Genomic DNA, 72,089 nt, shown 5'->3' on the forward strand with positions numbered 1-72,089 from the left:
GTTAATATTGATTCTTTTTTCTTATTTTTATCACTTAATTATGGTGAGCTAATATAAATTCTAAAAGCACCAAAAATTCCCCACTTTCTATTTTAGTTTATATGATGCATTATGGAAGTCAAACAATTTTCCTTTGACTTTCATTTTTTTTGGTCATATTATCTTTTAACTTTTCTTAATTTATAAAAAGTTGTAATTAATATTTACTTTCTATGTATAGACTATAGTTTATAGTTATTTTAAGAAAGTTTGACCAATGTAATAAATAGTGAAACCCCTCATCGTCTTGAAATGGAAGGAGTAACAAATTTGGAAGAAAAAAAATATATCGAGAGTGTTTCGTGAATTGTAGTGAGATGGTTGATATTCCTACATTTTTTTTGTCATATAGTTTGATTTTGGAAATGAAAAACTTTTTGATAGAGAGCGCTTCGCTCCGATTGTAATACTCTCAGCGCGAAGTTAAGTTATTCCGATCAGTAAAAATTGAAAAAAAGTATCGAGAGTACTATTTCTTGAATTGTGGTGAGATGATTGATATTTCTTCATTTTTTTTATTAGATGCTTTTCAAGTTTGATTTTGAAAATGAAAAACTTTGTAATGGAAAGCACTTTGCTCCGATTGTAATACTATTGACACGAAGTGAAGTTACTTCGATCAGTAAAATTTGAATACTAGATGATTAAAAAAAAATACTATTTTCTTACAAACTTGAAAAGATGGGTTTAATCTTTTTTAAAAGTTGAAGGAGAAAACTATAGAAAGAGTAAATAATACACTATTGTCTATTTAATTTGTCTTCACAAGGCGCCAACAGTTATTATATATTTTTCCACTAATTTTTCAAAATTGTCTTTTTATTATTCTTTATTAGTCTTCATTCTTCACATTGAAGTTATTAAAAGACTTTTATTATTTTATTGCTTTACATAAAATGAACTTTTTTTGAAGTTTAAAGTATTTGTAGTTTGGAATTGTTTTGTTAATGTAGGTGCTTTAAATACTTTTTAAATTTATCCAAAGTACTTCAAAGAGTTATACTGACCATATTTCGAATTTAAATATTTTACTGTATTATACTTTTTTGAAATCACAGAATAAGATTTTTTTTATACATTAGTGGACTACGTAATTCCTCTTTTGTAATATTCATACATAATATTTCTAAATATACATAAAATATATTGTTCTTCATTGCATATTTGCATTTATCACAAGTGGATATAAGTACTAGATGTTGATTGCTAGCTAGATATTTGTTACATTAATTAATTGATGTTAAGATCGTAGGGGCCAAAATGTTTTCGTATTGCCACTTACCTAATAAATAATTTTAATGATTATTAGATTTTCATAAACGTCTTTTAATCTTATGGTCTTAACTCTTGAACATGTCATGTCATATATTAAAATTAAAGTCTTGTCAAATTATCAGGAAAATACATTCTTTTTGAAGCAGATTAAAAAAAAGACAAACAAATTGAAACAAATAAATTAATAATTAATTAATTAGATGCATTTTCTGAAAATGCATGCTAGCAACAATATATTTCCCCGCTTACACGGAGAGGAGAGAGAAGGGAGGCTTAGCTAGCTTTAGAATTTCGACCACGGCATAAATTATAACGAAGAAAGTTTGAAGAGTTCCCCTAATAAAATCATGAAATGGGAAAACTTTCAAAGAGGTTCTTTAGTATAACTTGAAGTATGAAATTAGATACAGAAAGCGCTTTACTCTCAATATGGACATTTCTAACGCAAATTAAAATTTGATCGAATTTCAACGTGAATATCAAACATCATCTATAAAAAATAAAAAAAAATACAATTAGATATTAATTACTAGCATATGATAAAAAAAAAAAAAGTGATGTGATGGATAGAATTGTTTTCACATTTTAGCACATGGAATACACATGCAAAGGTTCATTTTTCAAAAATAAAAAATAAAGGGACCCTAATTAACTAGTGAGGTGTATTGATAGAGAAAATTTTAGACAAAAAGTTATAGGGTGTCCAACTATTTGCTAGAGTATTTGAAGAACAAAATAAATATTCCTATAACATATGGTTGGAATTGGATGATGATGCATCATTTTTGATAGTTCAAAATAAATCAAATCCATGTGCTACGTTTGTATTGTTGGGGGGCAATTTAATGGGGTCATTTGCTTGACAATTTTTTTCTTAATTAGTAGGTTTGGCCATGATTAAAACTATATAACAAACAATAATTATTTTCTTGCTTAATTATTTTCTCATGATACCATATAACCCTTTGGCCTTTAGAGTCTAACAAAAGTCCATATACAAAAATAGATTCACGGTGATTTGAGGATTATAAAGAATAATATCGTCAGAAGAAAACTGATGAATAATAAAGTACGATCACAAATATGAGAAATTAATGAAAAGTTTAAGTATTGATTCGTCTATGTATTATGTACGTAAAATGTAACATATGCCAATCTTTCTAAATCATATAAATTTTTGAATTAAAAGTAGTTATTGATTTGATTTATCACTTTGATGTTTAGTGGAAGTTGCAACTTATTATAGCTACTAGTTTAATCTAGAGTTTTCTTGTCTCTTTTAAGGTCTTATTGGATTTATAAAGTTGGGGTGATATATACATCAAATAAAATTGCTATTCTTTTGCACTACATATATAATAATTGCATAAAGAAAAGTCACATCTTGTTTTTATGAATATCAAGAGGATTAATATTATTTGGATAGTTAGGTATCTGAATAATAATTATCCATGAAGATATAAATAACCTTTTTTTGTTTTATTTTCATCAAAAATGGCTGGTTGAAATTGAATTCCATGTGATATATTTGGATGATAGGGAACAAATGGGTCAATTAGAAAACTATAGTCTTAATTGGTCACAAATGCAAAGAGTGCAAGCTAAAGTTTGCAATAATTTTACTCAATTGGCAAAACTTTTGTTAGTATGATACTTTTTTTAATAATACGATGTATGATCATTTGATTTTCACTTATTATATCAAATTAAAGTGAATAGTAAAAACTTTTTTTAATAATAAAAATGTCACTCAACTTTAATTTATCTAAGTTCATTAATTACTTTGTTTCATAATTTTTCACTTTGACAGACTTCCTAGAAATTTCTTGCTTGTTTCTTCATAATGTCAAGATTATTGAAGCTTCATTGCCTCTTGCAAAAGTAGTAATTGTACAAAGTGGTTCATCTATTTTTACTCAATTTTAGGTCATAATTGAGGGGCGATCGTTGATTTTGACCCTTAATTTTTAGTATGAATTGATCATGTGTAATAGTATCATTTTATTAGAACATTTATATATTATTTCATGCGAAGTAAAATATGAAGTGAGAATCTTTACGTAACAACATATCAAATCATCTTAATAATAATGTGTATATCATTTATCGTATAACAATCTTGAATATGATTATAATCCTTTAATATTTAATCAAGTTATAGTAATTTTGGGAAGTTTCCATATATTTTTCCAAGTAAAAGTAAAAGAGCTTCTTTACTGTAAAGTTCATATGAGAAACTTCTTATGTCTTGTCCTCCTTTAAGCACCATGATAAAGATAGTCACACAAGTAAAAAGAAAAATAAGTTGTACTACAATATATGCTTCTTCTCTTGCAATATCTACTTAAATAAATACCATCTTATAAAATTGACTTTTCAACGCGAATTGAAATTTAGTCAAATTTACAGAAACCTAAACACCAAATCTTCTTGTTATAGCATACTTATCGAGAGCATAATAGAATTGCAGACTTGTCAGCAAAGAAAGAAGCGAAGAAAAAACTTTTTGCCTCACTATAACAGTTTGATCAGAAAATTTTTAACATACAATATTAATAATCAAATGACTTGATATACTCTTTTAAATTACTTACGCTTCCTAAACCTCACTCGTGAAATTATTGGTAGTTGTTTGTTTGGGTGGAAATTTGTTGTACAAAAGATGTAGAAATTGATAAATTGGTTTAGTTGGACTAAACATGCAAAATTATAAAACTAGTGAACTACTAAAATGAAAGAAATTAATAAATGGGGGCCCCATAATAGCAATTTCCGAAAAAAGCTGTTAAAAACGTAATTCCACGTGAGGGTATTTGTCGTTTTATTAACGGCTCTGCAAAAAATCATTTCTAACGGAATTTTACGCTCAAAATGTCATTTTCCTTAACGGCTAAACATTTCTAACATTAATAGTAAAAAAAATTTTTTGCCAATAGTAGTTATCGTAAATCAATACATGCATAATATGTGTTTGTTTGTATAAGTAATAATTTTATCATTGTACTAAATTATTTAGTTATGATAAGTTGATATCACTTAATACACGTGGGTATATGTAAAAAAAAAATCGTACAATAATCACCTCCCGTTTCTTTGTATGTGTTGTCACCTTTTTATTTTCATTACGGAAAGTGTACACTAAATCAAAAATAATCTTTAGCGACAATTAATTAGCAATTGTCACTAAATATGTATTTTTAGCGGCAATTAACACTCTTTGTATATGTTTCTAAAGGCTAAACATTGGATATAATGACACTTAACTAATGCCGGTAAAGACTTTAACACTCTTTATTAATGTGTCTATTTATTGCCGCTAAAAGTTATTTTTGTTGTAGTGGTATATCCTCATGTTTCATACAAAAGTATGACGTAGTGATCAATAAAGTGAGTTGAGTACCGTGAAGTTATAATTAAGTTCAAATCTCAATAAAAGCAAACATGCTAGGTGATTTTCTTTCTCCACATGTCTTGATTTAGATACTGACGGACATAGTTATTCGATATCTATATACTGATGAAAAATTATATATAAATACTTTCATGATCTTATTTGTTAGTCATGACCCTTATTCATATGCTTGTCGACCTTGGAGATCGATGTAAACCTTAAAATTATATTAAACATATTACTTCGTTTTTGTATCAAAATTGTTTATAGTGTAAAGTGTTTATAAGCTAAAATCAGTGTTTTAAAAGGCGGGGTCGTGTGGCAAGGTGTTTTATATAGAACAGGGCGAGGCGTAAGCCCCGAGATACGGGGCGTAAGTCCCACGGATCTACGGGGAATAGTCTCATGTATATTCAATTTTATATATAGTTTTATTACTAATAAAATAAGCAAAAGTAAACCTTTCAATGATTTATGATTTTTATTTGAGATAAGTAGTAATAATCAATAATGAAGGAAAAAGTATTATAATTACTATTTGAGAAGTATCATTACACTGATAATAAAAATATGATATAAAGCAAAAAAGGTTAAAATAAATTAAAAACGTCCGAGCGCACGTCTTATGGATCTATGTCTTTAATTTACGCCTCGGAGCATTTGTGAGACGCCCCGCCCCAAAACTCGCCCTGGGACTCGCCCCAAAAACGTTTTTGAAAACACAGGCTAAAATCATAAGTTGTCCAATTTACAACTTTTTAGCTTATAATCACTTTTAATTTATCCTAATATATTTTGTACTAATTTCAAGATTACACCTTCCTAAACAAACCCTTAATTCCCTCTCCATTATGTCTCCACCATGTCATTTTTTCATTTTAAAAACCTTTAAGTTAATATTTTATTTTAAAAACCTTTAATTTAATATTTTAAGTAAATAATTTAAAGACATTTAAGTCATTTTAAAAAATAAATCATGTTAGCATTTTTAATTTTCCACTAAAACTCCAACTATTTATTATCAGTTTAATATCTCTATTCAAACACGTAACTATTAATTAATAAAATTATTTTAAAAATAAAAATACTTTTTTAAAACATTTAATACTTATTAATTATTTTTATTGAACTAGCCTAAGTTAGGAACTTGATTGATTGCCCGTTATTCGAGGTAAAAAAGGTGGCCAATTTACGTACAAGTTATAGTATTGTCTCGAATCTTGACCAATTTAACTAATCTACAGTTTGAAAAAGAAAATAAAAAAGTAAAAGTGAAGAAAACTTTTAAATGCAAAGAAAATAAATAAATTAAATTAAATCTTTTAAATGCAAATATAATGGTAACAAAATTAACAAAAAAAACTACACATTGGCCTACAAAATCAAAACTTTTACTTTTTCAATAAGTAAAAAGAAGATAGTAATTGAGTAAACAAAACCCCACAACTCTTGTCAATGTTAGAAAAAAAAATATTTTCTTGCTTGTAGGTCAAGATAATGTAGAAATAAAGGCACGTAGTAAGAATTGATTTCTACTATGGTAAATATAATAATTCATGTGGTCCTCTATGAAATTGATTTTTATAACACAATAATATAGTCAGTGTAATTTCAGAAGTGAAGTTTGCGGAGATTTGAAAAATATAAGAGAAGAAAGATATGATGAAAATAACTAAGAAAAAAAAAGTAACGACATCAAAAATAGGTAGTCGGGTATAGAATATTAAATATGGGTTTAGCTACGTAAATTTAATACTCTTGGCTCAAATTTTGTAAATGTGGTAAAAATAGTGTCATCTGATTACTTTTCGGTCATGTCTAGCAAAATAGCCAAATCTCTAGACTTTAGGTGAAATTTCATGATAATATCTTAAAATGTATCTGTGAAATTTGAAACTTAAAAGTGTCTATTTGCAAACTTTCTCGTTAAGAAATTCGCTATGTATAGAAAAATTAACAGAATTGAATTACTAACACTTAAGGTCAATATCATGATAAATTTCATAACTTATAAAGGTTAAATTTTGAAACCGTCTTATATCCAAATTGTTCAAGAATGGAACTATTGGAAACTAATATATATATACATTTATATAGTAAAAAAAATTAGTGGAATTAACTTTTATAAAAGGTTTCAAATTATAACTATACTCATTATATTTTGTTGATATGACTTACTATATTAGGACAATTGTAAGTTTAAAGTTTTACAAGTAAAGATAATTTAGTGTGAAACAAGTCAAACATAGATGATGGTAGTTACATCTAATAACTAAAACAAGTGGAAAAATATCATTAATCATATATTTGATTAGTTTTATTAGTTTCTATGTCACCATCCATATACTCAATTTCTAATCTGGTCACTGACATGAGTTGTGGTGGAATAACTGAGATCCTTCCAGTATTAATCAGAAATTTTTGAGTTCGAGATCCTAAAATGGAACAATCTTGTTGGAAGCGGCGTCTCGAGAAATGAATCTCGCAAATAAGTGAGTCCAAATTTTATCGACCTGAATGTGAATACTCAATATTGAATGAAATACAAAAGGAACTTCTAATCTAGCCAAAAGAGCAACAAGAAATTAGTTCTAAAGCAATTTTCTCAGTTATGTTTTATTTTTTGTCAAACTTCTGAAATTCCACATTAGTTAGTTAGTTATTGTAGGTGTTGATTTGTGAAAAAAGTATTTCAATTGTGCTAAAATTGTGAAAGATTGAGATTTATTAATTAAAAAAATGAATATAAAACGTAGCTTCGATTTTTGTAGCTCAAAATACATCTTTTACTTTTTTTTAAACCTCACAAGAAATAAAATAACTATTTTTCAGTTTCAAGTAAATAATTTATTCTTTATAAGTGCATATATATTCATTTTCGATCTGTTTAAGCGTTGGTTGATAGAGTTATCCGATAACATTATTGGTGAAAACTAACAAACAACTAGTGACTTAATTAATACATACATGCGTAAGGTCAAACATAGAAAATCATTACACTATAAATGAATAAAACTTAAATTCTAATAAAATCTAAAATTTCCAAAAAAAAATATTAATTGTTATTGAAGCTAAATGAAATAAAACAAGAAAAAGAAAAAAAAAAGTTTATAACTACAGGACAGAAGCAGTTGTATGAGCCGTTAGCAGTTAGATCATAGATGCTGTTTGTAAGGTAAAAATGATGAAAAATTGGACCATACAATGACCTAATTTAATTTATTTTTTGCTTTTTTACTCTGTTCGATATTCGTATAGTATTAGAATCTGATTAATTAATTCAAATTCATAAAGGTAGAACATTCTCTTTCAAAGACGGACTTCATATACAATGCTCGAATACGAGAGTCTAGACTTTTGACTCAAAAAGAAAATACTATTTACTACTCGACCACAATCGTTATTGATGATTTTATTAGTTTATAAAATAATGTCTTTATTTCATTACGTTGTTTTTATATGTATAATGAATGTAACTTTTTGTGCATGGAGCCACCCACCCACCCACCCTATCCTAGGGGGTGGGGGTAAAAAAACTTGGGATTGGGAAAATGTAGTGTATAGAGGCGTGAAAAAAATGTTATGATGGAGGTCACTTGGTGGTTGCATGGAGAGAATAATATTGTCCCATTTTCCCCTTCTAAAAGTACAATATTTTAGCCAAATTAAAGCTCAAAATTTTGTAATAATTCCCAATTTTGACTTTTGCCATAAGTTTAAGGGATTTTAATTTTTTTTTTTGTTTTAATGTGTTGATTATATATATATAGAGAGAGAGTTAGAGTTTTATTTAAATATTATTATTGTGGGAAATTTGGGGATTTAGTTTTGAAATATTGACAATTTTTACTATAGTTCTTTGTAATATATAGGTTGAAAAATATTGGGGAGAAGTGATTAGATAAGATATCACACAATTAATATATTATCGAGGACATAATTCTAGATAGGAAGGAGTGAAGGTCGCATATTAGGGTAGAAAGTTAATAGAGTTGGAGTGTTGTTTTGCCTTGCAGAGGTTTAGGTTTGTTATTGTCTTTCGTAGTACTAGTCATACCATGTAGTTTTTGTCATATGTTGTTGTTGTTATTGTTTCTTTCTTATAGATTTTACAGTACTTTTCTTATTAACGACTATGCTTTCTTCTTTTTTACTTAGATTTGATGCACTTGAGCCGAGGGTCTTTCGAAAATAGTTTCTCTATCTGCACGAGATAGTGGTAAAATCTGTATACGCTATATCTTCTCCGGACCCGCTTGTGAATCTTCACAAATTTTCTTTTTGCCGGTTAGAACTAAAAACAATCTAATTAAAATTTTCCTTTTGTATGTTTATTGTCTCTCTTTTTATATGTTATCCTAATGATTAAAAGTGCCAATTTAAGAATTTTGAAAATCATGTTATATTCGAAAAGCAAAAAATAAATAAAAGGGTGAAGGGTGTGGGGAGCAAAGTGTTAAACGTAAATGTTAATTATGTTAAATTAGGTGATGATTATGCTTTTGATAACTTGTAAGTAATTAATAACAACCAAATATGGCATCATATCAGAAAAAAATTAATTCTTTTTTTTTGAATGAAAATGATGTAATTGTTAGTCATTTTCGTTCTCGTAAATTTTGTTAAACCTTTTCGTGTGATAATTAAACACTGTAATGCATTTTTACGGGGGCGAAAACAACTTTGGATATATAGGTAGACGAATAATGCTATGACATGAGACAAATGCATTGAATTATATCTTCGCGACGGAGACTACTAATTCATAAATCGTGTAGATTTGGTATGAGATCGATGATCTTGATGAGATTTGGTATGAGATCGATGATCTCGATGAGATTGATATTCCAACCTAATTGGTTTAACAAAGTTAACATTTTTGCTTTGTATACTAGAGAGATCTAATTGAATATGTGTTATATATCCGCGAATCTAAATTTAGTTGAACTCTAATATGACTATCAGACATCTGATTAAAAACAAAACAAAAAAAAACAACTCACGTAACAAGCAAACCCAAAATTAAAGTCAAACACTCATAGATAAATTCAACATGCAGCTGGTTTCAATTACTCTAAACAATCATTTTAATCATTCCAAACAATCAATCATAGGCAGCAATTCATGCATACACCTCATATTCCTTTTGACAATGTTAGAGTTTCAGGTTAACTTATATACGTCTCGATCAGTCTAATATTTATTTATTTTCATCGAAATGTTGCTACTATTGAATTTCGAATATTATTTACAAGAGTATCACTTTAACTCTTTAAATATCCAATCTTTTTATTATTATTATACTTGTATAAACAACAATAAGATCACGCTTCAATCTCAAACAAATTATGCTTAATTACATGATTCCTTACTTAATCGTACGATATCATTTCATTTAAACTCATTTTAGTTTTACGTTAGCTATCAGTCTACCATAAGTCTACAATCTCGTACACGATTTCCACACCCTAATGCTACAATACTTAAAAAAAATATGAAAATTTACTGAAAACATGGTAGCAAAAATTCATGAAGATCCAGACAGAGATGAATTATAAGTTTATCTTAATTTATACGTCAAATTTATATATTTATTTTATATTAATAAAAAAATGAGTTTGTTTGACAAAAAAACATAAATCATCACCCAACAAAAATTTTCTTCAATGAACTCCGCCGAGACTTCCGCGGATAGCCCATAATTTTTTATTATTATCTTTTTTTGTACTCAAACTTTCTTTAATTCTCTTTCTAGTCCTTTTTTTTAAATTTATTTATATATATAGTAAGACATATAAATTCCTTTTGTTTAGACTTTGGAATATAAAAAAATAATTGTGTAACGCCGTAGAATAAGGTAATCCCCGTGAATATAATATTGTTTTCCCTTTCGTTGGAATGTTGGTAATATGAGTTTCATTGAGGGTTCAGTGAAATCCACTAAGTGAGGTATGGGAAGGGTAGAGTATACATATATTTTATCCCTATCTCGAGGATATCCTCGGCTCAAGTGCATTGATCCCAAATAAGAATAAGAAAAAAACATAACAGTTAATAAGAAAAGTAGTGTAAAGTCTACAAGAAAGAAAGACACAATAATAACAACAATTATGTGTGATAATTGAAACACAATATATAACTAAGATAAAAACTACAAGAGTACTACTAGAACTACGGAAGACACTAATAAGTCTAAACCTACGCACGGCAAGACAATACTTCACCCTTACTAACATTCTATCTTAATATGCGACCTCCACTCATTTCCTATCTAGAATCATGTCCTCGATAATATAAATCTGCATCATTTCCTGTCTAATCACTTCTCCCAAATACTTCTTAGCCTATCTCTACACCTCCGGATACGTACCCCCTACAATCAGCCTCTCACACCTCCTCACTGGGGCGTCAACGCACCTCCATTGCACATGTTCAAACCATCTCAATCTCGCTTCCCTCATCTTGTCTGCCACAGAGGCCACTCCTACCTTCTCTCGGAACACCTCATCCCTAATCTTGTCGCTCTTAATATGTCAATACATCCACATCTCCACAACAACATCTTCTGAACATATAAGTTCTTGACTAATCAGCACTCCTCCCCATACAACAAGACTATACATAAAGTTCAAAAAAGAATTAAATCATATAAATTTATTATACATACATATTCTTAACCTACATTTCTGTAACTTAAACTCATGACCTCCTCATCACACGTTTAACAACTTTATTTCAGAAGTAACTTACACCTAAATGGATCAAATGAAATAAATTTTAAAAACCATATCACAATCAATTTTTTTTTTTTAGATACAATCATAAAAAGGGTCATTTCTTAAAAGAGGTCATGGAAAAGAAAAATACATAACTTTAACTTAAGCAGTTACTGGCGGTTACTAAAGTGGTTACAGGTTTGGTTAAAATGACAATTTAACCTTAGGACAAAAAAACCAAACCACTAACCATAGTTAGTAAAGGTGATTTTAGTTGATAAACGGCCGTTAAATTTAACGTTTTCTGTTAACAGGCTCTATATAAACTACCTTCAGAGGCCGTTACGTTGGGCTCAGTGCAACCTTCTTCTTCTCTGACTCTCTCTTTCTTCTTCCTCTGACTCTCTGTTCCTTTTTCTGATTTTCTGAAAGAGGAAAAATGGCAATGGCTTCGTTAATGGGTTCGAAGAAATGGCTTTCGTTTAGTTTCAGTTTTCTGCTGCTTTTGTTGCTTCTCGTCGGAGTTTATGCCGCCGGTGTGCAGAGCAACGACGGTTCCGACACCAGGTTTGTTCGAATTTCTCTGAAAAAAGCATAGATATTCGCTTTTTGTACAGTGTTTGAAGCTTTGTAGGAGTTTTAGCAGTGAATTTGAGCTTCTCTGCTACAAATTTCATCTGCATTTTCGGAAAACTTAAACAAAATTTGTGTTTCATGGCTTTGTGGGAGTTTTAGTTGTGAAATTCTAGGTAAACTAGAGTTTATTTAGCTTCTCTGATACAAAATTCATCTGCATTTTCGAAAAGTTCAACAAAATTTGTGTTTCATGGCTTCTCACTCTTTTTTAGTGTTTTGCTTCAAACTTTTTCTAATTCCAGCTCGTTTGGACTCTCTCTCTCTCCATTGAAATTTTGGGATATTTTGCAGATTTCTAGAGAATTCTGCGAAAATTACTGTTTCGAACATTTTCTTCGTTTAGACTCTTCTCGAAACTCAGTTTTTGCAGAATTCTTAGAAATTTCTACGAGTTTTACTTTTTGGGCTGTTTTTAACCTCTACATTACACACAAAACACTACAGTTTAAGCTTTTTCTGGCCGAAATTTCTCCACATTTTACCTAACGAAACGCTACATTTTGGTTTTGGTTTAACAGGACTGTCGAAAAAGAGCAGTTGCTGAGCTCTGAAAACTCAACAATGGCGGTGAGGTATGCAGAAACAATCTTAGCCGTTAGTTTTTGGTCTCAAAAGTATTAATTAAATATCCACCGTCGGATCTCACTGTTCCGATCCAAAGAACTTTGTGTTAGAATAAATCTCAGCCGTTGAGATCCCTTATCCCATTAGATCTGAACCGTTTAATCTGTTAAAACATTCATTCCCCCAACTCTCATTGGATTCCTTCTGCTCTTCTACCAGAAAATCTTCATTGGTTCCTTAACTCCCTTTCTATTCCCCAAACTACCCCTGTAAAACTCCTTAATTTACAGATTTATTAACCAAGCAGTAGTAAGTTTAATGGGTATTTTAGTCATTTTGCTTATCCCGCTCAACGATTCGCCTCATCTCACAGTTTTTCAGTTGCAGTTTTATGTATAAATATATACGTAAAGAGAGAGTGTATGTATAGGTTTATACTGCATTGAGCAGTGTAAAGAAAAGAAAACACACAGTGAAAGTGTAATGTGTGTTGCTTTTTAACAGTGTACTTTTTTGCTGCGTGAAATAGTGGATAAATGTCGGTTGCTGCCTTTGTTTTTAGCTGAAATTACCAATATACCGCTGTTTTGTTTTTTTTTTTGATTTTTTTGTTTTTTGTTTTTATGTATTAGTTTGGAAGAGGTTGAGGAGAAATTAAGCAAACATGCAGTGGATGATCCTGAAGAAGTTGTTGCCATGGTTGCAGAGTGAGTTACCTTTTCCTTCTCTCTTAAAAAAAGTATTAACGTGCGAAAATTGGTCTGGACACGAAGAAAAAAAAAAAATTGCATTAACTCACAATAGGTTTTGGTTGTTAGGAGTAGCTTATTTTTTGTGGTCCTATTAAACGACTCCTCTATGGCAGACCTACTCAATCCACCCCTACCCCCACATGGTCCAAACATCTCTTGCATTCTCTACCCCCTCCCCCTGCCTTTTTTAGGGGTGGGGTGGGGTGGGGTGAATCTATATTTGTGTGTATGTTCTGTTTATTGTGTTGGCTACTTTTAGTACTTGTTGGCTCTTGTTTGATTATTTAGACATTTTCAGCATTAAAAATGCAGAGACCCCTCTAGTAAGATCTCTACTGTCTCCTTGTCCTTTTTTTCTAATTCTAATTAAAAAATTGGCTATAGTTTCGCAGGTGTAGGATAACTTAATATGGGAAAGTCAGTTAAATATGATTTTTTTTAACTCAACCTATAGGCTAATAGTTTCTTTTTTGTCCTTTAACGACAATGAAAAAGGTTTGGGGTGGGGGTGGGGGTATTGTTATTTGTGATCTGTGGAAAGTCATTAATTGACTGGTTACACATGGTGGAGTAGTGAGTTGTGACAGTTTTTATTAGTGCATGTGCATGCAAGAAAATATACCAAAATGACAGAGCAAACTGAATGGTGCAATGCCTACTAAATTACAATTGGATTATAGTCACTCAGATTATACTGTTTTCTTTACATGATTCTTATCTTTTTTTTTCATGTGGCAGCAATGCATCACCATTCACCTATGTCTTTGGCTTTTCTAAAATGTAGTGCCTACATAATTATTGTTTTTGCCTATTTTACCAAGAAAACAAACAATCCAAACCTGAAAAGACCAAAATAGTCCTTGTAGGATGACAAAATCCTTTAATGCATTTTCACTGGCTCCAAACTTATGGTCCCTACACTTGTAGATGTATAATATTGCTAGTTATTCCCACCGACACTCTTCAAAGTAACCACAAAAACAGAATTTTGAATTTGACTATCCTATTTCCATTTCTAGGGATAAATGAATTCCCCTGTTCTTAGACACAATAATTTTACTTTAAAGAAAAGAAAGTGACATGTTCCTAAGATACTGTTCAATGAATTTACTGCCAATGTGTGAAAAAGAAAATGACAGTTCTTTTTATGTTTAACTAACTAACTATGTTTTGGGGTGCTAAACAGGAGTATTAGGAACAGCACTGAGAGGCGAAAACTAGGATATTTCTCATGTGGGACAGGAAATCCTATTGATGACTGCTGGAGATGTGATCCCAATTGGCAAAAGAACCGCAAGCGTCTTGCTGATTGTGGCATTGGATTTGGGCGCAATGCCATTGGTGGTCGTGATGGTCGTTACTATGTTGTCACTGATAATCGTGACGATGACCCTGTTAACCCCAGGCCTGGTACTATTCGTCATGCTGTTATCCAGGAGGAACCCCTATGGATTGTGTTCAGTCGCGACATGGTCATACAGTTGAAACAGGAGCTCATTATGAACAGTTTCAAGACAATTGATGCACGTGGCTACAATGTTCACATTGCCAATGGAGCTTGTCTCACGATTCAGTTTGTTACCAATATTATTATCCATGGCCTACACATCCATGACTGCAAACCAACTGGAAATGCCATGGTGAGGAGTTCAACGACCCATTTCGGCTGGAGGACAATGGCTGATGGTGATGCCATTTCTATCTTTGGCTCAAGCCACGTATGGGTTGATCATAACTCACTCTCTCACTGTGCTGATGGTCTTGTTGATGCTGTAATGGGCTCAACTGCCATTACTATTTCTAACAATCATTTCGCCCATCATAATGAGGTGCTTTTAATGTTTGAAACTAATTTTTAGATTTTTGTCTCTGATTTCCAGAGCTGTGGAGCTAACTTCAGGGGCTCTTTTTGTTAATGCAAACAGGTCATGCTATTGGGCCACAGCGACTCCTACACTAAAGACAAGCAGATGCAAGTGACAATTGCATACAACCACTTTGGAGAGGGTCTCATTCAAAGAATGCCTAGGTAATTTCTGCTCTTGGACATAAAATCCGAACAAGTTGGAAATGGCTATATAATTACCATTATCTGTCAAACAAAAGATCAGAAGCAAGTGTATTGATGTTGAGGGTTTATTAAAAAAAATGCAGGTGCAGACATGGCTACTTCCATGTAGTGAACAATGACTACACTCACTGGGAGATGTATGCTATCGGTGGAAGTGCTAACCCCACCATCAACAGCCAAGGAAACAGATACCTTGCCCCAACTAATCGTTTTGCGAAGGAGGTAATTTAAAAGCCAAAAACTGTAGATGATTGCTACTTCATAATGTAGTGAATTAACAGAAATCAATTGAAACACAGGTAACGAAAAGGGTAGACACAGCAACAGGTCAATGGAAGGGCTGGAACTGGAGATCATCAGGAGACTTGATGCTTAATGGTGCCTATTTCACTCCATCAGGTGCTGGAGCTTCAGCAAGCTACGCAAGAGCTTCAAGCTTAGGTGCCAAGTCCTCTTCGATGGTCGGTGCCATTACTTCAAGTGCTGGTCCCCTTGCCTGTCGTAGAAGCAGCACTTGCTAGTACAGCCAGCTTCACTCTACTCTATCATTTATACAGATTTACCAAAAGAAAGTGTCCCTTTTTTCCCTTTTTCCTTATTCCACTGTTAGATTTCCATTCTTACTACTAAAAAGCACTACTCTATAGTCCTCCCAAATCAAAGTTATATCCCATTGTTTGTCAATCAGTCCATTCCTCTTGGCAAGTGTACATTTTTTACACTGTCAATTCTTCAGTTCCTATCTCAAAGCGTTGTGCAACCTCGGCCTGATTTCAATTCAAGAAAAGCCAATGTCTGTTCTTGAAGCAGGTGCAGAAGCGTTGTCCATGCCCATTTTCTTGTTATTTTTTTTTCGATCTCAAGAGTGCTCATCTTCCTCATCCATTGGTTTCTTCTAACCACCACCCCCATTCTATCCTTGTGATGCTGTCTTGAATCTTTTTAGTCTGCTATATTGTGCTTTGGCTATTGTGTTTTTTTGCCTTTTTTATTACTATAGGAGTGAATGATTTTGTAAGTTTTTTCTTAGCTTTTTTGAGTCATACAAGCTATATAGTGTGAATTGTCAAGAAAAATGTTATTGGAAGGGAAAGTAAAGAAGAACCTTTCTGTTTGAAATGATGCAAAGCTACTTACTACCTTTATATATTACCTTTTACTTTCTTGCTTTGTCATTGTCAATGCAAACATTAATATCATCTTGCTTGTGCCTTTTTTTTGTGTTAATTATCATATACTATAATTTGATATCAATTACACTTGTTCAAGTTTTGCTTTTCATCCTCCTGGTAGTTGCCATAATGGTGGTAGCATGTGCTTAAAGATTGACTAACTTTAGTAATGACTAATGAGCATGTCTTTTGAAGTAATGAAATACTGTTAAACACTCCACTTAAGCATAATCTAATATTTAATGATGAAAAATATTCTGTCACATGGGGTTACTTTTCTTAATTCTCTATAATTTTGGCAAATCACCAGATAGTTGGAGAGATGATGATGTGTCATTTTGGATAAAATTAAATATAGTATCTCTCAAGAAAGTGGTTGACAACGGTAGCATATCGTTATATCGAATAACTATAAATTAGGATCGCCTATATGAATATTTACTCTTATTATGTATGTGTTGCTCTATTCAAGCTCATCTCAGTCCAATATAATTCGATAAAATTAGAAAAAAGGAAAACAGCTTTCAATTGTTGTGTGAAAGGAACATAAGTGAATATAGATGGTGCACCTAACATATTGCTCCATTGACTTGATAGGACAATAGTCTCAATTTCACATTATGGAGGGAAGAAAGGAATTAAGATATGCATGTGAGGATGGGCCCCATAGGACATGTGACCTATTCTTTAATTTTGCCCCAATTGAAAACATAGCTTTTGTAGTGTTTGAAAGAGGGGTGGGTGTCTTTCAATATTATTCTTAATGAGATGACCAACTTACCACATGTATACCCATGTTACATGTTATATAGGTAGATTGAAAAAACATAAAAAGTTATAAAGCCCTAATTTGGAGTTGTCACATTCAATACAATTACACAACCCCAATTTTAATCCATGTTTGTTCATGTTAATATGATTATTGAGTCCCAAACACTTTTTATGTATATTTCTCCCTTTATAAACCGATGAGAATTCATCATGAATTGACAAGTTTAATGTTGGATGTCCTCTTCTTTATCTGAACTTGACCAACAATGTGAGCAAGCTCACACACGCGTATAATGTATACACAAAATTAGTAAAATATAATGTAGTAGGTTTTAAAGGAAATTCTCCATGCACTTTCCTAATCACATGCTTAATTGTTTCATGAATTAATATGAAACTTACCTCTTTATACTAAATTGCTAAGTAGGAGCAAGAATATGTGGTACAATTGATTGATTTGAGTTCAAGTGGTATAATTAGTATCCATCCTTTTTATGATAAAAGGCAATGTTTATTGATATTAGAAAATAGACAAGATCAAATTTGGTTAACCACAATGATTATGCTGGTGAGTCTATTCTAGCCTGAGAGCAAAATGATAAGTAATTATCATAATTGATAACATTACTAATCATTTTCATCGTGTAACCTTGGATGCCTTTCAACTTTTGTACAATATGGTACCAATTGTTTTAATTATAGTTTCTTAAACAACACTACTCTTTCTATGCTATGATAAGAAAGTCATCTAGACAAAAAAAAAATATGATTTGTTGTCTAGAGAACATGATCTAGGATGATTTCCGACCTCGTAAGCTAGCTTTTAAGTTGAGTTGGATGTCAGATACAACTTCCTAAGATCGTATCAAGTCAGATCCATTCATGGTTTACTCAATGTTCACTCCAGATGTCCAGTCTTGAACGTTGCAAGGGAGAATATTAGAGTATCAACATGTTGGTTATGAACCTCATATGGTCGTGGGCGATTATCATTTCATGCTAGCTTCTGGGATTGAGTTATATCAAATATTCATGTTCCTGAGCCTACCCCCATACCAAATGAAACTTAAAATAAAAAGAGAAGCTGTGCTAGATCATAAAATCTATTAGCAATAATCATAAGTTCCAAAATTTCACGTATCTCATCCTTCACGATATTTTATCTAGGAGAATAAAAGAAGCTTACATTGTCATCAATTATAGCTCTTGAGCAAGAACATGAAGATTCTGTCACTACCGAGGCATACATCCTAGTTTTGGGTAGTGGAGTCGGTCTGGAAAGTGTATCGAGCCTCAGCAAAGTGTAACTTCACTAGTTCAAGAGCTTTACCTCGGTGAGAAATCTTGTTCTTTTCTTCCTTGGGCATCTCAGCGTAACTGCAACACAGTTCTATAAGTTAGTACTCTCTTCGTATCAGATGTTCTTACGTTCAATAGGAAAACATTCAAGGGGGAAGGATTTACGTCTGGTCATAGCCATGAGGTTGAAATATTGGATCCCATCCAAAATCATTGGGTCCCCTAGCTGGCACTATCCTTCCCTGAAGAGCCATGTTCGCAATGTTAGTTCTATTGTTCACATAGTTCAACAAAGAAACATTAAGCGAAAAATCTATTAAGTTTCATGAGTTCCTCATTTTAGGATAGGATCCAAAATAGTCTTATAAGGATGTTAATGCAGGGATTTTCGGATTATACTCCAAAGAATGTAAATAGCGATAACATAGCAAGAAATTCACCGGAAGCTCAAAAATTGAGAGCTTATAGACATGCCTATCTCCTAGGACTATTTTTCATCAAAAAATAAAGAAGAGAAGGTAAAACCACTTTCACAAAGAATATCGTATATCTCTGGAGTTCTCTTAGTTGAGTGAAAACTGATGTGTTGATTTTATGGTGGCGCTATCAGAAAAAGAAGCACCATTTTGTAAGAAATATAGGAACTACTTCCCATTTCTCTTCATAATAAAGAAATAACCGGAACTTTGGTACTTAATATAAAACGAAATAACCACCAAGGACCATTCTAGTTTGAAACATAGTCCTGATCAACAGAAATAATAATGGAAAAATTGTACACAAAGTCTAAAGGAAGTATTCATGGATTACAGAAGCAAATACTTACCAGCGTTTTTCCTACAAAAGTCATTGGCTCTGTATTTGGCCCAAGAGCAAGCGAAAAGATACACATGGCATATGCTGTTTTATCCTCATAAGCCATCAATAAGTTGTTGAGACCTAGAAAATGTCCGGAAAAAATTTAAAAGCAGAACAGAAAAATAGAACGATTTAACAGAAAGGAGAACACCAAAAAATAAGTTCAACGCAATTGTATATGAGGAAAAACAAGCTAAGCAATTACCTTCATGACCGATCTTCTGCAAAAAACCACTTGCTGCAGAACGTAATATGGCAAGCAACCCAGACATAAAGCAACAATTACAAAGCATATTATGCCAATGGCAAAAGAGAATAGTTAACAAGAATTGGAAAATAACAACATAAACAAAATTACAAAAATTTGCCATGTCCATCAAAAGGGAGTTAGGCAGAGCATTTTATTAAAATTTAGATTGAATATGATCCAAGAAGGTAAGAAAAATCTTTGGAAAGAATTCCAACCTCTTATAAATTCACCTCAATTCGTTAATGTCCAACATTCTCTCCATTTTAAGCGTCAGACTTTGACTGGCCTGATGTACTAATGTAAGGTTTTAACTTTTATTAAGTAGTAAAATAAGGGTTAAAAGAATTGGAGATAAAAGAGAAATTATTTAGAGTAGAAGTGTCTCTCATGGCATGTTTACATCATCAGGATAGTATAAAAAGTGCAGGAAAAAAGTTCTCCGTCTAGGTAAATTATATGAGCAGGGTACATTCTCAAAGGTAAGTTCCACAATTTCACGTGCCATACACTGTCCATAACCAATTTCAATGTGAAAGGTTTACCTAAAATCCAATTATTAAAACAAGATTCTGTCCATTAAACAGTGACTAGCGTTTGTAACAAATTTATTTTCCTCCTCACAGTTATGCAGTTTAAGTTCATCCAACAAGCACTCCTTGTTGGACAAAAATTGATCTAGAAAATAGTTTCTACCTGTTTGGATTGGCTTTTGACTTATGACTTATAGGATTTCTAACATATGGTTTTGGCTTATTTTTGTTGTTTTGGCTTTAAAATAAGTACTTATAAGCATTTTTTAACTTTACCCAAACACTTCAAAACTGCTTGAAAGTTATTTCAGTTGTTAAACACCTCAAATAAGTCAATCCAAACGGGCACTAAGTAAACACTGAAATTGGACTATTGGTCATTTGGTTGAAGGAAGTTGAAGTGTTGAACAAGAGTTAACAATTGTAATGACTCACACAAATCAATGTAAGTCAACTTTCCCTATTTGATGTAAAAAAATCCATCGCAAAACATTATCAACAATTTAACACAACCAAACAGTAGAAAATGGTTTCATCAAGCAAAACATTATCAACAATTTAACACGATCAAACAGTAGAAAATGGTTTCATCAAGGGAAACATTTGTTGTTAAAAAGTATCTTAAAGCATACCAAACACAACTTATGATTCTGAGAACACTAAACTTTATAAACCACATGCCTCAAGTAAGGAAGTAACTTGTAAGTACTAACAGAAGTCTAACTGACTGAAACAACTTATCACTATAAACAAACCAAATATTTCACACATTGAAGTTTATTAGTTCAATTCATCTGTGAACAGAGACAAATTGAGAGCTATAGGTCTCATATTGAGGAAACGGCACAATGGTTTATAATATCGGTCAAGTGCAATTAGCAGAATTGTATAACAAGAATATGACTCTAAATATCATAACGGATATTATATAAAAGTATAAAAAGAAGAAAAAACACTTAACTCAAGAGCAGAATGATAAAAGAGAAGATGAACTTACATGTAAGGCCCTGCAACAACAAAAAATCTCAGCACCTTAGTTCATTGTCACAACTCAAATAAAAACACATATACTGATATTGAAGCGTGTACATAAGTTTGTTGAGTACCTGGGAGACCCTTAAGGGCGTTGAAACAAAGACAAGTATCCTCAACTAGCACTGGTCCATTCACCTGAGAATTTTTCCAACTCGGTCAATTTCCCAACGATCACAAACAGTGAATTTAAAATCTATCTCTCATAGATGGGGAGAAAAAAACTACAAGAGGACAATTATAAAATAAACAAGTGTCATATCTCAATGAGTGGTGGTTCGTGTATTTAACACCATACTATTAAATACTCCCTCCGTTTCAAAAAGAATGTCCTAGTTTGACTTGGAACGGAGTTTAAGAAAAGAAAGAAGACTTTTAAATCTTGTGGTTCTAAATTAAAGTTATGTCAAATATACCAAAATGCCCTTTAATCTTGTGGCCTTAAACATGTCAGGTGGAAAGTTGAAGTTAAAGTGTTGCCAAAAAAGGAAAGGGGTCATTCTTTTTGAAACAAACTAAAAAGGAAATGGAATCATTCTTTTTGAAACGGAGGGAGTATCAAGATATTAGCATTATATCACTTGTCTCGTATTAAAATATCAAGACATTGCAAATGCTCAGGTGAAAATGAATACAAGATACCATAAGGGTTCAATATCGCAATAAAACCTAAGTCTAAAGTTGAAGCAGGAACAATATGACGACAAAATCCTTCAGAAATTAACCTAAAGAAACCAGAATTTATTGAATAACCTTTAGAGTGGTAGGCAAAACTACCACGTGACTTTGCTGGTTGGAGGTCGCACGTACCTGGTGGAATATTCAAGGTGCTCCACTTTTATCCCCAAAAAGGCCTTAGGAGTGGACTACTTATAGTGCTTGGTTGAAAGGATCACTCGAATGGATACTCTAACGGATTAACATTATACGCAAGATAAGAACTTAAAGTACTATACCAAAGTTGATAGACACGGATTCAACTAAAATCTAATAAAAGGAGAATTGGCACCTACATGAAATATCTGCTTTTGCTATTGCATACAAACAGACAATACACACTCATAAGTTGGGAATAAGTGCTTATAACTTATGACTTATAAGTTAGGAATAAGTGCTTAAAAGCACCTAAAAGAAGCAAATCCAAACATCCTCTATAGTACTTAGTTGAAAGGATCATTGAAATGGATGCTCTAGAGGATTAATCACTATAACTTTGACAGACATGAATTCAACTAAAATCTAACAAGGGGAGAATTAGCACCTACATGAACTACCTGCTTTCGGCTTTCGCTATTGCATACAAATTAGCAATACACACATATATAATGTATGCAATAAAGCCAGGGTACAGTACCTCTTTAGCAGCAATTCTTGCTTTTTCTTTGGAAATATCTTCAGGTTCACCTTGAAGTTCTGGCACTAAGATCAAATTTTGACATAAGGGTTCAATTTCTTAACAGAAAACATTGAAATTAAGCACAAGTGTACCTATATGAAATCAAAAACACTGTGAACTTACAGTCAAGCTTAAGGGACTGAAAGGGAATAGACTGGCCAAGAATTGCCCTAACTTCCTCCAACTTTTTAGCATTTCCGGTAACAAACGTCACTGACCGCGGCAACACCACCCCAGAACCCACCGTCCTCGCCGCCGCCGCCATTATCCCTTTCTCGCCGGAAAAAAAATTGCTCAGTCGAAGGAGGGAGATTTATGGTCTATGAGTTTTTGTGCTAGCAACTCCAATTAAAAATAAGTATTAGTATAAACCTTTTTCTTAATTAATATTTATTTATAGTATAATTAACTAATAATTTGATGGAGAAATATCATATCAAAAATTTAGAAAATATAATAAATTTGAATTATTGAAAGTTGTAGAAGTTAAAGAAAGAAAATATAATCATACAAAATTGAATCGACAAAGAAATAAATATTTGAAAGAACTCCAATTAAAAATAAGTATTAGTATAAACCTTTTTCTTAATTAATATTTATTTATAGTATAATTAACTAATAATTTGATGGAGAAATATCATATCAAAAATTTAGAAAATATAATAAATTTGAATTATTGAAAGTTGTAGAAGTTAAAGAAAGAAAATATAATCATACAAAATTGAATCGACAAAGAAATAAATATTTGAAAGATATTATCACAAAACAAATATTGTAATTTTTGGACATATTTGATTAGCGATAAATTTGTTGATCCTCAAACTTAAATTTCTAGTTGATATTTTTTTTTAATAAAAAAGTCCATCGTTTCAAATTGTTTCCTACTTATCTCAGTAGTATTGAGTTTGTAACTTTTAACGAACTTATTTTTAATCTTATGTATATTTTAAAGATAATTAAAAAAATCAGGTTTTTTATTCAAGTTATAAGTGGATTATAAAAGGATATTTTTACGTAACAAATGTGTGTTTAGTCCTTTTGTGAACATCATATTAAAACTATATAATTTGAAATTATCCAAGTGTCAATAATAGTTGATTTAATTAGAATATCATTTTATGTGCTTCTTTAACCAAAAAAAAAATAACAATAAGTGGTGGTTTAATTGAAGCAACTAGGGGTGTCAAAAATGAATTCAAACATAGATAACCTGCCCAATTCGCCCAGAATTTTAAGGGTTGGGCTCAAGATAATTTAAATTGGGTTCAATCTCAACTCATTCAAGTCTAACTCATTTTAAGAGAATCCTCTCAATTGAGCCCAATTCAATCTCTAATTTCAACTCGTTTTAAAACTATTTACTAAGATATGTTCCTATATTAAAGGTAAAATTATTACATATTTAACATCTTTTAGGATTTATCTATCCATTTGTTACTTTTTTTTAAAAAAAATCTTGAGCTGAAATTCGAATGGTGATTATAAAAGTTAAATATCATTATGTTAAAACTATTGAGATTAATCGGGTCAAATTGGGTGGATCAAGACCCAACCAATTTTTAGCCCATTTGAACCCAACCCATTTGAGCCCAATGTAAACTTGGGCGGGTCAAGACCCAACCCGATTTCTATTTCAACCCAACCCGCCCATTTGACACCCCTAGAAGCAACCCATCAGGCTCTTGTTGGGTTTGGTCGGTATCGCCCCGTTATCCTTCCACTGCACAGAGCGGAAACTATTCGTTGCTCAGTGAAATCAGCGAGTAATCACAATTCACAACATTATGTTAGTCCTTTTGTGAACATCATATTAAACTATATAATTTGAAATTATTCAAGTGTTAAATAGTTGATTTAATTAGAATATCATTTTATGCGCTTCTTTAAAAAAACAAAAACAAAAAAAAACAAGAAGTGGTGGTTTAATTGAAGCAATCCATCAGGCTCTTGTTGGGTTTGGCCGGTATCGACATGTTATCCTTTCACTGCACAGAGCGAAAACTATTCGTTGCTCGTGAAACCAACGAGTAATCACAATTCACAACATTATGTTAGTCCTTTTGTGACATCATATTAAAACTATATAATTTGAAATTACCCAAGTGTCAAATAGTTGATTTAATTCGAATATCATTTTATGTGCTTTAACCTAAAAAATAACAAAAAATGGTGGTTTAATCGAAGCAACCCATCAGGCTTTTGTTGGGTTTGGCCGGCACCGGCCCGTTATCCTTCCACTGCACAGAGCGGAAACTATTCGTTGCTCTGTGAAACCAGCCTCACGCAGTCTGCTCCGCTTTAAGAGCCCAAGCAGCCCATTCCTTCGATTGGACCACAAGGCCCAACTCTGTACTTGGACAGGGCAGGCCAGATATAAGCCCACCAGGCCCAACCTTTCTGGAATAGCCCAATATTCCACCACATTATTGCCCCCACTTGGGTTACAAGCCAAAGTTACTGAGCTCGGCGATTAATATTGTCACATAGTTCTTTAATATATGAATGAAAATAGATGTTCCTTGACGATGTGGGAAGAAATTTCATGAATTATTTACTCATGAGAAATAGAAAATAAATAATAAACTTCAAATTGTTGATAGAACACATATATTTAATGATGTTATAAATATAAGTTATAACGAGAGGATTTTTCATCAATTTCATTAATCATCTAAGGAGAATTTTTATTGTCTGGAACAAATATGAAGCGCGATAAAATTTTAAAAAATATTTACCTATTAACCACTTGATTTGATGCTACGAGGACAGATCAAGGAAAGGTGACGAGTATGTTATCAGCCGATGCATCTTGTTGCAATTCCTAGATCGATATCGATAATCTAACATTGGGCACAAATAAATATATACCAGTATTTGCATCGGTTTAAACATTGTATTAGTACCAACTGGAACATGCATATAATAACTTACAAAAGTTTAGACCATTACTTAACATTTTCTCATAGGACTTTTGATTTCTTCAAAATAGATCTTTCAGCCATGGACGAGAAATTTTATAACTTGTAAGAGAAATAAAAAGAAAATCTTATACTAAATCGACTACGATCGAACAATTTTTTTTTATTGAAGAAAATGAGAAGTGTTTTTTTTTCATAGAATTAATTCGTGGCCCATTTCTTTGTTTAGTTTTTTGTATATAGTAAGGTCCAAAAACTAGCCCAAATATGTAGTTGACTGGATGATTATTCTCAAATAAAGTGTGAAAAAGAAAAATGGAAGTCACATGATTTGTCATAATAATCATGTGACTTACCCCTAATCCATATTTAATAATATAATTTTATTTTATTTATGAATATGCCTTTCTTTTGTTTTCCTAATAATTGAAGAAAAGAATCAATACCGCAGACCAATGTTCAAAGTTTTTTTTTAACAATATCTATATGAAGACTTGAGTCAAAAAATTAATTAATTAATTAATACTTAGCTAATTTAATTTAGTCTAATATTTTTTATTAATGTCTATGAGTCTATCTACCTTGCACATGACAACAATTATTTTTACCCAATAAGTTTCATCACCTCTTGTTATTTTTTCTCACATTCTTAAGTCTCTTCTACCCTTCTTTTGGTTAATTATTGTTAATGTTGATCACACTTTATATGAAATTTAAATTTCTAAATATTCAAGTCTTACGATTAGAAAAAAACTCTTATTTTTATCTATTAATAAGATAAGTATATATATACCTCTCTCTATATATATATATCATGCCCAATCCAATTTACTTGAGCTTTACACTTATATTGACCTCCAAACCTATAAATAAAAGGGAGGAGAATCTCATTTTATGAACAAGACAATTTATGAAAAATACAATGTGAGAATTGTTATAAATATATTATATTATGAATATCTCTTTTAAGCACTCTTATAGCTTTCTGAAGAAGCTTGTAAATCAAACAAACAACTTATAAGAGTTTATGGGGGCTTCGTAAGTTTTAATTATATCTTTATTGCCTTGTACAATATTAACTTACAATGCTATCCTTCTAAATAAATCTTGTTTTTGTGTAATAGTCCACAAAGTTCGATCGAAAAATGCATGCAAATAATATTACTTACAATGCTATCCTTCTAAATAAACCTTGCTTTTGTGTAATAGTCCATAAACTTTGATCGAAAAATACATGCAAATAATATCAAACTCAAGATGCTTTATTTGAAATATGTTCTCTTATTCAACCAAGTATCAACTCAACGACCATCGAAGATAATATCAAACTCAAGATGCCCCCATTTGGAAAATGTCTTATTCAACCAACTCAGTGACCACTGAATTGATTGGTGTCTTATATTTTTATTATTATATAATAACAAAGAATATATAATACTCATTGTCCCTTTTTTATAAGCCAAAGTGTGAATGAGTATAGGGGTTTTAGTTGACACTTAGACATAGCAAAACGTGTAAAGATTCCAATAGGGAGAGTTTTAGTTTACCAAGGCCACAAATACCCTTATTTTAGGGAAGTAGGTTCTTCTTTGCAGCGCCGTTTATCTTTATCTTTTTTGGACCTTATTGTCCAAAACCTTTTCTTTATGGACCAAGAATACAATATAGTAGAAAAAATAAATCATGATAATAATTATTTTTAAAAAAATAATACTACCTAAAAGTTATTATTTGTGAAATTTATCCTTTTCCCCTTTAGGCATACTGTTTGAAATATATCATTCGATTAATTCAAATTTTCATCGATATATCAGCTAAAGAGGTCAAGTTTATGTATGTTGAAAAGGGGTTTATTACAATGGGGAAATGAGCGGAGGTGGTCGAGGGGAGTGGCGAAAATATAATTTATACCTTTTGTGTGTAAAACTCGCATAATTAGATTTACTAAAGGAATCGAGCGTTATATATGATAAGATTATTAACAATCTCTGATAGTTATTAAATTATATAGTTTGAGGTTTAGACTTATACACGATCAAAATAATTATTTTGTACGTTTCAATTTATTATGTGAAAAAAAAATATACACTTTTTAATTCGAAAACACTTAATCCAATACTTCTCATTTTACACGAAATTTTTTATTAACTATATAATTATTACAAGCTCAAAAAACTTTTAGCATACAAAAGCTATGGAATAATTAAGTCCACAAACTTTTAAGTTTTATTTATTTATTTCTTAAATTGCCTATAAATTCAAATTATAACCCCCCCCCCCCCCCAACCCCAATTAAATAAGAAAAGACAAGTCAAATACTCATAGACAAGTTTCTAATATGAAATAAATAAACGAAAAAAGAAGAAGCATTTCATATATACTATACTTTTTAAAATAAAATATATAGTTCAACTCTAACCAATAAAATAACAAGAAAATTGCAAGGGGGATTTGGTATGTTGAAGCAATTAGTGGACATAAAATAAAATTGGTGAGATTGTTAAGCTCACGTGAAGTACCCTCAAAATCTGGAATTTTGTTTGCCAAAAGCTATCATTATTCCTACTAAATTCCACTTACAATTTTATATTTGTTCTCTTTCTATTTTTATATTTCACTAGTGATAAGTGATAACAACTCTATGGTCAGGGGATCTAGAAGGGGCGAGGATAAAAAGTTAGTATATTATATATATATATATATATGAGATATTTTTTAAAATTTTAGTTATATATATAGAGAGATTTTGAATCTGTTGAACATAAGATTAAAAGTTGACTTTGTTGTTTATAGGGTTCAAAATTCAGTTTGAGCTTCCAAATTTAAATTTTAAGTACTATATTTTTATTTCCTGAATCTCCTTATTGAAAATCTGATTTCGCCATTGTCTATGACCACCTTTTTAAATTAAAAAAAAACCCTAGGAAAAGTACTCAGGAAATCAATATTCTTTTTCAGGTGTGCATTTGATAAATTCACTTATGTATAATAGCGTAAAACACATTAAATAAATATGGTGCAATAAACTCAATTTATAAAATATTAAAAGATAATTGATCTCTAGCTTTTCTTATAAAATATCTCATGTTACATCAACTCGATCATTTTCATTCTACTTTTGTTTTTACTCTTCTCCATTTATTTTTTTCAAACTTTTTTTTTAATTTTCTACTTTTGATGTTCATTTTAGGAGGCTAATGGACCCTACATATATAGGTCCCACTCTTTAGATTTGATTTTCACTTTGGTCTACGTAATCACAATCAACATGTACGTGTGGGTGGATCTTATAAATTCTCTATGTCCTTTACCTAAATTTCATCTTTTTTTCGATAATCATTGTTAGCTAAATTTGAGGAAAGTATTACCAGTATTGATTGTTTTGCTCCGAGCGATAAAATTAACCTATAAAAATATGATATATTGAGTCCATTAATTATTAAATTAGTTTATTCCGATAGGTTCAGATTAGCTTATCTAAGTGTTAAGAACTTAAGATAGTTTGAACTAAATGTGTAATTCAAATTAATTTTATAAAAAAATATATTGACTTTTTTTTCCTTGATAAAGTTATATAGCCAAGATGGAGAAACTTTTTGTTAGTTTTGTTTGATAATAAATAAATTAGTAGAAATTAAGTAAAATAAATTGAAACGGATGGAACATTAAATTTTAATTTATGACTTTTGACTTATAAGTCATAAGTCAAAAGTCAATTCCAGTCGACTCTAAAAAGGAAAGTAAGCAAATTAATTAAAATAGAGGAAACATTAAATTATATATGGGGAGAAATGACAAGGGAAGGAAAAATAAGAAGCAAATCATTATCAGATGGAAAATGAAACTACCATTAATAAGATGAAAATGAAGATAGTCAATTAATTAAATTATTAAGGTTCCTTTATATTCACACATTTTTTGCTTAAAACCGAAATTAAACATAATTTTGCCAGTTTTTTTTAAAATAAATTAAAACTATAACCCAAATCAAACAAAAGAAATGTTGATTTTTTCTTTCAATATCATTTGGTTTTGATGTATGGTGAACACCAATATTGTACAATCCTTGGGAGCAACAAAATAAAATGGAATTAATTAATGGAGAATATAGTAAAAAAGAAAGATACAATAATTAGTGTCAAATAACATTATTAAATATTCCATTCTTGTGACTCCCATAATTTAGTTTTTTTCTAACTATATATACTAATAATTTAATTGATATGACACTGCAGACTTTTAACCATAAACAATAAATAAACAAATAGGATTCCCTAATGTTAATTAAACATAATTTTTGAAATAGTTATGGCAAGATTTTGTTTCCTAATACATAATTAAAACACAAATTACATTGGATCTTGAAGCAAATTTTGCTAATATCGATATATGCTCCAACGTTATGTGTGGTAAAATAAACTTAGGAATAGTACTTATTACCCCAATAACTTACAAACACATACATGATTTTACGCGCTAATTAAGGTTTAATAAATAATTTAAATACGAGTTAGGGTAAACAAATCTTAATTTTTAATTAATTATTAGTTGATGTAATAACTTGAGAAAATAATGTATGTTATCCAAAGATGTCACGCTTATATACGCATGATATTACATGTTTATGATTAGTTCTCATGTTCATTAAATTAAATTACGTAAACAATGGAAAAATATGAAGGAAAAAAAGTGATAATTTGTGAATTTATCCGAATGCGCTATGATAAAAATAATTTTTAGCCGTAATAAATATACACAACATTAGTTAATTGTTATCGAATCTAATGTCGCTATTGACTTTATAAACTTCCTTTAAACAAATTCGTAACTTATTTAAATTCAACTTAACCCGTCCATTGCACTCCTCGATCCGCTATTGAATATGTAGTACGTCATAGTTCAGAAGCATGCTGACCATTTCACTAACATGTAAACAAAATACATTATGATTAGAACATGGCATGGGTTCTTGAGTCCTAGTAATATTTTCCCACCCATTGCTTCAATTTTAAGATATTTAATCCAATAATGTTATTTTTTTACGTAAATAAAACAATAAAATTACAATGTTTTTTGTTTTTGCTCAGCAATGACATAAAGTTAATTAAATTGAAGATTTATTATAAAAATAAAATGACGAAATCAAATTTTTGAGATGACAAGAAATAATTGGGAACATGTGAAAAGCCAAGTATACACCATAATAGTGAGGGGATCGTGATAATATCAACTATCAAGCCTAGAATACCAATATAAATTATCGTGAGATGATCAAAATTTCTTCATTCTTTATTAGAAATTTTCGATTCAAAATTTGATTATAAAAAAATTTAAGTATGTTAAAAGCGTTACTTCAAAACATGCGTAAGACCCTATAACACACGAATACAAGTTAGTTCAACTTTAATATGAGCATCGAACTCACTACTTTATCATTTATAAATAAATAATGTAAAATATTACATACAAACACTTACTTGGTTTTGGAGCTAACTGCTCTCTCACTCTCTTGTATTTTACTATCAAACTCCAGCAGTTATGCCTCTTTCCCCTCTAAGCATGACTTTATTTATATGTTTACGTGAATTTAATAATTTTTGTATAGTATTTTAATAGCGATTATGAATTTAACTATTACTATTATCTATTAACTCACTATCATAAAATAAAGATAAGTTTTTGAGATAATTTTTTTCTTTCTTTTTTATTATTTAATATTTATAATATCACATCCTTATATACACTTTATAATTGTTGGACTATAATGATATTTTTTAAAATTAGATTACAATTACATAATTACCATTAAAAAAAACAATTTATCATCATATTTACTTCATTTATTATAATTTCCTTTTCAATTTCATAGTATCTAAACTCTTTGTCTAAATTCTAAATCCGCGGCTGAAAGTAAAGTTATATTAAACACAAATGTATACTTATATAAAAGGAAAGATTTTCATCCAAATGGTTAAACCATAGTTAAAATCAGACAAGTAAAACGTGACGGTGTAAACAGGACCAGAGTCAGCTTATGGTCAAGTAAAATGATTTTTATCTATATATACTACATATCAAACCCTTTTTGACTTATTCATGAAAATTCTGACTCAGCCGCTAAGCGCCGCTGAGTATCCTTTTCGACTTGTTCATGAAAAATTTGACTCCGCCACTGAACCCCGCTGAGTGCTAATATATCAAGGAGGGTGGTGGGAGTTGTAGGGATCCTAGGGGAAGATGGTGGAGGTGCATAAGAGAATTGCCAATCTCAATGTATTCCTTGCTTGGTTTATTTGTTAACCATTTTTTTTGCCTTTCTTTGTTTAATTAATCTTCTCTCTTTTCACCTTTAACATGTTATTTTAATGTTGTTGTTTTGCACTATCACCAATAGAAAAACTTCAAGTTTTTAAAACTGAGTTTGAGTAGAAACCAAGAAAATACAGAGAGAAAAAAAAACAGAGCAAAACCCAAGAAACAAAAAAGAAGGGATTTTTACTTAGTTTTTTGATATGCAATTGCAAACCCAAGAAGAAATTTTTGGAATTTGAGGCAAAGATGTCTTCTTCTTCTTCAAATCCCAACAAAAAATACCATTTTTTTCTTTTCTTGGTTACCCTTTTCTTCACTTCTTCTTCTTCTTCTTCTTCTTCTTCTTCTGCTGTTACTGATGTTGTTGCACCATTTTCTAATTGGGACATTCTTGATGATACCCCATGTAAATGGTCTTTCATAAAATGCAACTTTCAAGGTTTTATTACAGAAATCAATATTCAGTCTATTCATCTTGAACTTCCTTTACCTACAAATCTTTCTTCATATAAGTACCTGAAGAAGCTTGTTATTTCTGATGCTAACATCACTGGTACAATACCCTTTAACATTGGTGACTGTTCTTCACTTGTTACTATTGATTTGAGCTCAAATGGTCTTGTGGGTACCATTCCTTTAAGCATTGGAACCCTTGTAAACCTTCAAGATTTGATTTTGAACTCAAATCAGCTTACTGGGAGAATCCCAGTTGAGATTGGGAACTGTAGAAACTTGAAAAATCTTGTTCTTTTTGATAACAGGCTTAGTGGTGGTTTACCAAGTGAAATAGGGTTGTTGTCAAATCTTGAAGTGTTAAGAGCTGGTGGGAATAAAGATGTTACTGGTAAAATCCCAAATGAGTTTGGGGATTGTGGGAATTTGACTGTTTTAGGCTTAGCTGATACCAGAATATCTGGTTCTTTGCCTGTTTCTTTGGGTAAGCTTAAGAATCTTGAAACTTTGTCTATTTATACTACAATGTTGTCTGGTGAGATACCTTCTGATTTAGGCAACTGTACTGAGCTTGTGAACTTGTATTTGTATGAAAATAGTCTTTCTGGTTCAATCCCATCTGAGCTAGGGAACCTTAGAAAGTTAGAAAAGTTGCTTCTTTGGCAGAATAATCTTGTTGGTGTAATTCCAGAAGAGATTGGGAATTGTACTAAGCTGACTATGATTGATTTGTCTTTGAACTATTTGTCTGGGAGTATACCATTATCTTTTGGTGGTCTTGTTGTGTTACAAGAACTTATGCTTAGTAACAACAATGTTTCTGGTTCAATCCCTTCTGTTCTTTCACAATGTACAAGTCTTGTGCAGTTGCAGTTTGACACAAATCAGATATCAGGTTTGATTCCTTCTGAGTTGGGGAATTTGACTAGTCTTGTTGTGTTTTTTGCTTGGGATAATCAACTTGAAGGAAGTGTGCCTTTAACTTTGGGTAGTTGTAGTAACCTTCAGGCATTGGACTTGTCACATAACTCACTTACTGGTAGCATTCCTCCAGGCTTGTTTCAGTTGAAAAATCTTACTAAGCTACTGTTGATTTCTAACGATATTTCGGGTACTATACCTCGAGAAATTGGATATTGTAGCTCATTAGTGAGGCTAAGACTTGGAAACAACAGGATTGCTGGTGGAATTCCGAAAGAAATTGGAGGTCTTAAGAGCTTAAACTTTCTTGATTTGTCCGGAAATCGCCTTTCTGGACCAGTTCCTGATGAGATAAGTAGCTGTACTGAGCTGCAAATGGTAGACCTCAGCAGCAATACACTGGAAGGTCCCCTGCCTAACACTCTGTCTTCACTATCAGGGATTCAAGTCTTAGACGTTTCGAATAACCGGTTTGGAGGGCCTATACCGGCTAGTTTTGGGCGTCTTGTGTCATTGAACAAGCTGATTCTCAGTAAGAACTCGTTCTCAGGGTCGATACCTCCATCTATTGGCTTGTGTTCGAGTCTTCAATTGCTTGATCTTAGCAGCAATCAGCTCTCGGGCAGCATACCGATGCAGTTAGGAAAAATTGAGTCCCTTGAAATTACTCTCAACCTGAGTTTCAATGAACTAACAGGTCCAATTCCTGCTGAAATTTCTTCACTAAGCAAGCTGTCGATACTTGACCTTTCGCATAACAAGCTTGAAGGGAACCTGAATCCACTAGCGAGGCTCGATAATCTTGTCTCACTGAATGTCTCATACAACAACTTCACTGGTTATCTTCCGGACAATAAGCTCTTTCGACAGTTACCATCATCAGACCTAGATGGAAATGAAGGTCTATGTTCATTCGGAAGGCCTTCGTGTTTTCTCAGCAATATCGATGGAGTAGGAGTAGCTAAAAATGGAAATGATGAGGGAAGGTCAAAGAAGCTCAAATTAGCCATTGCATTGCTAGTCATCATGACAATAGCAATGGTGATCATGGGAACTATTGCTATCATACGAGCACGAAGGGCGATGAGAAGGGATGATGATTCAGAGATGGGAGATTCTTGGGCTTGGCAGTTTACTCCATTCCAGAAGCTCAATTTTTCAGTGGACGAAATACTCAGATGCCTTGTGGATACTAATGTCATTGGAAAAGGGTGCTCGGGGATGGTCTATCGTGCAGATATGAACAATGGTGATGTCATAGCAGTGAAGAAGCTTTGGCCAATAACCATGACTACAACTAATGGAGGCAATGATGAGAAGTGTGGGGTACGTGATTCGTTCTCTGCAGAAGTTAAGACGCTTGGTTCAATTCGACACAAGAACATTGTTCGATTCTTGGGGTGTTGTTGGAACAGAAGTACAAGATTGCTCATGTATGATTACATGCCTAATGGGAGCTTAGGAAGTCTTCTCCATGAGAGGAGCGGTAATCCTTTGGAGTGGGAATTGAGATACCAAATATTGCTTGGGGCAGCACAAGGACTCGCCTACTTGCACCATGACTGTGCCCCTCCAATTGTTCACAGAGACATCAAGGCCAACAACATTCTCATTGGTCTTGAGTTTGAGCCTTACATTGCAGACTTTGGCCTCGCAAAACTAGTCGATGATGGTGATTTTGGTCGTTCCTCCAATACAGTTGCTGGTTCTTATGGCTACATTGCTCCAGGTAAACATGTTTTTTTATTTCATGTCAAGTTACAATTCGTCATCATTTTCTAATTCCTAGCATATTATTCCGAGTATACGTTTTGCTTAGTTATAGTATAAGCATTGATTGCACATTGCAACAACAACAATATACACCCAGCGTAGTCCCACGCAATGCAGTCTAGGAAGGGTAGAGTGTACGCAAACCTTATGCCTACCTCAGAGGTAGAAAGGTTGTTTCCAATAGACTCGCTTCATGGAAAAACAAAAACAAGGCAATCTAGAAAAAGAAGTAACAGATGCGACAACGATTACACATTGCATTTATCACAATTTTTTCAAAGAATATCAGTAGTTCTTGATGATCACTGATCCAAGTGCTCCAATGTTGTTCATTTTTCATTACAGAATATGGCTATATGATGAAGATAACTGCAAAGAGCGATGTCTACAGCTACGGAGTGGTTGTATTAGAAGTCTTGACAGGTAAGCAGCCAATCGATCCAACAATTCCCGAAGGAGTGCATCTAGTTGATTGGGTAAGACGGAAAAGAGGAGGAATTGAAGTCCTCGATCCAAGTCTACACTCGAGACCAGAATCAGAAATCGAGGAAATGTTACAAGCATTAGGCGTAGCCCTGTTATGTGTTAACTCCACTCCTGATGAAAGGCCTACAATGAAAGATGTAGCCGCAATGCTAAAGGAAATCAAACATGAAAGGGAAGAATACGCAAAAGTCGATGTTTTACTCAAAGGCTCTCCAACAACAACTACTGATCATAATCAAGTAAACAACAACTCATCAAAGGGTGTTTTAGCAACATCTTCATCAGGACAGAAAGCAAGAAGTATGTATACAATGAGCAATAACACAAGCTTCTCTGCTTCATCATTGCTTTATTCATCATCATCATCAAATGCCAAAAGTGGTGTTTAAGTGATTCAACAAAATTTATTACATTTGCATTGAATTGAAGTTTGTCATATTAGTTACTATTAGTTTTAAGTTTCAATAATCCTATGTTTGTTTGTTTGGAATTTTCTGTAAAGAGAATTAGAAAGGTAGATATGTGCGACAAGTTGAAACAAAACAAGCCAACTTATGCTAATTTGGCTTTTTGAGCATTTTAAGCTTTGTAGCTACTAAAGTCAACTTTATTCCTCCTGGTTTTAAGGTTCATTTTTTAAGCTTTCAAACAAATATTTGGGACCTACATAAAAATGAGTATATAACAAAACAAAGTGCATGAAACACTAGTGATTATTGTACATCTTTTGTTCTTGATATAGGTATTTGAATAATGATACTCTAAGACCTTATAAATAGGGCAGAGGCTACGTACATCCATCCTTTTCTGACTTCACGGATCACCAGATTTGTTACTGTTGTTGTATATTATAAGGGGTTCATTTGGTACGTGGAATAAGGTAGGATATGCCAAGATTAAGTTTGGAATTAAATTTATATTGAATGTCTCACCTTATCTCATTCCAACTTTCAAGTGGGATAAATTAGTCCAAAAATTATAATTTCAAAACTATAATCCTGAAATAATTTAGTTTGCAAATCAAAGGACCCCTAAGACTACTTTGCTTTTTTCTTTGCTACTCCCAAATTCCTCTTTTTCTTGAAAAATTGACTAATAATTTATAATAAACTCCTAAAGAATTATGAACAAACTTTATCAACTTTGTGGATTTGTAGTGGGAAAGAAAATTTGGGACAGACTTTTAGGGGCAAAGCATTCCCCCACAAGCCTTTTTTTAAGGGTGGGTTTGGTATGTTGGAAAATATTTTCAAGAGAAAAACATTTTCCACTAAAAGGGGTTGCAATTATACTAACTTTTAATTTGTATCAATATAAATGATTTTTCTTATATTATATTATCTTGGTATTTAATTCAATCTTTAATACTCAATTTTTTTAGCAATACACTATGTAGTTTGCTATTTGTAATAGTATTGTTCATCATAATTATGTATATTTTTTTGAAAAGTAATTCACTCATCAACCAAAATTGAAACTATTTTTCATGAAAAATGTCTTGTGATCGTATTCTAATATAAATATTTTTCAAACAATAACACATGTCCTAATTTAATGATTTTCAAAAGATAACACATCGGCATACTGAATAATTGTCATGGTTTCAAATTTTACTAGATGTGGTGCAACAGAGTTGTTATTCTCTTAACAGATATTTCAGTTTTGAGCCTGAATATAGAAAAGTGCAACAGAGTTCTTTTTATGAATGAATTTTATGTTGGACAAATTCAAATTAGTACGACTTCAATACGAGTAATTTAAATTTTATTTTGTACTACTTGGGGGAAAAGTATCCTCCATTTATCTGAAATAATACTCCCTCCGTCCCTTTTTAGTTGTCCACTTTAGAAATGGCACATAGATTAAGGCAACAATGATTAGCACAGTGAAGTTACAATTTTACCCTTATGACAACTTTTCACTTCAAAATTACAACCACTTATTTGAATTAAAGTGAAATAAATTGGAGGGAAACAACATACACTTTTACAATTTTCAAGAAGTGTAAATAAGGGTATAATAGGAAAAAATTTGTTGTCTTTTCTTGATTTGTCAAAATGGACAACTAAATAGGGACAACTAAAAAAGGAAATATGGACAAGTAAATAGGGACGGAGGGAGTAATATGGGACTAAGCTTTATTGTTATGAAAAAATGATTCCCTTACCTAATTTGGACAATAATGTGGTCAAATATGAGTACTGAAACCCAAAGCAATCAATCATGAAAAATTCTCAATACTGAAAAAGTGTAACAAAAGCTAATTAATGCCTTAACTTTTAATGAGTTTTCCAAAGTTGAAAGAGGCATGCATACATATGACTGATTTGACATATGTAGTTAGTACTTAGTAATGTAGGAATCAAGTACTATTAGCCTCTTTGCCAAATTGTCATGCATGTGTGCCTAAACAATGTAAGCCCTCCTTTAGCTCTCACCTTTTTTTTTAATAACAACGTAGTGAAACAATATGAAAGTAGCAATGTCTAGTTTGTCAGATGAAAAAAAAGATTTCTTATGATTATTTATAAATTGAATAGGATGTAATGAAACAATATGAAAATAGCAATTCCTAATTTGTCAGATAAAAAAGATGATCTTATGATCATTTATAAATTAAATGGTATGTAATCTTAGTTTGTCAGATAAAAATGATATTTTATCAATCATTTACAAATTGAATGATATGTAATGAAATTATATGAAAGTAGCAATCACTAAATTACCAGATAAAAAAAATGATCTCTTATGATCATTTGTGAATTGAATGATATTGTAATAAAAAAAATATGAAAATAGCAATTCCTAGTTTGTCACATAAAAAATGATCTCCCATTTACAAAATGATGTATAATGAAACAATATGAAGTAACAATTCTGTGTTTGCCAGATAAAAAAATTGCCACCATTTACAAATTGAATAAAAAAAATAATATGATTATATCTCTTATATATAAAAATAATTACCTTTCATTATAAAAATAAAAATCTCTTATAAAAATAGACGGAACAATACACTTTCTTAGTTGCAGTGACTAATGTCATGACCCGTCACTTTGACATTCAAATAAGAGATAAATATAAGGGGGGAGAAACTATCCAAGTCTGTGACACTAGGCCCTTAGTTACAGCAAGAATCCTTTTGTATCTTTACAAAGCAAAAAATAAAGTAATATTTGGGGTGGAGCAAGATAGGGTTGAGGGGTTCATTCGAATTTCGTTCGATGGAAAATTATATTGTTTATATATAGTAGATATTGAACCCTATTAGACTTTTTCGTGTGTTCGAGTTTTTATATTTTGAAACTCTGTAATGGAAATTCTGCTTCTGCCACAGATAACGATGTATCATTCTATACTAAAAGACGCCTAAAACCAATGGACCTGAAGAAAATATACTAACGCGATTAAAACTTAACCCCAATTAATAGACATTATATATATAAATCTTTCGAGATAAATTTCTTTTATGTGATTTTAGGCCGTCTATCATATTTTCTCTTTCGTACTAACACCTTTTTCCAAAGGGTGGCCAAGTTATTGAGCCTGAGGCTAAACCACAAAGAGACCCAAGAACTAAACAAACCCAATAGTAGATTTGCTTTAGGTTGAGTACAATCCAAGTAATTGTCATCTGCAGTTTTTGGGAAATTCAAGGAAAAAGGAATTATATCGTTCAAATTCAATAAACAAAAAAAAAATACTTATTGTGAGTAAAGTAAAATAAAAACAAATCTCCATTTTTATAATTACAGGTTGTTTATAAAGTACTTAAGAGTTAGAAATTAATGATAATGGTACTATATATATATATATATAGATTATAAAATACTGAGTTTTAATTTCAGTTAAAATGGTACTTCAAAGTCTAACCCTTGGATTAACGTGATCATTTAGAATATTATTTTTTTTTAAATTATTATTTGTTATAATTTATATTATATAGTTTATTAGATAAGTTCGCAATTGAATAAGCTTGAAACTGGATAAGCTTGCAATTAAACAGATAGCTTAAAGACAACATATAATAACTTTTAATATATTTAAAAGTCAAATATTAAATCCAATAAAACCATAAAATTTAATTTTAAGGATCACAACAACAGAATTGGCCAAAAGGTGGAACACATTGGCCAGACTTAAATCCAATTCTTTTGCAAAATTCATTACAATCTGGATAGTTCTCAGACTTTCCTTGGCACACTGGTGATTTTTCTTCACCAACACTTCCTCTTGCCACCATCACTTTGACAAACAAACAAACAAAAAAATGAAATGAGAAACATATATAAGTGCAATAAATGTTGAAATTAACGAGTCGTGGCTGAATCAGAATTTTCAGTAAAAAGAAATAAACACAGAAAGAAGATTGACAAGTGGATTGATCAACTTTCACTGTAGAATTTAATTTTCCAGCAAAGAGGGTTCAAATGAACCTCTACTGTCCCCTATAGTTGTATTCCTAGACACAAATATTTAATTTACAATATAAAAAAATAAATACATGAATAGATGAGAAGATTCAATGTGGTAGAACCCTCACTACAACATTTTAGGCCTTTAGCCACCCCTGTAAAGTGTGGCCTAAACTATCAAAAAATGTGTTCTTTGATCAAAGGCTACACTTTTGGACTTTAGGCAACGCTTTCGAGGGGGTGGCCTAAAGAGGCGTAACCTTTGACTTTAGGCTATACTTTTCAAGTGTTGTCATATCAGCTACACTTAAAAAGCGTGGCCAATAAGGTACAAATGTCACACTTTGTAGCATCTCATTAGCAACACTTTTATTTGATGAAACTACAGTTCTAAGCGTGACCTTCGCTTATTTATAGGTCACACTTTAAAAGCGTAGCCTTTTATACCTCCTCTACAACAACACTTATAATTGCCGTCCCTATAGCCACACTTCCAAAATGTGACAATATTGTACAGATTTATTATAGCCACCATTTCTAATTGAAAAATAATAATTTAATTTTAATATATTATTTAATCACATAAATATATATATAAATGATCCAAAGCACCAAATTAGATAACAAATAATTCAAATGTATATTTTTGCAATAGAAAGCAATATTTGAAAGATTTCTATTAGCAATAAATATCCAAATATCAAATGTATTCAATCATATATATTACAGTAGTTGAAAAACTATTTATCGTTCCCTTCGATAAATTGAGTTGATTAGTGTCCACCATTCAAACTTGATCGCCTTCATTTCCCTACACATTCAAAATGAAATTAACACACTAGCCATGGTTAATTATCCTATGAGAGCTTTGGAAGAGGAGGAACAACATGAATCATGATGGAAGAATCAATTATGATAGAGTAGTACATCAAGTAAATACCAACATATTTCAGTTGGTTAAAACCAAGTATCCTAACAGAATGCAAAATATCTCATTATAGTAGCTGCGAGAATCATCATTAAAGAAATATTGATGGCACTAATTAAGGAAACCCTGGTAAGAGTTAATATGAAATGTGTTAAAGACATAATGGAGGAAATATTTTCTCAAGTTCAGCCTTGAGGTTATCCCAGACACAACAAACATTGAGGTAGAGACAACTGCAATTAGAAAAGCTATAGACTTCTGTGTTTTAGAATACTAAATGCATAATTGAGAATGACTCTCTTTTGATGAAAAATGTAGGAGAATATATGATGGTATAACAATTTCTATAAAAGAATCAACATACTCATTGACTCTTATAGAAGACATTGCACTTCTTTAGAATCGTTGTAATTTGTAGTTTTGTACACATCTAGATGAGGAAGTTTCATTTGATGACCAAGCATAAAACTAGAAACAAACTAAACACAATCGTTGTGGCTAATCCCCTACACATTCAAGTCTGTAACACTTCCAACTCTAATTATTGGAAGATCTTACCACCTAAAAATAAATATTCTGTTATGATGGAAGTATAACTCTCAGCATTAAGAAAACAGAACGACTGCCGCAAATGGAAACTACGGCATCAAACCTCAGCCATTACAAATAACACTGAAAGAACCCAACAATTAAAACAAATAAATCAGAGTAAAGGCTGAATAACCAAAGGAGATTTTTTAAAGAGCTGCAAGAATCTTCCTTATTAAAAAATAAACAAAATCATAAGTTTTTTCGGCTACACCTGAATGGAAAAAATAACCAAAAACTGATACATACCTCGTATACTTTCCTCCGATCATGAAGAGGGTATTGTGGTTCCAATTCATTCACAAGGAAAGGCCTGAGAAAGAGGAGATAATATAGCATCATAAGTTGTGCATTGTAATGGCAAAATTTATGTAATTATGTTAGATATTTCGTTATGACATTTACAGGGAAGAACAAAAGAATTTTGTCCAAAAATAAGTTTTTGTTAAGATGCCAAACTTCATCATTGCAACAGATATTTATCCTTGGAGCTTCACAACTCTAACAGTATCAGATCTTCTTGGTCTTGCGACCTTGTCTAGACAAAAGAAATATGACCAGCCAGTTCTTTCACTATTACAAATACCAAAATTTTACCTGAGGAGGAAAGATAGCCAAACAGATCAACGATAATTCCCGAAAAACCGAGGACAGACTGGCGCATCATCTCGGTGGGAAAGGAACGGACATAAGAGGAACAAAAAAGAGCAACACAAATAAAAGGAAAAGGCTCACGCCTTTTATTTTCATTTTTTTAAATTTTTTGATGAAGTGTGTCCTGAATTATGTGCTATCCTTGGAGCTCCTAATGAATGCTCAGATCTGCCAGCAAATCATTTATAGATTGCCAGAGGAATCAATCACAAACATCATATTTTACACTGAAGTCTGAAGCATAGTATATGTGCTATCAAATTTTAGACCCCAATAGATTAAAAAGAGAAGGAGATTGACAATCAATTTATGACATCAAAACCTTAAGCTTGTTGTTTATACATGTTCAGACAGACAAGTCTTGTGATTTTATATGGCTATATACAGAGGCTGGACTTCTAATAATCAGAGAAAAATCCATAACACCTATATTGCAAGCATGCTAATGAAAATCTATGCTTGTCAAAATAGATATTCAGAGAAAACAAAATGCCACAAAAGTCAAAGCGAGCATGCCTAGACATTAAAACAACATGGTGCAAAGAATGAATGAAAGTTACTTTCTTAATGAAGCATATGCTTCTGCATTCTTCAAAGGATATCCACTGGAGTAGAAGGCAATCAAGCAGTCGCATAACGGCCAGCTGCCACCATGACATAGTACACTAATAAATTAACATGACACATAGTATATAGTACTCTCTCCGTTTCATAAAGAATGACCTGGTTTGACTTGGCACGAAGTTTAAGTAAATAAAGAAGACTTTTGAATCTTGTGGTCCTAGATTAAAGTTATGTCAAATGTACAAAATTGCCCTTAATCTTGTGGTCTTAAACATGCCACGTGGAAAGCAAGAAGTAAAATGTTACCAAAAAAGGAAAGTGGCCATTCTTTTTGAAACTGACTAAAAAGGAAAGGAGGTCATTCTTTGTGAAACGGAGGGAGTATATAGTATAGCTTATGACAGACACGATTTTTCATGGAAATGATGCATAACAGATCATAAAATACAAAGTAGCAATGGATGTACAACTCAATTAGATCCTCAAGAATAGTTTTGTCCCCAAAGTACACAACCTACAAGTAAAGATCATATACTCTTAATCACAAATAAGAAAATACACATTGCAAAATAAGTATAAAAGATGAATACCTCAAATTCCCCAAAGCACTGCAATCATTCAAGAACTGAAAATATTTAAATTTCATCAAACAAAGGGAAAACGAATCAGTGTGGGGGTCCCTAATATCTGTCTGCTGGAAAGCTAATAACTAGTAGACTGGTAATGGTGCATGCTCTCAATTGCAACCAAAACATAGAACAAAACCTCGGAGCCGCATTTCACCTTCTTTTCCATTACACAAACCAGGTGCAACACATATAAAAAAACAAAAATACATTTGCAGATTATCTAGAAAATCTGATTATAGAGAAATCATGCAGATTCAAATTCAGATCTTTCTGTGAATTACCTAAGCAAGGTAAAATATTGCTTAATCCAGGCAACGTACAAGCTCATAATATCGGGTTCAATCTCAAAAAGATTTTAACTCGATGACAACAAATGAAGAAGCACTACTCCAACACAAGAATTTTAACAATGTTAGAAATGTGGAAAGGTGTCAGCACCGAATATAACATATATAAATATACCTAGATTTAAAAGAGGAAATTATATGTGTTCAACTCAAAGTGTCTGATGTTATATTTAATAGGTGTCAAAATAAGGGCGAACAACATTCTTGCACCCTCTTTCACATTCAAAAGTTCAAGATTTAAGTTTCGTGTGAATGTAAAATATAAAATACCTTCTCAAGAACAAAAGCTTGAGTTGAATCGGAAGAATTTGTAAAATTTCACCCTCTTATAGCCCGTACAATGCTATGCTAAAGGGACTAGGATGGTTTTACTCTAATAACATCAGAAAGGTTGAAGTCGGGACTGATTCTTTGCTACTTGTCCAATGGATTACTAATACTTCTAAACCTCCCTGGACCATTTAAAATGATATCCAACATATTAAGAGGGGGATACAAAATTTTGAAGTTACTACCATTCAACATACTTATATAGAAGGTAATCATGTCGTTGATAGATTAGCAAACTATGGAGTGGAATGCACATGCACAGAATGGCTCTCTACACCTCAACAATTACCTATCGAGGCAAGGGGAGAATATAATATGGACAAACTTGAATTCCCGTGCTTCAGAAGAAAACAGAACTACAAGACCATATCTCTGGAAAGGAACTTGGAAAGTGTTTATACTGATAAATTATGCAGTTATACTTGAATGTATTAGAAAAGTCACATTCTTGAGATGTTTACAGAAGTAATCAACTTGCTATAGGTAATATGGAGTGTGTTTACTACAAACTAATTCTATTTCACTACATGTCATTGCTGCATGTATGAAGTTACTAACTTAAACATCAACCATCTTACTCCTGCAAGCTCGGACAAAATTGTCTGCTTCTAATACTAATAAAGACTGTTACAAAAGTTCATAGAATGATGATAAAGCTAGATTTATGGAAGTATATTTTTCTTGTCTTCACTGAAAGGAGAAGTGAGAACTTTGGCTAACTTATCACATACGATAGCCTTCACTGACTTGTGCTCTTTAAGAAACACATACCCAATTTTTTAGACTTGAGTGCTCTTTAGACTTCTATTTTTTCAATTGAACCTTTTTATACTAGCTTTATAATATGAAGGACCTATTCATTTCTGCAATTTACTATGGCTTCTCAATGCATCATTTAGTCATCATTATGTGCTTATGAACTTCTCCTAGCTGTCTATTAATGTTGATCTGCTTTCATCTCATCATCACATGGAAAATGCTTACCCGGGCTCCAATATTGCTGATGGTAACCTTGATAAATGGTGAGGCAAAATGTGTGGAAGCACAATTTGATAAAGACACAATAAGAAAAGCAATATAAGTGTTAAGAAATATATTTGGGTGTGACATTTCTGATGCCACAAACAAATTAGTCCCAAAATTTGGATTCTGCTAAGTTTGACTGTCCAACTTCTTATGTGTAATATTGGATTGAGATGAGCAACATAGAGAGTGATTCATATAGCTGAACCAAATTTATTGATAGGCAACTATACCACCATGTGTTTTCTTAAGTTTTATGAACTGTCTACACTTACAGTGGTTTGTCCAAACAGATTGCGGAGGTCAAAACCCCCGCAAAATGACCACCGCAAAGTGGTTACAGCGGTTCTCCCAAAACCCCTACAATCAATTTGCGACAGACTATAGAATAGCGTTTTCTTAAACCGCCGAGACAATAGATTTCGGGGTTTACAACCCCCAAAACTTCTAATTTTAACCCCTGCAATTTAACAACTCTTTTGTAGTGTCATTAAACTATATTTTTTTCATGCTGATCAAAGCTCAATGTGCATTTAAGTGGATTAGATTATTATGAAAATGGTAAGGACATGAGTGTTATCAAGCAGATTTTTCTTCAAAATCATTATTGTGTTGACAAGCACATTTGAGAAATAATCATTTACTTTTAAAAAAAAAAAGGGGGTGGGGGGGGGGGGGGATAAGTACTACCTTCAGAACATAGATACGAAAATATTCAGGTAAAAGTAAAACCAAAACTGAAGCAGCACAATATCTTGTAGTTTAGTGCAACTAAATAGACTTCCCTCTTAATTGAAAATAGACAATTTCTAAGACATTTACACGCTTTCAACTAAATATTTCAATCTTAGCTTACTGCTGATGTCCATGTTATCTCACAGTAAAAAACATTTACTCATACATCGGCACAGATAATCTAAAAAACAAACAAAATATAGCACATATATTTCAAAACTCCATCTACAACACCACTCCAGAACATCTGAACTATTTAAATGAACACACAGTTTAAATGAGAAGGTTATTTCGAACTAAAATTGCATCTAACCTTCAAAACGTACAAAATAAAAACATACTAATATAGATTGTGATTTTGGAATATACCAACAATTGGGTGAGACTGATGAACGAGAAGAAGGCTGGTATATATAAGTTGAGTTCCTTAATCTATCTCCATCACCACAAATCGTATACACTCCCGTAGATTCCCCAATTTATCCAAACGATGCCGGAATTCATTGAACTATTTCTCCAGTTTTCAGACGAAGACAAAGAAAGATTAGGAAAATCACCACATGTCATCAAAGTAGAGAGACAATGACTTTACCGATTGAAGAACTCGATAAGGTTACAATGGAGAAATATTGGGCGGAAACGAGGAGGAGAGGGAACTAGGGTTTAGGGTTTAATTTCTTCTTTGGAGAAGAACTTTATTTTAGAGTTATTAATTAAAAAGGCTTCCTAACTTAACAACCGTTGAACCATCCACCAATGTTAATTTAATTTAGCACTAATCTAGAATTAACAATGAGGACCAAATTTTGCCCACCTACTTATTAATGGATCGTATGTAGCAACTTCATTCTCACGCAGATATATTTCTGCTACTATTAATATAAATTGATTCACTTTGTTAATTTAATATATTACTTTGTTATTTTTATTATTGAATTTTATTTATTATTATAAATAATAATTAAATTGATATAAAGGGTTATCAATGATTATCTTTCATATTTTGTCCAATTAGAAATTAGTGAGATCTGATAAGAAATAAATAAATTGGAGGGAGAGTTAAATATTTTGGAGGGAATGCAATATTTTAGTGAAACTTTTAGGAAAACTATATGGCCACAGTTTAAAGTGTTGTTTTGACTATTATAAAAATAGTACACTTTAAGGGGGTCGTTTGGTAGAGTATGTAAGAATAATGCTGAATATGATGTATTAGTAATGCATGCATTAGTAATACTTGCATTATTTCTTATACATTGTTTGGTTTGATGTATTGGAAATAGCAAGTCTTGTATAAAGACTATTAAAAAAATATTTGTTTACAAAAATACCCCCACATTCTTTTACAAAAATAATAGAGTAATAATTATTATTATTATAATTATAATTATTATTAATATTATTATTATTAGAGGGTAGTTTTGTCATTAGTTAATCTAATGCATGCATTAAAACCATTGCATTGCTAATACCTAGAAATCCATGGTATTAGCAATACACACCTTAATACACAATAGAGTGTATAACTAATACTAATGCATAGGTTGAAAAAGAGTACCAAACAAGATACTAGTAATACACAATGCTAATGCATGCGTTATTTTTCCTAATACACTCTACCAAACGACCCCTAAAAGTGTAGTCATATATGTAAATAAGCGTTGTCAATTATATCATGATGTGGCAACGCTTATAAAGTGTAGCATATATCACTAAAGAGCACACTTTACAAGTGTTGTCAACATTAGTGTGGCCAAAATCTAAAAACTAAGGCTACACTTTAAAAGTGCACCCAAATATATTTTAGACTACACTTTACAAGCGTTGTCCAGAATTAATGTGGCCTTAGGCCTAAAATGTTGCAGTGCCTCATTCCACCTCCCTAGCTCCGCCCTTGAAAACAAGTAATTTGATCTACGAATATTCGATGTAAAAATTCTTCTTCTAAAATAATTTTTTGTATTTTTTTATATTAACGCCTGCATCGCATAAGCTTAGCCAACATAAAAAGGTATGACCAAATTCAAAACGAGCACGATCGTGAATAGATTTTTGTGAATGATAATCAAATGAGTAGACACAAAAATCATATAAATTACATTTACATATATACTTACCAACTGTGAGAAACAAGAGAATGAGAAGAGCACTCCTTAAGATTTTTTCAGCCATGATAGAAAAAAGACTGATTTTGATTTCTATAATTTAGGGTTTATAAATGACTTTAGAGTGGTACCATAGTATATATAGGTGGTAACATATATATATTGAGTTTAATTTTTTCGTTTAATTAATATTTTATGTGTTTTGGTCAAATTAATACTTAATGTGTGACTGTTAACTTGGTCAATTTTTAAATAAAATTAATACTTTATGTTTATGTGTAACTGTTCAATTAACCTGGTGATCCTTAAAATATTACTTTTAACAAAGATTATCCTTCAAATCTTTTTAATTTGAGCAACTTTAATTGGTTTGTCACCTCACGTGTTAGATTAACGTAATTCCTAAGAATATTACTTTTAAGAAAAATTATCCTTCAAATGTTCCTAATTTAAGCCTTTTTAACGATTTATCACCTCGAGAGTCATTAAATTAATCTGACCATTTTTAAAAGGGAAAATTGTATAAAATAACAAACTATTAATTCAAATTAAATGCTATAACCAATTTGATTTGATTGTAACCCGTAACAAATAGTTTTCATTCGCCTCTCTCCCCAGATTTCTCGCTCTCCAGTCTCTCACTCACCTCTCTCACTTTATACAAACACAAATTTATAAAATGTGTTTGTGTATGTATAAAGACTTAAAAGAGAGAGAAAATTGTATATACAAATACAAATACATATGTTTTCGTCCTATACACTTATAATTATACAAATACAGATCTTCCCTTGTCAGTTCTATTTTGTCTTTCTCTCTTTCTCGCTTTATACAAACACAAATTATACAAATTACAATGTATAATTTGTGTTGTATAAGTGAGAGAGAGAGATTTTGATATACAAATGTTTTATTTCGATTCAATTGTATACAAATTTAAATTTTATGCAGATATACAAACACAATCATTGATACATATACATAGTAGTTACATATATACAATTATCTAACCGATATACATATACAATTGCTGCGCTTTTATACAAACGAGAGGCATGCTAGCAATTTATACAATCTAATGCTCCATAACAAACATAAAATTTGCTATGGAGCGCAATTATGCAAACTATAGTTATAGCATACAAAGTGTGAATGCATTTCTTTTTGTTTATTCGGCGAAACTGTTAAATTGGACCGTTTGATCCTTCTTAAAACAATACTATAAATTAAATTAAAAAAAAGAACCATTTGATCCTTATCGCTATCACGTGAACATAAAAAAAAAGAAAAAAAAAGAGAAAGCTCTTTCAATAATGCAGGTATGTAAATTGAACCCTCTGGCCCTTTCAAAAGCTATTTCAAAATCTCTCAATTTAAAAAAAAAAAAAAAAAGACTTCAATGACTTCTTTCCTTTTTTTTATAACATTTTAATTTCAATTTTTCAGTTGACATATTTAAGGCTACAAGATTAAAAAACAATTTTATACATTTGAGATAACTTTAATTTTAAATAACAAAATTCAAAAATTTTATTTATTTTTTTAAATTTCATGTCAAATCAAACCTCTGGCCAGAGGGTTCAATTTACATACTCAATCTTTTTGAAACGGAGTAAGTATGTAAATCGAACCCTCTGACCCCTTATAAAACTCTCTGGCCCTTTCCAAAGCTATTTCAAAAGTCAAAAAGTCAAATGCAAGTATCTATAAATATGGATTCTGTGTATTCATTAAGGTGCAATAGAGATGGGGGAGCAGGATGAAGAAGTTGGAAGGGAGTTGGAAATTATTAGCACTACTAATGATGCCTTTCCGTTGATAAGCTCACCTGTTTCAAATAACTGGCAATTTCAGCGGAAGATACAGGAAATGGATAAGAAATTGAAAAAGAAGTGGGGAATTGTTGGATCAATTAGTTTAGACGACCTTAAACAGCATTTTGGCAAGAAGCGTGAAGACGCTGCAGAAAGCCTTGATGGTAAGCTTCTGTTACGGTTTTGCCCTAACCTTATTTAAATTTTATTTTTTTTAAAAGAAAAAATAAAATATTATCATAAATGTTTTTACTTTTTTGGAAAGGAAAATATAATATTCTTTCATATTTTATTTATTTATTTTTTAGAGAAATTTTTTTGAAAATCTATAAATTAAAGATCCCTATTCTCATAGCATAACACAATAAAATCATCCACAATGTAGTTATTTAAGAGTTTAGTTTATGAGAGATTTTCTCCCAATATATTTATGTTTTTCCAATATTAGTTTTCAATACATAGGTCGTTTGACCGAATCATATCAATAATATATCTTTAATATACTTTTATTTATCGTGCTTCCGCATGACACCTAATTACCTTCATAACCCAACAACTTCCTCTTGGATTTTCAGAATAAGCCTATTTCTGTTCTTGTTAGGAACTCTGTCTCTGAAGATATATCCGTAATATGTGGTCATCTTACTATGTAATCTTATTTTTACAGTGAGTGTCTCCACATTTAAGCGAATTTGTAGAGAAAACGGAATCCGCCGATGGCCATCTAAAAAAATAAAGAGAGACAGGGTTTTACTCTCTAATATAAGCAGCAGTGAAACTGTCCCAGTAGCTGATGGCCCACGGATATCAATCTCCACTGCTCCAACTGCATTTGCATCTACCGTCAATTCCAATCAGCAGAAATCATGGAGTTCTAATCTATCAGTAGATAAAGAAATTGGAACATCATCAAATGATCATGTGCTGAGAAACGGTGACGAAGAAAACATTATGATTCAAGAAGGGGACTCAGCCAATAGAGAAGTCTTGTACAAACCACAGGAACTCGAGCGTGCCTGTGATGGGACTAGTCATTTGGAGAAACAGTACTTGGGAAAGGAAAGACTCAGTTGTAATACTGAAAAGGAGGTCATTGTCTCCGTGGAAGGCTCATCATCTTACGATTTTAGAAATGTTTCGGAGCCAAATCAGGTAATCTTACAGAGTATGATATTTAAGTTTAGATGATAATGTTTCATGTTGACTTAGTTTTCCTTTTATCTTCGTCCTACTACTTCTTGCAATTACCGTAATCAATGGAAAGGGAAACAAGCATCTCCATATATATCCAAGAAATTGTCTTTCTATCTTCACATCATGATCCTTCTCAAGTATAATTAAAAATTACCAATCAAGAAATCGTCCATTTTAGACCGTCTCAATTGATAGCTTATCCATGGCTACAAGCAAGTTGTTTTGGGAGGTTTACACTTTATATTTACGTAAATTGGAGAGTAACATGCTATGTTTTGTTCAACTACAGAAATGGAGATTACTTATTCTTTCATCTGTTTAATATCATCAGGGTCATCTAGCTGTTTTTTCTTGTGAAGTTGATAAAGATCAAATGATCTCCACGGATCACTTGGAGTTTGGATGTACACTTGAATCAATATTTGAACCTGCACTACTACAAAATGATACAAGGAGGGTGAAGTTGTTTTTCGACGAGTTGATTAGGGAGCCTCTATGGGATCTCGCTGACCCAGACACTGTAGCAGCCATGGAAAAAGTTTTGACCATACTTGCTGACAACCACTCATTGTTTTTCAACCCCCCTCTCTCATATCTCGCTCGCCTCTATCCTCTTCTTCAAGTATCGATTGCATCTCTCTTCCCCCAAACATGTAGCTATAATTCGTAATTAAGCAAACTATAGCTATAAATTTCTAATTAAGCCCAAACTATCATCATTTTTGAAAATTTCCCATCTAAATCCCATCCTATTTAGAGACAAATTAAATTGAGCTCAAGTGCTCAACAGACTAATGAATGGATCTGAAGCAATGTTAATGGCTTGACGGGCTGAAACATATACAAACTTTATAACAGGTGAAGTCGTCCATAAAATTATATTATTAACTCTACAAAAACTTTCATATGAATATGATGTATACATTCTCTAACACATGAAGTGACAAATCGTTAAAAGTGCTTAAATTAGAAATATTTAAAGGATAATTTTTGTTAAAAGTAATATTTTAAGGATGATCAAATTGATCTAACGTGAGAGGTGACAAGCCGTTAAAAGTGCTTAAATTAGGAATATTTTAAGGATTGAATTTTTTAATAGTAATAATTTAAGAGTGATCATATTAATCTAACACGTCATGAGGTGACAAATCATAAAAAGTGCTTGAATTAGTAATATTTGAAGGATAATGGAAAGAAATTATCCGCATCGGATGTATACACCAAACAAATGCAATTTTTATTATTACGTAATTTAATGAAGTAAAACACATGTTAATTCATTAAGGTTAAGTAAAATCAACTATAAATTTAAACATACGGCATGCATGTATTGGATTGGTGTATACACCCGGTGCAGGTAAGTTTTACCCCCTCTAGGATTTATCTATCCATTTGTAACTTAGTTTTGTTATTTCTTGAGTTGAAATTCAAATTGTGGTTATAAAAGTTAAATAACAATATGTTAAAATTTAAGTGAGTTCAATTGGGCGGGTCATGACCCAACCCAATTTTTTACTCATTTAAGTCCAAAGTAAACCATGGGACGATTATTACCCAATCCGATTTCTATTTCAACCCATTTTAATATCTCTAATCTCAACTCAACCCACTCATTTGACACCCCTAATTACGCGTGTCAATCATCATATTCATGTGAAAGTTTTTACTTCACCATGTTATGAAGTTTGTATTGGATGTTCGGATTCATTTACATATGGTATCAAGTCTAAATTTGATCGTGAGCCCATTTTGTATATGTTTCAGCCCGCCAAGCCATTAACATTGTTTCAGATCCATTCATTAGTCTGTTGAGCCCAATTCAATTTGTCTCTAGAAAAATGAATATATATGGGAAAATTTTCAAAACAACAATATTTTATCTTTTAGTGGGACTCCTTAGCAACAGTTTCATTATTTATTAAAAATGTCATTATTTTAGTTTGTTAATGGATTAATTATGTATTTATTTTATTTTGATTAATTTGAAAGAATACAAAAATTAATAACTGAAAAGAGAAAATCATGGAACGAAAAAATTCAAAAAAGGTTTTAAATACAAATTAGTTACCTTTTGAAAAAAATTATAAATCTCCTTCTTTCTGTCGAGACTTTTTTTTCTTTCTTCTTAAGAACATCATTTTTTAAAAAAAATAATTTAGTTTGTCTTCCGAATCATTCATCTTATAACTTTCAAAGATTCTTCAAGTTGAATACGGCATATTTTTTGAAACGAAAATTTTCAAAATTGAGGACTATAAATTTGTCGCATCCAGTGAACAATCGAAAAACAATCAGGTATTTTTTTTCGATTTTGGATGAAATATTCGCATATGTCGAGTATAATTGTTGTTTTTTTTTCTGATTAAATAAGTGAAATCTTTGTATGTATTGAGATTTATAGTTTTTTACGGATGTTTTGTAATATAGGAATACAAGCATAACAATTCTGGACAGCGTACAACTATGGAGTAAAAAACATCAACTAATTAGTGGTTGTATACAAATTTTTGTTGACTTGTAGTGATTGCTGGATACAATTAAGTATTGGATACAATTAAGTTGTATTCAAACTAAAATGTATTTATATTTCAGTTTGTTATATTATTATTATTTCACTGAAAATATTATTTTCGAAAAACATAGAATAAGTTGTATTAAAATAATTGTATTTATATTACAATATCCAGTTTTGTTATTTTATTAGTATTTCACTTTAAAATTGTAGCAACTATTTTTCTAGCTCAGTTTGTATTCCAAAAATAATTATGTATTTCAATATCGTTTTGTATTTCAAACGCAAAATGAATACAAATAAGTTTGTATCATTTCTTAATTCGTATTTATATGTAATGATTAGATTATATTGGGATACAATCAATAACATTTTTGTAATAAATAAAAGAAAAATATATTTGGTAGTTATGTAATACAATTTTGATCACTCGGATACAATTTTTAGTTTTCACTATGAAAGTAAAATATCAGTTTTAAGTTTTAATTTGAATGGTAAAGTGAGCACATAAAATGCAAAAGTTGTTGGTATACAATTATGATGAAAACATAATAAAAAAAGAAAGTTTCAGTTTTGGAGAACACCGATTATATCGAAGTTTGAGTTGTGAATTCTTCTTCCAAAGTTGTTTGTCAACGAAATTTTAATAATTTGCATTTCATTTGGCATACTTATTAGAATGAATACAAACTAATAAAGAAATACAAATGTCATTATACAAACCCAAACATGAAAATCATAATGAATACAAATACACATAAATATTGTAATGAATACAATTTAGGAAAGGAAATAAAATTCTCGAAAAAATACATTACGCTGTGAAAAAAATAAATGAATACAAATATGATTCTTCAAGAACTACAGATCAATTTGACATACAATTTAGCATCCATATTGAAATGAATCTCGTATTATACATAGCATTTGCCTCAACTGCAATAGCCGATTCAATCCAATGCCACAAAGTTCTATTGAAAGCAACTGTAGTAAGAATAACTTGGGGGAAACTTGTGGCACCTTTAATGGGGCCATTGAAATTGATCCCAGATCCCTTAGTGCCAATACCATGAAGAGATTCTAACCACCATTCATATGCTAGTAATCACGTCTTGGAGGAATTTCTGAAATATTAAAACGAAATTAGAAAAAAATTGTTTAAACGACTAAAAATCTGAAATACATAAATATTAGACGAATATGTAAACAAACTTGAATAAAAATAAAAAAAATTAACTGAAAATCCGTAATATGTACAATTCTAAATAAAACCATAGATGGTGATATTGAAAACAAACCAAAAGAAATCTAAATAACTAATCGATATTACCTTTACCAAATTCAAAATTTCTTGAATTAATCTCTAGATTTTGTTTACCAACCGATTAATCCCTTGAATTAATCCACCAATTTTGTTGAAGAATCGAGCTTTGAATATCTTGTGTTTCAATGTGAGCAAAAAACTTGAAGAAAGAGAATCTAAAAACGTGAAAATTGAGGGAAAACAAAAACTTTAATTGTGAAACATGAAAGGTGGGAAATGTCTAAGATGTGGGAAGATATTAATGGATAGTTTTGTATTTGTTTTTTATTTTTAATCTGTTATTGGTTAGAATTTGATCCAATTATGGACTCTTTTGATTAATAAAAGGAAATATAAATAATAAAATATGAATACAAATTATTTTTGAAAATATTGGCATTCTGTCATTTTAAATAAATATTTTAAAGTGTTGTTGTTTTGACTAAATATGTTAGGTATTATGACTATATAACTAATTTCTCCTATATATATATATTCAATCTATTATGTATCTTATCACTAATTAAGAGTTTTCTACTTATCTTACACTTAGATACATGTATTTTTGCTACCAGATATACAAAAATAGTGAGAGAGGCAAGCGAGATTGAGGAGAGAAGCGATTGAGATTCCTATGTATCCCATATACAGACGAATCACAGTAGATACATGTATTTTGAGTTATTCACATGTATATATGGGATACCAGATACATGGGAGAGTGACGAACGAGGTGGAGAGAGGTGAGCGAGATTTGATATGTATTCCAGATAATGCAGATCCACTTGGATACAATGTATTTAGAACAAATTACACGTAAATTTGACCTCATGTATCTGAGATACATGTATCTGGACATATCTGGAGGCACCAAAATCTAGTAAGCTACGTAATATTATTGCAAACTATAGTGTATCTAAGTAATTAATTAGCTTCTAAACTAGTGGGATTAATATAAGTTATCCTAAAAAATTAAATTGTAAGTGAGCAATGAATTCGTCTTACTAAGAGGTTTCATTATGCAAATTGCAACAAATCATTGGTAAATAAGGTATACTAATTAGCTGATTAAATTAGAACATAGGATTACGACTATTAGAGAAAAGTATATAGCGATCGTTCGAAATAAAAAATAAACACGATTAAATATTATTTGATCCCAAATAGTAGTCATTTTTTTCATTATACAATCCCGATTAATTTAAATTTGTACGACATATTATCTGTTACGAACTCACGCACCCCACACACCACCCAACTAGAATATAGTAGAAGTTCATTAATTAATGGGTCAAGAAAAATGGTTGTTCAAAGTTGTGCAACATATTAATGTGTTTTACTGCATTCTAATTGCTACATGTAGCTGGTCGCCTACATTCCAAGTCAGAGAAAAAACTTGCTTTCTATTTCATTTGTTTCCCTTTAATGAGACTGTAAAATGAGCTAAATGAAAAGAAAAGTATGAAAACTTACTTTCTGCGTTTCAATTTATGTGATAGTATTTAATTAAAAGCTTATTTGAATTAATTTATTTTAGGAGTTTTTAAATAGTTTTGTAGTGTTTTTTTTAATAGATCGTGGTGTCTAGGCCACCTCTCATCAACAACAGGATAACTCTATCCACCAAGACTAAGGCAAATAGAAGAATCACCTAGTGTTTTTTCGTCACCGCTGAGTTTTGAACCTGAGATCTCAGGGTTCTCAACCATTTCATTGACCACTAGTCCACACCCTCGAGTGTACTTTCAGAAAACTCAGATAATCTGCAGCCGCTACAACTTCTGTCACAATTCTACCCTTCGGGTGATCACTCTATGGTGCGCACTGAGTAAATCCCCCACAATGTAATAGCTTGCAAATCACACAAAAATGTAAACTATACTAAATAAGCCTTATGCAACAAACTCGATACAAAATGCATTGAAGCGATTGATAAGTCACTTTATAATCATGCTAAAGAAAATATATCTTTAATCTAAATGACTTCACTCTTTCTTCCTATGCAATAATCGATATTCATATTATGATCCGATTAAATTTAAATTTGAGTATGCTAACTATCTATTTCTGAAACAACACTTTCAATGATTCTTTTCTAATGGTCCTACTTAAGAAGCAACAAGTGTCATGCAAAGAGCAATGAGAGTTACATGCATGGCCTCTGAATGGCTTGAATAACGTGAAATACATAAAATTATCATACCTTTGGAATTTGTTTTTGATTTTTGGTCCACCTAACTCTGTCATATCAATAGTCAATACACAGAAAAAAGACCACTCTCGAGATTGTTAAGGCTTTATTTAATACCCTTCATTTACTATATAGTATCCTATTTAATTTCTTCAATTCTCACAACTGTCCCCTCCCTTTTTTCCTTCCTATAAATACCCCTCATCACCATTTTTTATACACAACAATAGAAGTAAAAAAAATTACCTTATTTTTTCTTGTGTGTGAGAGAGAGGGGTAATAATTTAGAGTGAAAAAATGGCAAGTAATTGGTACATAATGTTTGTGTTTTCACTTGTAGTACTTGTCCATGTTGTTACTGCAAGAAACATTCCTCAGGTTCGTTGTTTAGCGATAGAAGTTGTCCGTCACTATTTTTTTTTACTATATATATATATAAATATAATAAGAAGCCCGAGTACAGATTTGATGAACCCAATAATTTTGCTCAAATATATAGTGTATTTGTATTAAACATGTACAAATGTTTAGTTTACGACCTAGTTATTAACACTTGAAATCGTCAAAGTAAAATTCAGAACCCTTAATGTTAAAATTTTGGCTTATGAATTTATAAGAGCACAAAATATCGTTACATTAACGAATTGTTTTTACTTGTTACAAGAGGTAATTTAATTAACTTGACTTTATTTTCCAACTTTTACGGACGGTTATCTCATATACTTATTTTTTCGTGATCTGATAGTGTAAAAATTAAACATTATATATTGTAGCATGCATCGTTACGTTCTTTTGCTGATATATTTCTAACAAAAGTAGTTCCTAATTTGTCTGCTTCAGGCTCAGAGTGAGGGTGTAACGGTAAACACGGAGGTTATAAGTAAAGCTCCAACACCTAGCAAAGGCCTTGATGACAAAAAGAATTTCATCTCATTTGGTGGAGTTGGTGGTTGGGCTGGAATTGGTGGTTATGGTGGTGTGTTGCCTACTTTTGGTGGCATTGGTGGCGCTGGTGGAATAGGCGGTGCTAGTGGAATCGGAGGGCTAGGTGGTCTTGGTGGATTTGGTGGCGGTGTTGGTGGTGTTGGAGGACTTGGTGGTGGTGGTGGTCTAGGTGTTGGTGGTGGAGTTGGTGGTATTGGTGGCATTGGTGGTATCAAACCCTAGGAACATTTTAATTTGTTGTTGTAATTTTGTCTAATGAAACTTTATTTTAGTAGTGCATGCATGTCTAATTATTATCCTACGTTTGTATTTTTGAAGTTTTCATGTATTAGTAGTATTTTCCTAAGTTAATTAGGACATTTACTACTTTGTTTAGGTTCAATTTTCAAGTCATTAGAAGTCATGTTGGTTTGACTTGTTTCTAAGTTATCAAGTTATCATCTACTATATGTTTCTGGCTGAAAATTATTGTTTCCTTTTTATCCTATACTCAAACTACATACTCCCAACGCGCGTCCTATATTAGTTGATCATTTTTTATTTTGCACGATGCTTAAGAAATCATAAATAAGATTTTTTTTTTTTACTAATTTATCCCTTAAAAACATCTTGGGAAATTTACAAACAAATGTGAACATTTTAAAAAAGAATTAATTGCAAGGGTAATATAAGAAAAAATATATAATTAATACTTTCTTGATTTAGTAAAGTAACCAACTAATATGTGACAACTATTTTTAGTATAATGATCAATTAATATGGGACGGAAGGAAAAAAAGAACCAAATGCATAAAGGTTCTATCGTTCTGATTCGAGTGAGAGCCCAAACTGGTGAGACAAGAAGATCTTGATCGAAAGCTCCCATTGGCGATTATTCAAAGCTAGCTTGAAAATTTTGAATTTCTAATAACTAAGCTATTATAGTCAAATATATAATGTATTGAAATGCACAAAAACGTCATATACAACACTGAATTGTCAAAGCAATATAATCCTGAGATGTTATATTGTTATATCATATTATATGTTCTTTATAATAATATTTCGTTACAGCAATCAAAAAAATTCTAGACAAACGAGAACGATAAAATTTCTGTCTAATTATTGTCCAAATGGTGCAAAAGTTCTCAAAGGCCCTGAGATTCTGGCTTTCTTTGATTATTTTGCGTCACTTTCTGTTTGTAACACATTATTAGTCGATACACTTTCTTCCTTAATTTCTTTCTTTCTTCTTTTACTTAGAATTCAATCTTCACTTTGTAGAATTAAGCAGCTAATAAGGCAAAGATTATGTCACTTTTACCCCCAAAAAAGGGTCTTTTTGGTATGTAAAATATGTTCATACTTGTCAATTCACGTGAGGTACATAGTTTTTTCTACGTATATATATGTGCATTGTCTACTCAACAAATATAAGCATTCAAAGTGGTTTAATTTTCATAGTTTGAGAGACATGGCTCAATTATTGTTGTTGGTGTTAGCATTTTTCCTCATGATGATGAACATTAATATTCATCAAATTTCAGGCACTCATCCTGATCTAGTGGTCGTTCCTTACCCAATTAGCCCCGCGTCTTCACCATTACCTGGTGGAGATAGCGGTGCAGGAGGTGGTGGAGGAGGAGGAGGTGAAGGAGCTGGTACAAAAGGTGGTTATGGTTATGGAAGTGGTAGTGGTTCTGGATGGGGAAGAAGTGGTGGAGGCGGTGGTGGTGGTGGAGGAGGTGGAGGTGGAGGTAGTGATCGAGGACAACGTGGTGGAGGATCAGGCCAAGGTATTGGTTGTGGTGCAGGTCAGGGTTCTAGTGGTACCGATGAAAGTGTTCCAATCCCTAGTCCTAGTGTCAAGCCTTGGATGACAAGGAAAGTTTTCCCAGGCTTTTACTAGTCATGAGTCATGACTAGTAAAAAAGGTCACGTACTTAATTGTAATATGACGCAATAATATTCGAAATAATATTTTCTTTTGTACTATAGTACAAAGGATAAATAAGTCATAAATAAAGAGATATAAGTTATGAAATTACTTATGTTTATTATACATGTGCTTGAACCTTTATTGTGAATGAGTATTTGTGATCTTCCAAGTTAATTATATATATGTACATGCACTGCTTACTATTTAAAATTTCGATTGCTCGATATAATATTGTTGGAATATTTCATATTGATTAGTTTGGTTTGATTTTAATTTTGGTATAATTTTAACCAAAGTCACAATTTAGACGTAAGTGAGGGTTTCTTCTCATCCAATATAATCTTACAAATAAAAAGACTTAAAAAAATTGATTTGAGATAAGCTAGAGTAAATCCTAAGTTAAGGGGTAACACCCTTATCTTGAAATCCTTCGGCTTCGATATAAAAGTTAAGTTAGGCCTAATCTATATCGTATAAGAAATTTAAATTTGCACTCCAATATAAATGTTAATTTGGTTATATGATTCTTTCTCACGTAGATCAACAAAAATACAACGTACTATAAATGATCTATATATAAAAAACTAAAAATACTCGCAAAAAATATTTCTTTTTATTCAAATTATAAATAATATAAAAAAACATTTCATCCTCAAAATAGTGAACGGATGCAAAAACATAAAAATAAATTAAAATGGGGTGCCTGTGCTAATACTAAATCGAACAGGTATCACTATGTAAATAAACTTAAATCAAAGGGTACTAACAAAAACGTATAAATTAATCTTCAAGTCCCTCTCATTCTCACTATAAATAATTTTCCCATCCCTAAGGCGGGAAAAATTGGGAAGAAAAATTCACACACGGAGAGAAGATGAAGAAGAACTCAAATTCAAAATCCGGCAGAGATCTACAAAGCTTAGTCGAAGCCATCAAATCATCAGATGTAAGCTTTTTTCCTCTAATTTCACTCATTTGATTCATCTGTTGTATCATTTTTATAAATTCCTTGTATTTTCAGAATTTATTTCGCTGTAGTTTCGTTGTTATGAGTTGCATATTGATACTGGAACTAGTGTTACGTTGTTTTTAAGTTTAGTTTCTCATTTAAGGCGCCTGTGGTGATTGTGTAGAGGTCAAATTGACTGATTTTAGTTTCAGTCATTTGATTCAACTGTTTGCACTGTTTTCTATGTAAATTTACTCGTTTTCAGATGTTAATTCGATATAATTTCGTTATCATGAGTTGCAGTTTGATACTGGAAGTAGTTTTTAGGTTTAGTTTCTCACTTTAGCTGCCCTGTGTTGATAGTGTAGAGGTCAAATTCACTGATTTCAGTCATTTGATTCAACTGTTTGCACTGCTTTTGATGTAAATTTACTCGTTTTCAGATGTTAATTCGATAAAATTTTGTTATTATGAGTTGCAGTTTGATACTGGAAGTAGTTGTACGTTGTTATTGGGTTTAGTTTCGCACTTTAGATGCCCGATGTTGATTGTGTCGAGGTCAAATTGACTGATTTCAGTTTGTCATTTGATTCAACTGATTTACACTGTTTTCTCTGCAAATTTACTCATTTTCAGAAGTTAATTCACTAAAATTTCGTTATTGTGAGTCACATTTTGATGAAATTGCTGTTGGAAATAGTGTAAATTGTTATTTAGGGTTTAGTTTCAGTAATTTTTGACTAGATTCAACTTGTTTCCCACTCTTTGGTGCCCTAGAGCAAACTGACTTATATCATGTTTAGTCATTTGATTCAATTGTTGTATCATTTCCTCATCACGTGTTTAAAAGTTCCCTAGTAGTTTCAGAAGTTTATTTCCTATAATTTCATTATTATGAGGTGTAGTTTGATTATCTATAAGTTATTCTAGATTAAATATGAGGCAGGATTGTTGTCCGATGTTCTGTTTGTAGATAATGCGTTGAGTCTGCGAAATTAAAATGTTATTAGGGAACCTTCTCTAGTAATAAGCATGTAGAAATTTCAGTTTCTTCATGGAAGCATTTGTAGCTTCATGGACATTGTTCCTCCTGACTAATATATCTATGTTTTCTGTTCTTTTCGGATGCTTTTTATACTTGTTTTCTCTACTTGATGGCTTTCACTATGTTAAATGTTTTCTTGGATCATACCTAATAACTCTTAGCTTTTTGCTAATCTTAAGTTATTCCTTGATATAATTTTCTAGTTATTTACATCCTAAGTTTGATTCAATAGTGTCATTTCTATCCGACAGGTTGTTGAGAATCGTGTTGAATTGCTTGATGAACTTGGTGAGCTAGATTTGACCGAGAAATCAGAAGTGGCTTCTCTTATAGAATCCTTACAAGTATCCTGATGACTATTAGACATACTTTTCTTGATTTCACAGTGCAGTGCATAGATTAATTGGATTCAGAAAGGAAAATTTAGATTTCCTTGTAAAAGGAATCATGAGACAAAAACACTAGGTGATTTCTTCCTGATGTTGGTGGGAGGTGACATGTATCCCACAATATTAGCCGAGGTGCGCGCAAGTTGATTGGACAGAACGGTTATAAAAATAAGAAGAGATGAAATAGAGAATTCATTTGTTGTCTGTAAAGAATAATAAACTAGGAACTAGATTGTGGTTCAATCATTGCCATTGGTGTAGGAATTCCAAAATCCAGTTACAAGAAATGATTTTCTATAATCACACAGAGACTACAAGAAAATTTGATTGAGAGAGCTGATCTTCCTAGGCTTGAAATGACTTTCCATGATTTCTTCTTTGCTGATGTTTAACTTGTTTATTTTTCTAAGAAAACAGAACTCCTGATAATAGATAAGGGCTTTGTTCGAATGAATACATGCGAGCTACACTAAACCAAGTCAGCTTCTCTTTCTCTTCATGTTTTATGAATGATGTTGCAACCAAATATATGTATTCCGGAAGATGTGGATCTCATTCTTCTGGTTAAGTAAAACAGCTCATTTGATCTCATTTTAGTAGCTACTTTGTTATCTACCTTAACATTTTACTGGACACTCTGGGAAGACTTCACATGTCTTGACATTTCTCAATGCAAATTGAACAAAACCATTTTGCACGTGGCTGCAAAATATTTGCCGTCAGACATATCTGCAAGCCTAGGACAGTTTCTAGGTCTGGGAGCCAAAGTAAGTGTTGTTTTATTCCTCATCTTCTTAATTATGTAGTCAGTATTCATGATTATACATATTGCTTATATTAAGTTCTTAATCACTAGGCTGCTGTATGGTGTAAAAAGCATCTACAGATGACACTCATGTCGACTCAGGACTCACCTGAAGAAGAACATAGCAGCCTCTTTTATCAGGTCAAATCATTACCTTTTAGTATACTAAAACAAGTCACTGATAAATCTGGATTTGGTTGTACATTTTTAAGAGAGGTTCTCATATATCCTTTGAGTCCTTGAGATCAATCTAATTGCAATTTTCTTTATTTGAGTCTGAACTTTATATCATAGTCGTCCATCTGCATAACAATCAAAAGATTATAATTTCTTGTCTTGTGAAAGCGGTGAAGGTACTCTTTTCTGTTGCTTTCCCTAGCAGGTAGACCTTTTTTTTCTTTATAATATGAATTTTTTCTCCATTCCAACTTTGATAAATTCACTGCATTTTTTAGTAGCAGTGTCTGGCATGGCAATGTCAAGTACTAGCACCACATGGATACACAAGTGTAGTCACCCAAACAAAACTGACCAAATCATCTGTAACACTTTAAACTGAACTGGACCACATGAGTTGAGTTTACCTGTTGATAACATTATTGTTGTGTGTCATGAAGCTGATTGATTTAACTGGCTAAACATCCAACCTGAACTGTGCAAAGTGGAATCCCCTTGTGGATTCTGTAGTCATGTTTCTAGCATTAGACAATTAGCTGGTGGTTGTTTTATTTGCCTTTGCATTTCCTTCAAATGTAAGTTTCCTTAACTTTGAAATGCATGTAGTGTCTGACACGGCGATCAAGTTGTACTTTTCTAACAGATCTTGTTTCTTATCAGTTGCTATTGGATTTGCTTGGCTACTCTGCCTCTATTTTCGCAGCTTTGACCAGATACCCCATTGCGGTTGACAAGGGGTTAATGTCTATTATTGAAAATTTCATCTTGGAGGAATTAAACCTTATAAAGGATTGTATTTTAGCAATGAAGGTATTGATTTCTTATTTATACTGCTCCGCATGTCGTGTTTCACGTGAGTACTTTTATTTTAGCCTTTTCCCCTCTTCTGGAAAGGACAAGTCTCTTACCACAAAAATGTCAAGAAACTCTTCCACCATGGAGCTAAAATTGTTATTTGTGATACTCTAAATATTAAATCGTTAGCACTGCATAAAAACATTGTCATTATTATGCCCAAACCTGCTGCAGAACCTTTTGTTTGTCCAAGTACCTGCCACCATGCCATTGCAGCAGTTTGGCATTTGAGTTAAACTTTTATTATATTAGCCACTTTGATCTCAAAAACTGGGTCAAATGTCTCCTATTTTTTGTAGTAGTAAAAGCAACAGGGTGCACGCCACTTGGCAACTATTTCGAGTAACGAGAACGCAATAAATTGCTTGATTTCGTTAGACTTGTAATAGAAATATAAATTGAGAGATGATGTCCAAACCTACTGAAAGTTGGTTGAAAGTCACAATGATTTGCATATTCTTGAATTGAAAAAAATTTCTCAACCAAATTTCAGCAGATTAACTTCTCAAAAATCATAATATTGGATTTAACCATACATTGCACACAATATAGGGCTTGGTCGTATGGAAGCAGTCATACTACTTCCATTAATTAAAATGAAATGGATAAAAAGAAAGCATTTGTACCACCATTTCATGTTTCACTCATATCCTTTTCCCATCTTTTCCTTCTGAACAATCTCTAGCAAATATGATACAGAAAATGCCTTCTTATTCTCATAAGCAGATGTAATAGTCAATACATGCAGAATACAGACGTAGGTATATGCTGTTATTATCTTTAGTTGTACTGTTAAGGCCTGTTTGCTTTTATTATCTTTACTGCTCTAAACTTTCGTGATTATCTCCAGGCAATTTCCTCATTTGGTTCAGACGTGCAGAAAATTGCATTGGAAGTTCTTGATGCTCTGATACGATTGTGTAAGGTATATTCCCATGGCATAAACTGGGATTCTTACCTTAAGATGGAGGAGGAAAGAAAAGTTATGGAAAGTGAAGAGGCTGAAAGTGCAGATCATGTCAACAAGATAATGAAATTTACGGTTGAGAAGTTGTGTGAGTTGGGCATCCTTGCAGCTAATGATGGAGGAAATCTTGTGAGCTTAATTAATCTGTCATGGAAAGGTGTAGTTAACTTACTTCAGCTTGGCAAGGGTTCTTTGGCTGTAAAGTTGAATGTAGGAGACATTATTCTGACTCTTATTTCTCTGGCTAATGGGTCTTTGAGATGTGCGGCTGAGACTTGGTCATCCCCATTGAAAGAAGCAGTTTCTGCAATGGAAGCTAGAAGAGTGTTCCTTCCAGTCAAGTTTTACTTGATTAATGCTGTGCGAATTATCTCTCAGTACCCATCCGAGGCATTTTATGTGTTCAAAGATATAATATTATCTGTCATAATGATCTCAACCTTTAGAATATTCCTCATTAAAGATGAGCAGCTCAAATTTGCTGGTGATGCAATTTCAGAAATCTTGGAGCCGACATCCTTTCATATGCTTAACTCTTTCCTTAACTCAGCTCAAGTGAAATCAGAGCAGAAATTTCAAATTTTGGAGTGGTTGTTTGGCGATGAAACTGATTTGGATAATGTCCCCATAGGGTGCAATATTAACGAAGCTAGTAGCATGAGTGCAATATTTTCTGTAAGTTCTGGCACTATGCAGGGAGCAAAGATACTATTTATTGGTCGAGTAGCCTTGTTTGTTAATCTTCTGAAAAACTCACCTGATATTGAAGATGATGCAAGACTAGGGATGGCTAGAAAACTTGGATGGTTATTGTGCATCTGCACTGATAAAGATGTGTATTCTTCCATTCTTGTCTTGGAACTTCCTACAATGTCTCGTACTAGACAAAAACAAGAATCTGATGAGCTCCTGTTCCATTTCATTATTAATGCCTTGAAAACCTTCATGATAGTTACCTCTTCAAGTCAAGCTTGGTGTGAAATAGAGTCTTTTCTTCTTGAAAACCTTTTTCATCCCCACTTTCTTTGTCGTGAGATTGTTACTGAACTTTGGTGCTTTATCTCACGTCACGCTGACGGAGTTGTGGTAGATGACATTATTGAAAAGTTCTGCTCATTAATGAAGTACACAGAAGCTCCTGACGTTGCACTAAATCCTGATAGTCTCGTCAGAAAAATGGCGAGATTTCTCTGTGTGCTCGTTACATCTGGTCCAAATTCTATGGTAGATAAAGTTTATAAGACAGTGCTTGCATATAACACATCAACCTATTCATCAGTTACTTACTTAGCCTTGCTTATGGAGGGATTCCCACTAAATGCACTTTCAGAAAAATTGAGAAGTGAGGCAAAGCAACAAATTGTAACTCAATACTTTAACTTCCTTGGGAGTTTTGGGGGTACACTACCGAGAGAAGGCGGCTCTGCTGTTTATGGTGCTCCAGTTTTTGCTCTTTCTGCCGCTCTGCAGTTTCGGTATGTGATCAGCTCCTTTGCATGAATTGGCTAATTCTCCAAACTTAATTGGCTAACTACAAATGTTTATTCTTGTTAAACAGAAACACGGAATGTTGAAATTTACAGTTTTAAGCTTATTGTGGAACAGAACTATTTAAACTTTTTCTTATTACCTGCATTGAGTGATAAAATAAAAGACTTAGAAAGTTGGTGTTTTAGTTATAAAGCAAATGACTATCAGTGTTAGTGTGCTTTTGGCCTCTGCTCTATAATTGTAATAGATGTAGCTTTTATAAGACACTATCTATGTTTTTACTATTGATAAGTTCAAATTACCAACTTAGATTCAATATGTTCCTTTTTTCCTGTTTTTTCTTGTTGCAGCCTAATCAGCATATCAGATGCTGAGATGAAGACTATAAAGTTCCTTGCTGCTATTATTCACAAGTATAGAGATTGTTCAGATATCAAAATAAAGGATAAATACCGCAGGCTTCTTAGTGAGACACTAGGAATCATTTCTAACATGAAGCATTTGTATACTTCCAATGAGATGGAAGAAGTCATTTTGGCCCTTCAGAACCTCTTCATCTCTGGACCAGCATTATCAGATGGAAAATTATTTCAATGCAAACCAAACTTGTCATCTTTTATGGCTGGCCTTGGTGAGATTGAATTGGAAGACCGAGAGGACAATGCAGTGAGTTCAGCTGTGTGGGAGCTGTATCACATGTTACTTAGAGAGCGACACTGGGCACTTGTTCACCTCACTATCACAGCCTTTGGATATTTTGCTGCTCGCAGTAGTTGTAATCATCTCTGGAGATATGTACCTGAAGATGCAGCTCTTTCGTTTGATCTGGCAACAGGAAAAGAAGCTGATGAGGAGAGATTTATGTCTGACCTGAAAACATTTCTTGACAAGGAATCAGCATGTCCAAAGATAAAACCTTGTCCGGACACAGTTAACATGTTTGCTATGGATGGTCAAATGCTGAAAGAGACCTTGAAAAAGATAAAAGATGTTGATCCGAAGCTTATGGTCTGTGATCCCATGGAGGTTGACAATGAAAAGCAACCCAATAGAAAAAGAAAATTTCCTAACAGAGTTACCAAAGGAGTGGAATTACTGAGAGATGGCATGAAGGTTATGGGTGATGCTCTTTCCGAGTGGAAGCATAACCATTTCGACTCCACTGATATTCGCGAAAAATTCTTGACTCACTTCTCTCACCTGGAAGATGTGGTTACCCACTTAGTGAGCCTTGCTGACAGTGGCTAACTTCTACTGGAATAGTTCACTTCTGCAGTGACTGATGCAAATTATTATCAGGTATTTGCATTGGACTTAATCTGTTATGGATAATGGTGCATCTCTAAATTTGTCTATAATTCTCTAAGTTTAGTTTTGGTTGAACTCAAGATAGCACGGTATGATTTTCTTTGTACTTCTATTTACATATAAGTGAAGCAAGTTCAGAATTGGCATAGTTAAAACAAAAGTACTTGTACACTGTTGGAGAAAATGAATGTTATTTTAGTGAACATCTTGAAATTTTGTAAGTCAAGTGGTATTTGGGTAATTAGACATTCAGCACATAAAGATCTCTTTGATGAATTCCAGTGCCGAGTCCAAGTCTTATGAATGACCATTAAAAACTATAGGACAAGGACGTATATAATGCTTTGCATAATAAGATGAATTCAATTGATAGTGGAAAACTAATGAAGAACATACTAATGATTATCATGTCATTAGCAAAATCCAATTCAACTTTGTCAAAAAGCATTGCTCATACTCTATATATTCTAGAGAGTTTGAAACTTGCTTGCCATATTTCTTAGAACACATCATATTTGGTATAATTCTACAAGTGGGGGCTGAGGAGGATGGGGTTTACGCAGCCTTATCGAAGTTGTTTTCGATAGATCCTCCTCTCAAGTAAACTACACTGACAGTGTGACAAAAAACTTTTTGCGACTTTCTTTGACAGTTACTTTGATCAATTTCTTGTGCAACATTTCAGTTAATAATGCCTTTTAAATAAACATATTTAGAGATGTAGAAATTCATCTGAGAAGAAACTACCAAATATTATTCACCAATGAAACAAAGAACCTAAGTATGATATTAAATTCCTTCTTCTTCTTCTTCCCATTCATAGAACCTAAGTAGTAGAAATGCTCCATTCTCATTAATCTGCCAAGTGCATCTTTTGTTAGCACACCTACTCTTATCTCTCTGGTAATCAAAGAAAACACAACTATCTCCATAATATTTACCAGCTCCATAATCCATGAAGCATGACAACACGTAATTACCACCAGGTCTCGGGAGGTCAACGTCGACTGTAAAAGTCTTACTCGTGCCTTGTGTTAGTGTAATTGGTACATATTGCAATCCATTTAAGTCACACTCTAAGTGTAACTTATTCTTGAAGGATATGGAATCGTAGATGTCAATAATGTATCTCTCTGGTTCAGAAGCTACAAATAAACAAGTGATGAACAAAAAAAATAGGACAAGGATTGGAATTTTTAGTAGTACTATAGAAGAAACCATTTGTTCTCTTTTTGTTTTTTCTTGTTCATTCTTTAGGATTATTATGTCCTTTATATAGTACATAGTTTTCTTGTTCTCAGTCCTTATAATGATTTAGTTTCTATGAATATACAGTGTCTAATTTGAAAAGGATATTTGTTCTCTTCCAAATTAGGGAAAGTTTGATTATGTATATCTTTATATATCCAATTTGAAGTTTTTCTCATTTTAGCCAAATATATTTATTTGATTTCCTTTTTTTATTTTTTATTTATTTTCGATTTTCCGTAACATGTGCATTCTTTGTCTATATATTAATTATTATAATTGTGTAGGATTTTTATTGTTACTAGATTAGTGTACATGCTTTTTTATGCAAGATTCAATCTCTATAAAATTGAACAGTCATGTTACATAAAAGAACAGGTTCTAATCAGCCAATATTGATTTTAATAGGATATCTATGAACATTGGTACTCGAGACGAGGGTTTATGAAAAAAACACTCTCTACCTTCACGAGGTAGGGGTAAGTTTTGGATATATATACTCTACCCTTCAATTAGTTAAGTTCTTAATTAATTGAAGTTAAATGGAAGACTATAAAACACTATAAATATTTTTTGCATCATAACATATATCATCAGAGAGAACATTACAAGGAGTGGTTCTAGGCCTTCCTTTACTAAGAATTAAAAGTACATTATGATCATCATAGAGTTTATAACGTACTATCATGATGACATTGTCCAATTGAATATTAGATTCTGTTGTGAGTTGAAGAAGAGATATAAACCAGTTGGCATTAGATTCCAAGTGCACCTTTTGTCTGCAATTTCACACCTAGGTATATCTCTACTATATTTAAAAAGAAGAAAACTTCCAGACCTAGGACCAGAAGTCATGTTACAAATTAGTGTAGCTTCTACTTGGGCACCAACATCAACAGAATATTTATGAAGATGAGATTGTCTAAGACTAACTCTTGGTTGAGTAATACCGTTAATTGCACAATCCATGTCTAATGGATTGATTAACTCATCGATGACATTTACATTGAAGAAAGGCATGAAGAACTTTGTAGTTGTACCATAGAAGGGGAATGATTATAGAAAGAAAAAGAGGTAAACTAAAATTGACAATTGAAATTTGAGTGAAGAAGACATTTTTTTTTTCTATTTAGTTACTTAAGTTTTTGGAGTTTGAGTTCTTTAAATAGGTAAAAAATATAAGAAAAGTGGAAAACTTAATTTATTAAGTTTTTAATTCTAGATAAACACAATCTAGAGTTAGATTGTATAGAGGAAAGTATATTAAAAAAAAGTTAAAGAATTTCCTGTGAACTATCAAGTTTAAATCACTCTCTATTTTGACAAAAAATTAGAAATGATTTCTCTTAGAACAAAACTTTAAATTTAATTTTTAATTATAAACTTAATTCTTTGGAAAATAAGAAAAGATTTCACGCTGGTACAATTGTGCATCATTTGTTTTTTCAGAGAAAATATTTTGATCGGTATGAGAAAAATTTTAAAAATATTTTGTTAGGAAAACATATTCCAGAAAACATTCTAACACTCCATTTTGGTCTTAATTTATTAGAACAACAGAATTTTGAATAAATAAAATAAAAAATATTGAGCTTCGATATAAGCTATTAAATTTTTGAATACGGCATAATACCAAAAAGTATCCGTCCTAGCTAAAAACCAACTCCCTCTGTTTCATTTTAAATGTTTCGATTGAACTGAATATGAAAGTTTCTGAAAGTAAGAAAAACTTAAAATAATTTTATATTCTTTTATAGATAAATTAAAAAGAAAATGAAGAGAAACAAAAGAATATTATATAGAGTTAGAAGTTTCATAGTCAGCAGCTCATAATAATCTTCAAATATGACATTTATTCATTTGCTTGAAAAGGTAGAAGACTTCAACCTTTATGCAAATACAAAAAATCAATTAAAAATAAAAGAAAACTTTTAGCCCTCAAATTTAGAGAGCTAAAAAAACCATATTGCAAAACACAATACTTGCTAGTGCTAATTTACAACCCAATCTCAACGAGTTCACCAAATTTCCATACACTTAATTTCTAGCAAAATTAATACCACACACTATAGCAAAAAGAACTTAGTACAATAGACAGCATACGTGTTCGTTCTGACTTTCAAGCGAGAACCATAAATAGGTGATTGGTGCACCATTCTTGCTGCTACATATATTATTCTTGATGACTTAATAGATTCATTCAATTGAACTCACGAGGACGAGAAAAACCTTTAGGCACGACGACAATGAGCTTTGCACATATATCTACAATCATAATAACAAGGTCCTCCACAATGAAGAGGACAATCCAAACGCATCCCTTTGCATCTATTTTTAACCATGCATTGTGCAAATTCACCTATTTTGTAATCTTGATCATTGTTCATATGCAAATGTTTATGATGATTATTATGCTCTTTTTGTTTCCTACATCCCCATGCCCACCACCCACCCCCACCTCCTCCCCACCCCCATCCACCACTACCTCCCATACCCCACCACCACCCCCACCCTTACTCCCACCCCCGCCACCACCACCACCACCTCCTCCTTTACCATCGTTTCCACCTCCGCCTCCACCTCCACCACCCCACCAACGTCCACCACCACCACGACCTCCTCCTCCTCCACCTCCCTTATTCGTATCCTTTTTATCGATAACATCACGAGTAATATTGTAGGAATTGTTGGCATTTGTTGAACCTTGAACAACATTGCTACTTCCATCTACATTTTCATCACCTCTCAAACACACCACAAAAGCAAAAAAGAAAAACAAGAATGTTAACAAACTTTGACTAGTAGGAATACAATATTTCTTCATATTGTTTCTTTGCTTGATTAAGATATTTGCACTATTGTCTTCCTTTTATAGTTGTACCTATAGGCAACTAGATATTGAACATATATTACGTACCTACTTGGTTTTTTTCTAGTCATGTTGAAGCTATATATCTAAGTTCTAACGAACTATTGTTGACAGATATAATAAGTATATATTTCTAATATACAATTATTGAATTGCCTTGGATTTTACTCTGTCCC

The 72,089-nt window shown here is 32.0% G+C and overlaps 6 protein-coding genes, 1 long non-coding RNA gene and 1 pseudogene across 8 annotated transcripts; 5 read left to right on the forward strand and 3 right to left on the reverse strand.

The window, feature by feature from the left end:
• Nucleotides 1-11,770: 11,770 nt before the first annotated feature.
• On the forward strand, nt 11,771-16,589 carry LOC125808744 (probable pectate lyase 8). The gene is made up of 7 exons (XM_049488406.1): nt 11,771-11,988; nt 12,576-12,629; nt 13,254-13,328; nt 14,560-15,202; nt 15,299-15,402; nt 15,528-15,666; nt 15,744-16,589. The coding sequence occupies exons 1-7, from the start codon at nt 11,861-11,863 to the stop codon at nt 15,963-15,965; spliced, it is 1,365 nt and encodes a 454-aa protein (XP_049344363.1). The 5' UTR covers nt 11,771-11,860; the 3' UTR covers nt 15,966-16,589.
• A 1,883-nt stretch (nt 16,590-18,472) lies between these two features.
• Nucleotides 18,473-23,064, reverse strand: LOC125808792 (inosine triphosphate pyrophosphatase). Its single transcript, XM_049488455.1, has 8 exons — nt 22,876-23,064; nt 22,711-22,775; nt 21,431-21,494; nt 21,322-21,331; nt 19,750-19,778; nt 19,513-19,625; nt 18,852-18,928; nt 18,473-18,764 (listed from the first exon to the last, which is right to left on the reverse strand). The coding sequence occupies exons 1-8, from the start codon at nt 23,015-23,017 to the stop codon at nt 18,638-18,640; spliced, it is 627 nt and encodes a 208-aa protein (XP_049344412.1). The 5' UTR covers nt 23,018-23,064; the 3' UTR covers nt 18,473-18,637.
• Nucleotides 23,065-32,312: 9,248 nt separating this feature from the next.
• On the forward strand, nt 32,313-36,012 carry LOC125808709 (LRR receptor-like serine/threonine-protein kinase RGI1; the record flags this gene model as incomplete). Its single annotated transcript, XM_049488364.1, has 2 exons — nt 32,313-35,085; nt 35,475-36,012. Coding segments are annotated over 2 exons (3,303 nt in total), but the record flags the coding sequence as incomplete, so codon positions are not given.
• A 5,494-nt stretch (nt 36,013-41,506) lies between these two features.
• On the reverse strand, nt 41,507-43,280 carry LOC125808794 (uncharacterized). Its single transcript, XR_007441745.1, has 3 exons — nt 43,232-43,280; nt 42,761-42,844; nt 41,507-41,859 (listed from the first exon to the last, which is right to left on the reverse strand). It is a non-coding gene; the product is annotated as an uncharacterized LOC125808794 (long non-coding RNA).
• A 13,960-nt stretch (nt 43,281-57,240) lies between these two features.
• Nucleotides 57,241-58,246, forward strand: LOC125808784 (glycine-rich protein 23-like). The gene is made up of 2 exons (XM_049488447.1): nt 57,241-57,325; nt 57,788-58,246. Exons 1-2 carry the CDS (start codon nt 57,245-57,247, stop codon nt 58,112-58,114), a joined length of 408 nt encoding a protein of 135 aa, XP_049344404.1. The 5' UTR covers nt 57,241-57,244; the 3' UTR covers nt 58,115-58,246.
• A 1,099-nt stretch (nt 58,247-59,345) lies between these two features.
• Nucleotides 59,346-59,780, forward strand: LOC125808710 (glycine-rich cell wall structural protein 2-like). Its single transcript, XM_049488365.1, has one exon. The coding sequence runs from the start codon at nt 59,346-59,348 to the stop codon at nt 59,778-59,780; it is 435 nt and encodes a 144-aa protein (XP_049344322.1).
• A 902-nt stretch (nt 59,781-60,682) lies between these two features.
• Nucleotides 60,683-67,973, forward strand: LOC125808726 (uncharacterized). 2 transcript variants are annotated; one of them, XM_049488380.1, is made up of 7 exons: nt 60,683-60,756; nt 62,056-62,148; nt 62,826-62,960; nt 63,050-63,139; nt 63,836-63,985; nt 64,881-66,472; nt 66,839-67,973. In XM_049488380.1, the coding sequence occupies exons 1-7, from the start codon at nt 60,685-60,687 to the stop codon at nt 67,734-67,736; spliced, it is 3,030 nt and encodes a 1,009-aa protein (XP_049344337.1). In that variant the 5' UTR covers nt 60,683-60,684; the 3' UTR covers nt 67,737-67,973. The 2 variants fall into 2 exon arrangements, with proteins under 2 accessions (XP_049344337.1, XP_049344338.1); XM_049488381.1 differs by lacking the exons at nt 60,683-60,756; nt 62,056-62,148 and having other exon boundaries at nt 62,834-62,960; nt 63,036-63,139.
• A 3,208-nt stretch (nt 67,974-71,181) lies between these two features.
• Nucleotides 71,182-71,950, reverse strand: LOC125808780 (glycine-rich RNA-binding protein blt801-like; annotated as a pseudogene).
• Between the last annotated feature and the right edge of the window lie 139 nt (nt 71,951-72,089).

This window comes from Solanum verrucosum, unplaced genomic scaffold (assembly GCF_900185275.1).
Source record: "Solanum verrucosum unplaced genomic scaffold, falcon-dt-bn FXZP01000218.1, whole genome shotgun sequence".
NCBI lineage: Eukaryota > Viridiplantae > Streptophyta > Magnoliopsida > Solanales > Solanaceae > Solanum > Solanum verrucosum.

What these genes read in the sequence shown, in the direction of transcription:
- LOC125808744 (XM_049488406.1), top strand. Translation starts at nt 11,861, where the DNA reads ATGGCAATGGCTTCGTTAATGGGTTCGAAGAAATGGCTTTCGTTTAGT. An exon ending in GTTGTTGCCATGGTTGCAGA is followed by an intron (nt 13,329 to 14,559) that starts GTGAGTTACCTT and finishes GGTGCTAAACAG; the next exon opens with GAGTATTAGGAACAGCACTG. An exon ending in CTAATCGTTTTGCGAAGGAG is followed by an intron (nt 15,667 to 15,743) that starts GTAATTTAAAAG and finishes ATTGAAACACAG; the next exon opens with GTAACGAAAAGGGTAGACAC.
- LOC125808792 (XM_049488455.1), bottom strand. Translation starts at nt 23,017, where the DNA reads ATGGCGGCGGCGGCGAGGACGGTGGGTTCTGGGGTGGTGTTGCCGCGG. An exon ending in GCAGAAGATCGGTCATGAAG is followed by an intron (nt 19,626 to 19,749) that starts GTAATTGCTTAG and finishes GACATTTTCTAG; the next exon opens with GTCTCAACAACTTATTGATG. An exon ending in CTTTTGTAGGAAAAACGCTG is followed by an intron (nt 18,929 to 19,512) that starts GTAAGTATTTGC and finishes ATGGCTCTTCAG; the next exon opens with GGAAGGATAGTGCCAGCTAG.
- LOC125808784 (XM_049488447.1), top strand. Translation starts at nt 57,245, where the DNA reads ATGGCAAGTAATTGGTACATAATGTTTGTGTTTTCACTTGTAGTACTT. An exon ending in CTGCAAGAAACATTCCTCAG is followed by an intron (nt 57,326 to 57,787) that starts GTTCGTTGTTTA and finishes TGTCTGCTTCAG; the next exon opens with GCTCAGAGTGAGGGTGTAAC.
- LOC125808710 (XM_049488365.1), top strand. Translation starts at nt 59,346, where the DNA reads ATGGCTCAATTATTGTTGTTGGTGTTAGCATTTTTCCTCATGATGATG.
- LOC125808726 (XM_049488380.1), top strand. Translation starts at nt 60,685, where the DNA reads ATGAAGAAGAACTCAAATTCAAAATCCGGCAGAGATCTACAAAGCTTA. An exon ending in TTCTAGGTCTGGGAGCCAAA is followed by an intron (nt 62,961 to 63,049) that starts GTAAGTGTTGTT and finishes CTTAATCACTAG; the next exon opens with GCTGCTGTATGGTGTAAAAA. An exon ending in ATAGCAGCCTCTTTTATCAG is followed by an intron (nt 63,140 to 63,835) that starts GTCAAATCATTA and finishes GTTTCTTATCAG; the next exon opens with TTGCTATTGGATTTGCTTGG.